We start from the raw sequence: 65,974 nt of genomic DNA, 5'->3' as shown, positions 1-65,974 counted from the left end.
CTGAAGCAAACCAATTTAAAAAAAAAGAAAGAATAGAAACTTGAGAAGAATGTCAAAACACGTTTTCCTTCTCGTGCTGCTACTGATGCTACAATGCTAATTAGCAAGAAGTCTAAAGTGGTTCTGTGAAATAGGAAAAAAAGTTAAAAAAGTTCAGAGGCCGTCCTTGAAAAGATACCACTGTTTGAGCACGTAGAGCAGGGACCGAAAGTTCAACACAGGAAAGACAGAATGGAACCATCCTAAAATCACGATGTCACATTTCAAATTAGGACAGGGAAATGCATTTTCCTAAATTGTTGGTATCTGCCATCTTTAATAATAATACAAATATTATTATTATTATTATTATTATTATTATTATTATTATTATTATTATTATTATTAATAATACATCTTAAGAACCAGGTTTGGCTTATACATGGATGTGGACAGACAATATGTGAAGTGAAGATAACATTCATACTTGCTTTTGGGCCACAGTATTACTTTCCTGGTTTTGAGTCAGGAGGTGCTAGTGTCAGAATACATGGTAATGCACAATGTTAATATTTAAAATAGAGGTCTTAATACCAAAGGGTGATGTTAAATTGTGCTGAAAACCAAAACAGTTGGTATGTCTTGACATGTATCATATACTGAACAAAAATATAAAGGCAACATGTAAAGTGTTGGCCCCATGTTTCATGAGCTCAAATGAAAGATCACAGACATTTTTCATATAAACAAAACTTTTTTCACTCAAATTTTGTGCACAAATTAGTTTACATTCCTGTTAGTGAGCATTTCTCTTTTGCCAAGAAAATCCATCTATCTGACAGGTTTGGCATATGAAGAAGCTGATTAAATAGCATGATCATTACACAGGTGCACCTTGTGCTGAGGACAAAAAAGGACACTTTTTGTCACACAACACAATGCCACAGATGTCTCAAGTTTTGGCTGCTGACTGCAGGAATGTCCACCAGAGCTGTTGCCAGACAATTGAATGTACATTTCTCTACATTGAGCCACCTCCAGCGTCATTTTAGAAAATTTGGCAGTACGTTCAACCAGCCTCACAACTGCAGACCACAAGTAAACACACCAGCCGGGGTCTTGACCTGACTGCAGCTCTGGTGGACATTCCTGCAGTCAGCATGGCAATTGCACACCCCCTCCAAACCTGAGACTTGTAATCCATAGATTAGGGCCTAATGAATTGATTTCAATTGACTGATTTCCTTTCTATGGTAACTCACTAAAATCTTAGAAATTGTTGCATGCTGTGTTTATAATTTTTTTCAGTGTAGTTCAAGCAGCCTTTTGAATGGGGTTCAGTACATTAAAATAGATGCTGTTGACTGGTTTTGCATGTTATTCAAAGTCCAAGAATGCCCTCATCCTTTGGTTTTGTGCATTACAGCAACTCTTCCGAATTGTCCACACTTACTTTCATGCATATAACATGATAAGGTGGAGGGTAAAGTTAGGTATTTCTCTCCTGGAATCACATCTGCCAGTATATTGTACTTTTCTCTACATATCCTTGACATTACTCAAGGTTCACAACTCTGCATTATGGCTAATTTGTGTCTGCTGAGCAAGAATCTGTGATGACAGTCATTAGAAGTCTTCACTCACCCAGATCATTCTACCCTGGGAAAGATGCATTCACTATTGCCGGATCCACAGTCTGCTCAGTCACAGCTTTTCCAAGCGCAGCTGTTACTGTGCAGAGCGAGGAAACTACAGTGTATTTGTAACAAACTACAGCCCCCGATATGTGTCAGAAGCAGAGCACGTAGCTCGTCTGCGGTATTCATCTCAAGAGATGTCATTTTGTAACTGTCCCTCCTGCAGCTGAGAAAAACATCTCCAAAGGCAGCCAGGTTGCTGTAGTGTGGAATAACTTCTTGGCAGATAATTCACAAAGGGAATCTGGGAGTTTTGGCTTCTCACTAATTGACAGGAGCAATAACCTGTGGCAATAGACTTCTCTAAAAACATGCTGTGGGCAAATCGCTGTCTTTTGTCGAATGCCAAGAGTGCCATATTTAACAAAACAATGTAAATAAGGAGGCAACGATTTGTCTGAGTAGACCAATACACCTGGGTGTGTTTTTGCTCACAGTGATATGCTGCCATCTACAGATGCATGAATACAGGGGTGACTCTAACCGCACTAGTTCCCCGAATTCCTCACAGGTGTCACAAAGTCTGTTTGTGCCATGTGTCTTATATATGACCTGTTGTTTGTCATGTTTCACATTTAGCTTTTTCAAATTAGTTTTTCCTGGAATGTCATTACAGTTGCCATTTACATTTTGTGCAACTTTAAACTTGCATCACATAGATAAGAAGTCCTGGAAGTTCTTATTTTATTGCCACACAGCATTAAATGAGAAAAGCTAGTTCAATATTTGCTCAAATTACATTTATATATTTTGCTACTTTACTTTTATCAAGACAGCAGTGCTGTAATAATAGGACCCAATAGTTTTGGCTCTTGCTGATAAAAGCACTATTTAATCACACTGTGCGAACATTAGTGATTCACACAAAACGTACTTAAAGTAATTATCTCACTTTGGATTTGGATTTGGATGTGAATTTGAATTTGAGCACTTAAATGCTTAGGTGCACATTTCTAAAATCCAGATCACAGCATGTGTGAATGCCCAGGATCTGAAAGAGAAAATAACATTGGAGAGATCCCTATGCATTGACCCTTGAAATTAAAAATCACAATGTATATATTTCTTAAGTGATATAGCCTTGGAATATTATCGGTAGATGGAATCTATTGGCAACATTCTTAAAAGAACCCCAGTTTTCTACTACAAACCAGTCGACCTTCTAATTATATTACTAGTGGAATTTTGTATTTTTCATACCAACCTTCTGTAACACTGATGTGATACAGTATAAAATTAGGAATGCACCGGTGATTTCTCTTGTTGGTATGTATCACAAATTAAATTAACTTACCGTCAACCGGTTAGAGCCCTGTATTATCAAACTTTGGCAGAGTGAAAGCAGATGCACTTGTATGCTTTGTAAAGAAAGACATTAACGATCTTCAGGAGTGGCCTGTTCACATTCAGTCAGGATACTGTACATGCATTTGGTTTACACTGAAGAACTCTGTCCCAACGACTAAATATGGAAACATTGTAGTTTACAGCAAAGTATTAGAATAATTGGACAGTTCCTCAGGGTTGATTATTTCTTATCTGTGTGTTAGCCTTACCACACATTTCATTCACCCTTCAATTAAGTGAATTCCATCATCTGCCCCCTGTCAAGCTTAAGTGATGAAAGGGAGATCAAGAGAGATCCTTACTGATTGCAATGCAAGGTGCTTGGTCTAAAAGTGAGAGCTCAGGCTTGAGATACAAGCCAGTGACTCACTTTTCCTCAGGTGAACTTACAACAAAATGTCAGACTCAAACCATACAATATTTGACGCCTAGGGGAAACATTATGAAAGAAAAGAATACACTTCGATATTAGAATTTTAAAAAGTTTTCCTTTGTGGTTCAGCTTCAGTTTTCCCCTCTGTGGTTTCCTCAGCCTGAGGATTCACATTTCTTGTTAAGGTTAATCATTAATAAGTGTCCATTTCATCATCAGGGCTGGTGGGGTATTCATCTGAAACACCTGATCAGACAGTATCACAAAACCAAGGATAAGCTTGGTTGGTCGATATCAGGCTTCAGAAACCATATCAGCTCTACACATTTTTTCTTCTTGAACTTTATGCACATAGTTAAACTTCCAGGTCAACTTACACCGCACAAAGTTTAATGGTGTCAGCACTCCTATTCAATTTCCTCTGTCATAACATAAATACGCCCAGTTGCCTACTGTTGGCAAACTGGCCATCTAATTATTTTACTCATGGAAATTAGTATTTTTCATTTAAAATATATTGCAATATGTCCTGAAACAAGGATTTATTTAAACATAGTAATATTTCTGTTTTGACAGGTGACGATGACAACTGGCTTTCTGTTTGCAAATGTGTCACACCTTTTTTAAAACCTTCCCTTACCTAAAACAGGTTTGTGGCAGTTAGTAAGATAAAACAGTTAATTTCTCTGTATATATGTATGTGATTATTTCATTATTTAAGTAAGTATTCATTTATTTATATTTTAGTTTCGAAAAGAAAAAGTCCTCCTTTGCCATTAAAACAAACAGTATGTAGTTTGACATCTCAGTGATTTAAATAAAGCCTCAAACTTATCCAACTGCTGCATTCGCTGGATCTGGTCCTCAACATTTAGGAGTGTGCTGTAACTACCTCTATAGAAAGGTGAGTCCCATTTAATGGCACAGTAGTTATCAGCAGTGCCACTCTAACTACAGCACAGTTTCTCTCCCTATGATCAGAGGAGCATCGTCCTCAACTGACAGAGTTTAAACTTTAAATGGGCTAGCTATCTGATCTGAGATTTCTATCACTTTGCAAATATTAATTTCTCTTGTGAGTCACCTATATGACGATAAAATGCAGCCTTACGTTTATACAGCTTTATTAACAATATAGTTCCCATAGCCTGTGGTTTTAAAACATTTCTGTGAGAATTTATTCTCACCGTAAACTTTGAAGTCATCAAGTAACTACTGATCCTGAAGTGTGCCATTTCTTTTTAATCAAAATTCCATACTTTATAAATGTATGCCTACATTTAGTTTCTTAGCCAAGTATTTATACTCTTCACTCTGCGTGATATAATTGTTTTCTGTTCTGAAAGGATTTTGCCAAAATGCTGTTTAATTTTTCAGTTGTCAAATTGTGTTAGTCTGATCTTGCTTCTGGCGTAACTTTGTGCCTGTATTTAATTTGCATACAAGCTCTAATTATTTAATTGATATCTCAGCAAAACTAATGATCCATTAATTAGTAGCTGTTGTGAGCTACTAGAAAGTTTTAACGTAACAAAAACAAAAGGAATGAATGAAGGTAAACTACTACTTTTCCCCTGAAACTTTGATAAAATCCATTACCACATATTTTCCTTAACAGTGCAAGTGACTCACTAAGAATAACATGTCCTCTGCGTGACTTTTTTTTTTAACTTGCTTTTATACGAGGTCATTTCCAGCCACGACTAGTGAGATTCCTAGGGATATAGCTGTGGTTTGTCGTCTAGTCCATTTGCATGTCTGGAAAGCTGACATCAGAGGCTTCTGAGCATTTCTCCTTGTCTCTTCAGCATCTGTCTGTCTTCTGCGTTCTGTGTCCCTTCCCTCACACGAGCCGTGATGCCCAAGGGGTCCCTGGCCTGGCAAGCATTAACCAGCTTGGCACCAGCACAGACAGGCTCTGCCCACGGGTGGGTCAGCGAGACAATGCATATGATGCTTGGGTATTCATCCGACAGGAGAAACCTCTGTTCTCTTGGCAGCTATTATCATAGTGAATACGTGCCACCAGCTGACAATCTATTGAGCAGATTGGAATCTTGGGCTGTTTACTCTTAGTCCCGGTCCCCCCTCCCTGTGGATGTCAATTCTATTGGCTTGTCTTTAGTCCCTTTTCCCCTGCTTTAGTGTTGACATGTCCCGCTTAAAAAAGGCTTTTCTGAAGATTTTGACAGTTTCTCCCCATGTGTCTTAATTACCATGATTGTTTTTGTCTACATTGTTCTTTATTTTTTTGGTGTGTTTTTTTTATTTTTTTGCAAAAAGTTATTTATCATTATAACAGTTGAACAGTTGTATGCATTAACTTTAAGATAAAAGAGGTCTATGCGAAATAAATATTGAAATGGTAATGAAAAAGCTGCGACAGAGAAGAATACATATTAATTGTGGATTCGACAAAGGGAGAGGTCAAATTGCCAATGTATTGGATGCAATATATAAGCTTCATGTTAGCTAAAATAATTAATTTTCAGCTTAATGATGTTCATTGTGACATGAGAATCAGTCACGCAAATGTTTAAGAATAACTTTCCTCAAACAGTGAACAGGAGATTCAAACTTTAAGCTATTCAAACATACATTACTACAGTATGTTGTGCAAATGACCCATGGAATGGGATACAGAAACTGAAATGAATGAACAACAAACACAATGAATGCATGGAAATGTTGTGCCTTTTAAATGAGTTGGTGTACAGTGTACTACATTTAGAATGTTTTTTTTTCCACTGTATGTAACTTTCTTACCAGCTCCAACAATTTGAAATTTCACATTTTATATTTATTTTAACCTGCATATCAATCCAGGATTGTCACCAGATCAGCTCCAGAACTAACCCTGAGGTATCTCACTCTAGTTTTCAGTTTGGAAGAAATCTGTCTACGTTGACTTGTGTTCATTTAACTGTCATGAAAATACTCTTTGCAATTTGATCTTGGGGATTCAGTAACAGATCACATCACACAACACAGAGAACTGTTTCATCCCTCCAACCAATCATTTTATTTCTTACTGAGTGCCTCTGTAATTTCAAACAGTCAAACAGAGAACATGTAAAACTTGTTGCATTGACCACAGTTGTATTTTCCAGATATTTCCAGACTCTGTTTTAAGTTATATCCCATGCTCTGGAGACAAAATCACTTCTGTCAAGTCTTAAATCTATTTATACAAAGTTGTTTGTGTTATGATTGCAACCAGTTTGTGTCAGTGGTCAGTTAACGAAACATCAGTGGTGGAAAGTCCCATGTTATGATAAATGTTCACTTTCACGGTGGAAGGCATGTGAAGTTAAAGTAGACAAATGCTCCTTCAATTCACACTCCCATTTGTAAAGTTATTTTGGAAGATGACATTCATATATCATCGGGTTTTTTTTTTGTTTTGTTTTTAATCAATAAAGAAATAAAAATGTCAGTGCTAGGAAGCTTGTAAGATATCCCTCTCCTGTGTATGGAAAACTGATTGATGGCCAGCTGTTATGCCAAGGAATTGTTTGATCTCTCCAAATCATGGAGAATAACTTGCCTCACATCTCAATTACCCCCCACTAGCACTTTCAAACTAAACACTGGGGTGCATGCAAGCAGAGAGGTGGTGCTGTTAAGTTTAGGATAGCAGATTCAGTTGTACCAGTGGTATAAGAATATAATTTATTATATAAACGTTGTTTCCTTTTCTTCTCTCCAAAAGCTCGGCAATGCTTTTTCTAACCATCTTTGTAATATTAGTCACACAGATTACTTTGTAGCATGGCACGTCAACACATACATTTGATGTTTTCATTTCAGAACACAGTGTAATTACTGTATATACAACTGATTATTTGTTTGCTTTTCCAGCAGGACTGATTATTTTGGAGACAGTAATCACACTCTCCGAGAAACGCAAACCCTTTGTAATGGTAATCTGTGTTATCACAATGAAGAGATTCATGTTACTGTTGTGAATGTCACACCACTAAACATTACATTTTGCAGAATATTTTTCTCAAAGACTGATGAAATGATTCATGCCTTTTGAATGTCTTTGTATTGCATTCTAAAGGCCTTGCAAACTGTTTCTAAATGGGTCTTTGCATACGTTTTAAATACAAACTAAATTTACTTTGAGTAGATCGACTAATCAACTCCATAAAAGTAAAAACTTTAGATTACAGGCAACATATTTCCAGTCAACCGTTTTCCCATTCTTTGATTTCTCCAATAGCTACCGCAAGTGTATGTTTTTTAAATACATGAATAAATAAATAAAACACACAGCTTGGTTAATTATAGATATTATTAAGCCTTAGCAGTCATATATTCACAGGCAAGTAAAGCCAGTGGCTTACAGAAGCCTAGCGTCATTATGACATCATCTTCATTTCGACAGATACTCATTTAATATGGAAATGATTAAAGGAGGAGGAAAAAAAACAACAACTTTAAAAGCAATCTTTGTACTCATTAAACAAAACCACCAAATTACTTACGGTTTTATAGGACATAAATAAAAAAAATGTTTCGGTTAATTGTGCCTTCTTTGAGCCCCTGATGACTTGTCGGCTGCTTGCTCCACTTTGTTTGAAACAAGAGTGTATACTTTAACCACATTTGTTCAAATTCAACTTTAAATCTTTAAATCTGACAAGGAGGGATTGCTTAACATAATTTTTTACATTTTTTTTAACATCTGCTGATGTTAATTTTGTACCACTCTCTTGCCACAAAGGGTGACATTCCTGAGAGAGAGAGTTTGTGTAGCCATGTTTACACCACCTACTACATTCAACATTTTACTAATTGCTCCAAACATCTGAAATAGCTTTGCAAATGCAGATTGTGTGTCTGCAAACAGACCCACGGACCCCACAAGCCCTGTGATCCTGTAATTCAGCTGACACTGATGAACTGAAAAGCTGAACCAGTCATTCACATAAATATGTATGAACATGAAAAGAAAATATCTGACGGTCAGGTAAACTGTATATAGCAAACAAACAAACCCCAAACAGCAAACAAATTGTCCAGAGGCAGACTATTTCCACAAATGTATAATCCATGCACAGCAGTACAATTGGCCTCTAGTTCAAGGTACCACCTAAGACTCAACAAGACCCAACTCTCCTTCTACAGCTACAAAACACATTATAGCCTGGTGGTTATGTAGACCAGACCAGTAAAGAGACTATTAACAGAAGGTTCCTAGTTCAAGCTCTAGCACACTTGACTGTTGTCAACTTCAGCAGGTTACCTAACCTAGAGTTCTGTGATGAGATATGATTAGGTGACTACAAATGTAGTTGTTTGTTCATGGCTTGCTTTCTACTCTCTTGTGGTTGCTTTGAATGAAAATAAAATGACTAATTATAACAATTGTTATTATCATGCAGCCTCCCATAGGAGTGACCAGATTGTACAGTCAAACACTTTAGAAATAAAAGGCTATTAACACAAATAATCTGAAATGGCAAATCATATACTCTGCAGCAATAACGCTTTAGTGTATTTATGTGGTAAACAAACTGATGATTTGTCATCCCTATTAACTTTATATGTTTATGGAAGATGACACATTCCCATGAATGGTTATCTCTGGGATTATTCACTTGAAAGGAGGGTTTCAATACTCATAGGTTTCTGTGGCAACAATACCAACAGAGGTATTTTTTAACACTCAACTCAAACATAAAAAATAAAAAATATGGCAATTATTATCTTTCCTTGTTGTGGTATATTTCTTTAAAAGAAAAAACATTTGTTTGATGTCACTAAGTCTCTGTTCTTCATTATTTGAAGGATGATGTCAATAATGCTTGTAATTATTCTAATTCATCACAAATATTTGCAAAACAACTTGACTATTTTATTTGAAAAAGCGGTAAATGAAAACACTTAATCTACGGTTTATGAGTGGATGCAGCCTTGAGTTTTATTATGGAATTGTTTTGTTTCTTTAACCTTTTGAAGAGATTTAATTGAAGTTTTAAAGACCTTGGAGGTGACTGACTCATCTGGGTTCCTAACAGAGAGCATGATTAGAGAACATAACTGGAAATTATATTTAACTTCAATAATTTAAAACACAGTAGATCGATGGATAACATTGCTTTTGAATATTGATTTACCATGAATATTCAAGATGGTGACAGCTGAGTTTTTGGGTGCAATACATTTCTAACAACCAGTGAAGTATGAGGGGACAAAGTTAAACAAAAATGAATACTGATATAATACTATCATAAGAACAATAAGAAATAGATATACAAGAAAGGTTGCTAATGAAGGAGCCTTAATGGACCATTCAGTGAATTTGGATACATGTTAATTGATATAAAGATTTAATCAAGCTATCAATCTTGCTTTACATTTATGTGACACTTCTTATACCTACCAGCCAAAGATCTTGAAGCTCTCCATAAAGTCCCATAAATTCTCTACTGAGCAGCAGCTACCTTAATCTATATTGCACATCTGATAGGGCAAAGTGACAACTTCAAAGAGAGGTGGTAGGAAATATACTTTAACCAACCATAGAGTCTATGGTGAATTTTTAAATGTATATAACTTCAAAGGATTTGGTGCAGGATAAAATAAAACCGTTAACACACCCACTAATAGCAAACTATATTTACAAGTTTTGTCATTCGCCCTGGATAAAGGTGTCTGCTAAGAAATAAATAATAAAAATAAGACATACATATATATTAGCAGTTACATTTATGATTAGAATAAGGTAGCATCTTAAAAGAAATGAAGCTGCCATGGAGTTCAGGGATTCAGTTTTGGTAAAACTTTATATGACAGTGTAATTAATAAATTATTGATAAATAGATTAAAAAACAGTTAGGAACCATTACAATTTTAATTTTATTAGATATGATTCATCATTCATAAAAAATATATATTATATTTCATTTTGAAAAAATTAAGCTGCCAAATTATTAATGGCTCCTCACTGTTTTATAAACTAAGCAACAAAAGGAACAAAGATTAACTGGATATTAGATATCGTATCCGCTTCCTTATGATTATTGTCTGTGTTCCTGTAGACAAGAAATATTAATTACTAATAATATATGAGAGCCTAGGTTCAAGTGAAAATGCATTCAGCTATCTGACAATTTGTTTCCAGAATACAATTTGGTTAGCTTTTGTACTTTCTCTATGGTGCTAGCTCCTATTCTGATTTTCAAAAGCTTTATTAGGGGTTCAAGTTTTGTTTTGTTTGTTTTTGAAACTCTCCTTTAATCTCTTTTCATCTGGCTTTATATTTTTTTTTCTGTAAGTGAACCCAAATGCTGTGCCAATGCTTGCCAAAAAGCAGTTCCAGTAAATAAGATTCATTTAATTAATATTTAAAACAGAAAAAAGGAATTAATGTGTAAATAAATCCACAGTGCTGCTCATAACTTCTGTGTGTAATCACCAAAAGCATAGTGACTAATGACTTTTGCAAAACAGTTAAAATGTTCCTAGTAGGCATGGAAATGACTTTCAATCCTCTGGAGAAAAATGGGTTTTATATTAATTATGTTCATCAGACTTGTAAACAACACTTGTGCTCGCTTGAATGTTATAGACATGTATTGGTCTTTTTCTCAGTTGTGCTAGGAGATTATAAATGCACATTTCCTGGAAATCTAAGACATTGTTGAGAAGTATATTACTGATATTACAACTTTTGATTGGTATTTAAAGCAAATGGGCTGTATAGGTTTTAAATTGATGTAAATATAACCTTAAATACAAGTCTGACATTGATTACATCAAGGCATTGGATGCATTACAAGGGATACACAAGATGCTGGGAGGTTTATCGTTTCAATCTGGATACAATTTGTTATTTTCAAACATCTGCACAATATGAGTGATGGCTAGATACCACAGAGTCAAGGTAGATGCTACTTTATTACCAAGTATTCATGACCATTCATGAAGTGATCTTATACAGTGCCTTGTGAAAGTATTCACCCCTTTTCATTTTTCCTATTTTGTTGCATTACAACCTGTAATTTAAATGGATTTTTATTTGGATTTAATGTAATGGACATACATAAAATAGTCAAAATTAGTGAAGTGAAATGAAAAAAATTACTTGTTTTAAAAAATTCTAAAAAATAAAAAATGGAAAAATGGTGCATGCATATGTATTCACCCCCTATGAAACCCCTAAATAAGATCTGGTGCAACCAATTACCTTCAGAAGTCACATAATTAGTTAAATGAAGTCCACCTGTGTGCAGTCTAAGTGTCACATGATCTGTCACATGATCTCAGTGTATATACACCTGTTCTGAAAGGCCCCAGAGTCTGCAACACCACTGAGCAATGGGCACCACCAAGCAAGCGGCACCATGAAGACCAAGGAGCTCTCCAAACAGGTCAGGGACTAAGTTGTGGAAAAGTACAGATCAGGGTTGTGTTTTTAAAAAATATATCCGAAACTTTGAACATCCCACGGAGCACCATTAAATCCATTATTAAGAAATGGAAAGAATACGGCACCACAACAAACCTGTCAAGACAGGGCCACCCACCAAAACTCATGGACCAGGCAAGGAGGGCATTAATCAGAGAGGCAACAAAGAGACCAAAGATAACCCTGAAGGAGCTGCAAAGCTCCACAGCGGAGATTGGAGTATCTGTCCATAGGACATCTTTAAGCTGTACACTCCACAGAGCTGGGCACTAAGAAAGAGTGGCCAGTAAAAAGCCATTGCTTAAAGAAAAAAAATAAGCAAACACGTTTGCTGTTCGCCAAAGACTCCCCAAGCATATGGAAGAAGGTACTTTGGTCAGATGAGACTAAAATTGAGCTTTTTGGCCATCCAGGAAAATGCTATGTCTGGCGCAAACCCAACACCTCTCATCACCCCGAGAACACCATCCCCACAGTGAAGCATGGTGTTGGCAGCATCATGCTGTGGGGATGTTTTTAATCAGCAGGGACTAGGGAACTGGTCAGAATTGAAGGAATGATGGATGGCGCTAAATACAGGGAAATTCTTGAGGGAAACCTGTTTCAGTCTTGGAGACTGGGATGGAGGTTCACCTTCCAGCAGGACAATGACCCTAAGCATACTGCTAAAGCAACACTCAAGTGGTTTAAGGGGAAACATTTAAATGTCTTGGCATGGCCTAGTCAAAGCCCAGACCTCAATCCAATTGAGAATCTGTGATATGACTTAAAGATTGCTGTACACCAGCGGAACCCATCCAACGTGAAGGAGCTGGAGCAGTTTTGCCTTGAAGAATGGTCAAAAATCACAGTGGCTAGATGTGCCAAGCTAATAGAGACGTAACCCAAGAGACTTGCTGCTGTAATTGCTGCAAAAGGTGACTCTACAAAGTATTGACTTGGGGGGTGGTGAATAGTTATGCACACTCAAGTTTTCTGTTTTTTTGTCTTATTTCTTGTTTGTTTCACAATAAAAAATATCTTCAAAGTGGTAGGCATGTTGTGTAAACAAATACACAACCCCCCCAAAAAATCCATTTTAATTCTAGGTTGTAAGGCAACAAAATAGGAAAAATGCCAAGGTGGGTGAATACTTTCACAAAGCACTGTATATGTATTGTGAAGGAGATGTTTCCACATAATCATTGAAACAGTCTCTTATACTTCATGCCATCAGCTGAAATATTGCTTGTACAACATTATAAAAGTTAAAATATCTCTTGTAAACATTTTGAAACATTTTAAACACTTTTTACAGCATGTGATGCTCATGATTCTCAACTACCCATGAATCTAATTGCACTCTGCAAACTTCTAAGAGTTCATCAACAGAGACAATAAACAATAATAAAAAAATGTGCCTTGCATACTAAAATTTCATTCCTCTTCTCAGAAATACATTGTAGATTACATTGAGATTAATTCTTCACATACACCTGTTTGAGCTTTTTTGCCATTACATTTTGTCAGTTTTAATAAACTATAATTGAAAAAGGAAAAAGTGGAGTTGCCTTTGTTGTGACTGCCAAGTGTTAAATATATATAGTATATTTACTTTACACTGTTTTAAAGACACTCCACTTAATCAAGGTTTTTCAGCAAACATATTTGCTAAATGACAGTATGAGATTTTTTCCAGTGTTTTTTTAGCATCATAATAAGTCAACTGCCTGTGTTTTAAGCTGTCCTGTAATCTTTCCTACCAATGTATAATTTTTGCAATGACAAGTCTTTTAATGTGATAATGTTATGTAATTCAAGCCATATGATTTTGTGGAGTTAACAAAAGGTCAGTTTTCTGATTACAGGTGTGGTGTAAAACACCAAAAATCGGGTTCTTAAAAATCAGCTGAATGAAATGCACACACACACACACAAAAATGGTAACACTGTTTAAGTTATATTCATGTGGTATTTAGGGTAGACCATAATCCAGAAAGATGATGATTTACTTCACATTTATAAACATGACAAAGGCAGAAATGTTGAAAATGTTAGGCCAGCCACCACTTCTGTGGAATGCCTTACAGATCTTTGTAGCAAATGTGACAGAGCTTAAAATACACCCTACTGCACAATGTAGATTTTAAGGGCATCAATTTAATACCAAGGGAGGCAATTCTAGTCTTGTGTGAACAAATTAATGATCAGCTTCATTCTGTGCCATCCATTACAGAAAATGGCACAGCTGGAAGACAAGTCCAGAGCCAAAACAAAGGGGTATCACTTTTAAAGAGATGTAAGACACCAAAGACTTTTAGCTGAGAACAAGAGTCAATGTGGGGAAGATAAGTTCGGCTGCTGCGTATCAGAAAACAGGGATGAGAGGGAGACTGGGGAATGAAGAGGTAGATCGAGGTTTAAAGAGGTGGAGGACCATCTCACGGAGTGGCTGCTAGGGGAGCAGCTGTGCAGATCATTTATTGGATGCTGATTCAACAGTACAAAGTAGTTGCAGGACTTGGCAGTGACTGAACTAGCAGCATATCAGTATAGGCTTGAAAACTATAAGCTACTCTATATGAAACACTTAAGTTAGTGATCTGTAGCCTTAGATTTCTTGATTGGAGTTTCAACAAAAACAAAAAGCCAACAGCAATCGTTAAAGCTTGGCAGCCACACCAGAGGGTGACAGAGAGGGAGGCTCTGCTACAAAGAAGAAAACTGCCGTGGATATCATACATTAAATTCAGACATCAAATAATTTGGAGGTCAGTAGGGTATAGAGTTGCCTGTGATGTGTGTTATGAAACTGAAAATAGGATGTGATAACTAATTATGCACTATGACAAGATTCAGAGATTTCCTGCGTGCCAAGTACACTAAGTCTGCCTGATAACACAGTGTGCTGAAAAAGAATAGGAGAATGGCACTGGAACAAAATGAACAAAATACAGAAATCAAAACCACATTCAGCTTATGAGGAGGAGTTAGCCCATTCCTGCAAACACTGAGAGTGGCTGGTATGCTTAAGAAATGACATAATCGATGGAGCTATCTAAACATTTACAGCTATAAGACCTTCCTGGATGATATCTTCAGCTGAGATGAAAGAAGGACTGGGTTGGATTGCCATTCAGGGTGGCTTGATATCAGTCAAGTATGTCTGAGGCACTCTTGAAAAACCCACTTTCCTCCAAGCATTCCCCTGCTGGCTCTTAACGAAGAGTGGAGGACAACCCCCACAAACAGGTCAGCTAGCTGATTGGAACCTCATCTCCTTGATTCGAAATCTGCATCATCCCTGTATTGTTGTTGGGCACACGGTCCCATCACCCTTGACTCGCTTCATTGGTGAATGCGTCTGTACTGGTTTTCATTTCCAATTCGAATGATTTGCAGGCGACCCTTTGCTTGATGTGTGGATATCAAGAGCAAGAGGAAGGCCTGGAAGGTATGATGATGGCAATGCAAAATCAGAGCTGCATAATAGGAAACACACTCTGTGTCACAAGGACAGAGTACCACAGGAAAAACTCCCCTGAAGAACCAAAGGGTTGAATTGCGAAAGAGACAAACTAGACTATGCATGACATTTGACTAAATAATCAAATTGTTTCCTCCTAGAAAACAAGTATCAAGTAACAAACAGGAGAGAATAAAAAAGCAACATGTCTGCAGAACACAGAGCTGGCATTTCAGTTTCTTTTGCTAGCTTCAGACAAAGTCCTACCATTGCGTATTACTGAACTATGCGCTTCAAAATTGTTTATGCATCTGAAGTTTAAAACAATGTAACCTCGTGTACTACAGTTTGGAACCTTTTGTGTGTTTGGAATGGCCTGCAGCTCTGGCAACACTGAATTTCTACAATTTACTTTTGAAAAAGACATTCTTCTCCAGCTTGACTGATCCAATAGTAAACAGGGTATTCCCTGGAGTGAAGTGTTCTGAATTCTGAAAGATAGTTCAAATTAGGTCAGTCAATGGGGCTGATGGTTGTTCACGACAAGTTCAGTGGGTTGAAAGATATCAGTCATTTTTTTGTAGTTTTCTTCTAATCCTCAGGGAATGCTGTTCAAATCTAATCTGTGAACTTTAAACTTTAGGTGGTTAACATAATTTAAATGTGAAATACAATGGCACATTAATTAGATGCAGTTCAATGAACCCTCAAGGATAAAGGGGCAATTGACAGCTATAAGGTGGACATATTTTGCATTCTTACTGGCCATATTTCTGCCAAACAGACTGTTATAACAATAATCAGTTTTTCTTTTTCCTCAGCTTGTCTCTAGCCCAGCCACTTAAGCAATTAAGTTTATTCAGCGAGTTCCTCACAGTTATTTAATGTTTTGATTTTGTCAATTGGTTATGTGCAATTTAAGGGAACAGTCTAAGTATCTGTAGATTATCAGGCTTGTTAGAAGCCCTCATTTAGATACTACACCAGTACTTTGGCTGAACAAACAATAACAATGAACCCTCCAGTAGCTTTTCCAAATGTAAATATGTTGCACTAAAATGTGTGGCAGTTTATCCATTACATACTTACTTAATAAACTTCCTCCCACCATGTTGTGTTGATACAGTCTATAGAAGCTCAGCATGACAGGGGAGCTAGGAAGGGAAAAGAGGTTGCTGCCTGACCTTGTGTGACATGGTGCATACTGTTACCTTTCAGCTCTCAAACAGTGGTGCTGATGTGCAATGAGATTCATTCATCGTTTGATGGTCCAACTGGGATATGAAGATAACCAAATCAAGCAACCCAAAACCCATCAATTTGCTTCTGTTTAAATGTTCTTAAATACACACTGGGTCAAATGAACAGTATCAGTTCATAAAGGTGAAACATTGGATCAACTGAAATGTATAGCTATAGCGTATGTTAATAATTTTGTGGCCTACGTGACTGGTTAGGAAACAAATGACTATGCTTAGTTCGAGAATCAGAGCACGTACCAATGGAATGCGCCATTAGGATCATTTACTGAGGTTCTCGGTTGGCCGTCTCAGAACATTGCTTTTTTGGTTGTTGTTTTGTATTCTGAATACGATTTTTCAGCCATTCCAGCTGATTATTTTAGAAACGCAACTGCATACATTATCTTGTGCTTTGCAAATTATTAGAGCAATTTACAGATGTCTGCATTGATTTTAACCCAAGATCAGGATGTTGATATTTACTTGAGAATGCACGTGGTCTGCAAGATCTCCTCCTGTTGATTTTTTTTTTTTTTTTTTTTAAGATATTTTTCTTTCTCAGCCCCCTTATCTGGCGGCCACTTTCAGATTTCATGCTGACTGAAAGCCTGGAATTCTCTGGCAATGTTGCTGAATGCTCCTTTTTAGTATTTCTTATTTAAATTCATGATAGGACAGGTTTCGTTGCTCTGGCAAGTCACAAACAGACCTTGATCCTCGTCCCCTTTCCTGGAAGTACGGCAGCATTGTAAGGGTGGACTAATTATCTTAGCATACACTAAAACTTGGACTGAAAGGAATGGACAAAAGTTCACTGGAGGTCATTTTGGCCCAGTTCGCTGATGCAGCAGTTTCCATTTTTAATGAGGATTTTCTAGAAAATTCCACTGATAGGCACTATAAGAGTTGGCAATGTCTAACACACAGGTCCCCTCCTGAGTTTCCATGTATTCATTGTTGACAGTATAAACTACCGGAATAGTCCCTTGGACACACTCTCCCAGAATGTCTTATTAACCTAATCCTTTTTGTTTTCAATTCAGAGTTACAAACCTGTTTACAAAAGAGGTTAACACAGCCAATTGGTAATCACACAACGGTAGTTTAATTGGTGTTCCAGACACGGTATACAACTCATGTTAAGATATTACCTGCCAAGGTGAGTTTTCTGGGAAAGATGACCAGAGACGTTTGGCCTAACTGTAGCATCCGGTAAAATCAGTGAGATTGGACAGTGCTTACAATTGCAGATTGTAAGATTCAATAGAGTTGAAATAAATACAGATTGTAATCACAAAACAAGAAGAAATACTCTAAATAATCAATTCTGTCTAAAAAGATTGAGATTTGTATAGCTGGCATTTAAAAGGGCAAAATTCAGAACTATTATTGCATTTTATATTTTTGATTATTTAAAAAAAAATGTGCACATAGATTACTGGTGTAACATGTGGCTAGATTTATAAACAGCTCCATTTGCTGTTTCACACACACAGCGTCACCCAGAAAATGTATAGGGCACAGGCAGCCATTACAAGGATTCCAGAGCATTATTTGGCAGATTGTACTGTTGCTACAGCAAGTTTGTTGTGATGAGCGAAAAGGAGACATTAAGCACTGTTTTTTTTTTTTTTGGTAAGCATCATCCCTCTCTCAGTGCTGAAGACTTGAATAACTAAATGTTATATGTTACCCAAAGAGGCATGAAGAGAACAAACATGTAGAGTTATTTATTTAGTGCATTTGATTTCTTTAGGCCGGGCATCAACAAAGTGTCATGGGGGACAATTATATCCACAACTGAAAGTTCATTAAGTACTTGTTTACTCAATTTTAACTTCAGGTTGAATGTGAAGCCACCCTGCAGAAAGCAGATACTGTCAGCTGTTGAGATAACAGCTGGGCCTTTCCCAGAGAGGGAGGTGGGGCTGAATAAGCAAGGTTTGTTTACAAGAGCACTCCTTCAAAACAGCCTCAGCTGAAGTGCAGCCTCTTCTAAGCACTTCAGGGCCTGGTCTACATGTAAACAGGGACAGGAAACATCCGACTAAACTGCATCCCTCACTCACTACCAGCCTCCCCCGGTGCAGAACCTCACCACCACTATACACAACTGCAAGAAATGGACTAAAATTGACACAAATCATTTAGACTTTTTCTTCGGTGGTTTTAAAGTGAGTACACATTTATTATCAAGTTTAAATTCATGTTTAATACAATTCCAAATAATCTCATCTGGCTAGATTTGTTATATTCCTTTAATACAGGTATAAGTGTAGAATCTAGAGGTCCAACCCTGGTCCTGGAGCACTCCTGTCCAGCAGGTTTTAGAGATCACCCTTGTATCATTAATTTATAAACACCTGGAAGAATTTCATTCTGATCAGTGAAGCAGGAGGTTTGGTAAATTTAGTCCTTTAGATACTATTGGAGCAATTATCTGAATATTTGCAGCCTCCTGAGGCACGAATTTCCTTAGTTGACTTGCTAAATTGATTTATTACTCACATGCGTTCCCATTATTTAGAAATTGGTGATTTAGGGTGACCTATAAGATTAAGTGGATTGGGGCTCTCCAGAACCAGGGTTGGAGTCCACTGATCTACACTTATGTATATATTCAAAGAATGAATTCAGCACCAGCTGATTCAATTGGAAAGAAGATTTCACTTTCACATGTTATGTCTTTTCTGCTTAGTGTGCGGGATTCACTTCCAAATTTTGCTGAACAATATTTATATGTTTGGTACTATGATAAGTAAAACAGATATAACAGAGAGAACTTAGTTCATGCAAAGAACCTTAGATGTCTTTTCTTGGAGTGCTGTATGATCAGGATGAAGCTTTGTGCCCAACGTCCCATTCTGCAGAGTGAGAAACACCAGTAAATTGTCTGTGTCATGCCTCGTTTCCATTTCCTACTGGAAGTAAGATTTGGACAATTTGAAAAGTGTTCCACAGCCATGTAAAAGCACTTTGTATCATAATTTGTATTTTTTCAACTACAAAGAGTTTAGAAAACGCTCAACGAGAAAAACTACAAATCAGGTGAGCCAGAGGAGAAGGCTATATTTTTTAAACTTAAGAATATTCAAAAATGGTTTCCAGCATGCTGTTGGATACTTAATACTGAATACTCTTGTACCCAGTGACATTTTTCTTCTAAAATAATGACTGTCAAGGTAAGCCATCCTATGACATGTGTCTTAAACACCAGGTAGCAGATGAGCTGAAACAAAGGCAGTGCAACAGCCAGTAGTCTCAAAGGAAATGAATTATTAATTATGTTATGAAGATTCTCCTGTCTCAGCCTGCACAGAACAACAAGTGAAACTATTATTTAAATTATGATGACTAAAACCCCAGAGGTCTTTTTAGCTAGTCATGACGGCATTCTTATTGTGACTTCTATTCTATTGCCAATGTTTCACAATTTCAGAGCAACAGTAAATATTTCTGTGTCCGTGGCGTTTGTTTGCCTTTAAAGGACAGGGCAAGACGCCACCATGGGGAGGTTCAGACCTCTCTGTTTTCCGTGTCAAAGGGTGCCCGTGTTAAAGTTCAGAAGGGTAACACGTCTATTGATACTAACTCATTGATGCCAGAGCTTTCTTGGCCCTTATTTATTGCAGTGAACACAAGTGGGACTGAAAATATTTGTTTGGAGACATTCCATACCTTGTTTGGTCTTCTTATGAAATGGGGAAATATTTTCATAATTCACTTCTTTTCATGCCTGAACTGTCAAAAAGGTTGTGTAGACATTTAGTACACATTGTAGCCAGTGAAAAGCTCAAAGAAAAACCTGTAGGTACCCTCCTTCTAAATAAACTGTGTAATGTACTGTAAGGTTGTAAAGTAAGGTTGTGGAATGGCCAAAAGCAAACTTTTCAGTATATATGTTCAAACACTAGCATCTTTCCCCTCAAAGCTCATATTGCAAATATGTTTGTTACATCATCCTCTCATTTCATATCAAGTCCATGGGCTCGAAAAATTACATAACTTAGTAGAACAGCATACAGCTTTGGTTATCAACTGGGTTATATGGGAATAAAATAAGTGGATTGGGAGAGAGGAGGTTTGTGTTTGGCATTAACTTCAAGGGTAAATAAGTTTTAACACCAAATAAAACTTGTGAGTAAAGGCAAGCCGTTGTTTCTATCAAGAACTAAAAGCAGTTCAAAGGGTTCAGAAGTGAAGTGCATTATTGGAAAATGGTAATGGTGACACAGTGTTTTTGTTTAGTTTTTCCTTTATTTTCTAAATAGCAGCAGACGCTTCACCCAGGCCTTATTAGAGAATTGCAAAGTAATATAAATAAAAGAAAATCTATTATCCATCTGATTAAGAGGGCAGACCTATTTATAGGCTCCCTTGTAAAATATCTTTATTAAACATATAACCAACATAACTAGCTGTCAGGACTGGCATCTCACAACAGCTCATTCCATTAAATCAAAGGAAAATATGACCTAATCAAGCTATAATTGGGCATCACAGGCTACATGATTCTTTTAGTTAAAAAAAAAAAAAAAGACTCATATGATGTTGCACCAAGAGTAGTTGGTAACACTTTACAGTAATTCATAAAATATTAAACAGCTACTTTTACTTGTTCCATATGTTCTCTCTCACAAGCAGAGTGTTGCACAATGGCAGGAATACAAAGCATCTTGATATTTCGACACAGTAAAAGCCCTGTTGAGTCCCCAAAAAAGTAAAATGTTTGTAGACATTGTTATAACGCTTAACAGGGTGTAGAGGGAGAGTTACAGCCCCAACAATAGTAGTATACATTCAGGTAGTATGATCATCTTGTTAATCCAATAGTATGACACATTCAGCGGTAACACTTTGTATAATGATGTCATTAATACATGATTGGTAAATAGTTGATTAAACAATTAGAAACCATTAATAATTCAATGCATAAATGATCAATAATCCTCTATATGATATGATTTATAATTTAGCTCCCAAAACACTAATTTGTTTACATGTTTGTGGGGACAAAGGATAAATGATATATTATAAAGATTTATTGATAATTAATCAATTAAATAGGTTTATAAACAATTGACCAATTTACCAATCCTTTATTAATGACACCATAATATAAAATGTTATCCATTCAGCAGTAATAATCAGGACAGGGATGTGATTTTGCTATGAGACAGGGCACAACTATTATCATTATAAGATGGATCAGAATCAGGATCATTTTACTCAGTGCCACCAAACACTGAGGTAACTTTTTTTTTTATCCTAGGCAGAGTTTCCAGCATTTCAGGTTCCTTTCTGACATGAGCTCAGGAAGGACAGAGACAGAAAGTGAAACTTTTGAAACCAAATATATATATTTTTTACTTTCCTTATGCAACTGGAACTGATGCACTTCAGCTACATGAATTTTCGAGGCCCCACACTGAAGTGCACTGAACCGCAAGCATGTTGAAGTTGACCCAATGATATTTTTCCTGGTATTACAGTTTCAAAATAAATACTAGGAAAGGCCTAACTTTTCCGAAGCCAACAGTTCTTAAAAAAGAGGAAAACAACAATTACAGAGGGAATTAAGGACATTAAGCGTTCAATGAGATTGATCCTCGCGTAGATTTTTCTAAGTAAATAAATAGTAAATGATATGATCTGGAGATCTGTGTGACATCAATGGAGGAGAGAAGAATACGAACACAAAAGTAAACTTTATTTAACTTTAAAACGACCCCTCTGAAAAGTGCTACCGCTGGGTTCTTGGTTTCAGATTACTGTAAACTTGACTTTATTTTTCACTTATTTTTCTGGGCCTTTTCAACTGTTGTAAGACCAGGAATTTGTATTCTGGGTTGTTGCCAATAACTTTAATTGAGAAGGGCACATTTTGTTTTCGCATTACACAAAAGAGACTTTAAATAATGGAAGGGAAAGAAAAAAAAACATGTTGTGTAACCAACTCATAAAGGAACTAAAATTTGTTAAACATAAGTTATTGAAACCACCTGTGCTTGTTTTACTAAATAACAATATGTTCTATAGACCAAGTTTATATTATGGCAATTAGGCCTAATAAAGGAATAACATTACACTAATGCAGGATTACACACTTGTATAAGCATTACTAGACAGCGTAGGGTGGTAATAATATAGTGTTTCTCCTTGATGAGATAATTGCACCATGTTTCTTTAAAAAAAAAAACCTTCGGGGCTTCATCTTTGGACAGTTAATCCCTTAGCTCATTTTTGCTATTGCCCTCTATGTTTTGTAAAACCATCTGTTGCACCATTTAATTTCTTACTTGTTGTGTATTCTATTTTTTTCATGCTTAGACTACTTTTCATTATACTAATAAAATAACTACCTATTACAGCACAAATGGCTTTAGAAATCATTACTCAGATGTGAATGAGATTGAATAGAACAGGAAAGCCCTCTGCTTTACAGCTGTGAGTATGAAGCCACTGTGCTACACTGAATTGCTTCCCTGGTATACTTCCTGTCATCAGTATTTCTTCTCAGAAAATATTGGATTATTTAATTGATTTTGGGTACCATGGTTAATAATTAAGCTTTGAAATTAATTACTTGAACTGTAAGGACTTCACATAAGCTCAACCCTGACAGTTAACAAAGAAGCCATTTGGCACATCTTTACTTCCATCTTTGGAAGGTTGCATGGATAGTTGCAACTATTTGGATAGGGAGCTTCTTTCAAACACCCAATTCTCCATGTGAATTGCCTTTTGGCTTTATGTTTTCAGCACTTCCTAACCTTGTTTCCACTGGGTTAATTCCTTTCACAATGGCACATTCCTCCAATCAAGTCATCTTTTAGTTTTCTCTGTTCCAGGCAACAAGTTTTTCCTTCGATTGCTTGATTAAGACATTCCTTTCAGACATGGCATTAGTCTTGCTATGCTCCTCGTAATCCCCTTAAGAGCAGTAATTGGTTTGGAATTGTTGGCTCAGATGGAATAGAGCCACCTACTGGTCCACGAATGACGATAACGCTCTGCCTCAACTGTGATGTCTCCTTTCTAATTACTTACCAGCCCCAACTGCTATTAGCTTGGAACATCTGATCTAGTCAAACATCTAGGTGGGATAGCTACTGTGACATAGCCAGTGTTGGGGTCGTTACTCATAAAACGTAATATATTAGTCATTATTCGACTAAATAAACTAACTTAAAGCCGTGGGGTACCTTAGTTCTCGGGTAAGTAGTGTAGAAATCTGCGAATGAATCCGGCTGGACGATATTATCTTTCTTCCACATTAGTTTTATTAATTGGCAACTTCATTACAAAGGCTCAGCAATACTAGAAAACAAAGTAGGCTAATCTGCTCTAAACTGGGTAGCAATTAAAAAATGTCCTGCACGGGATTCACTGCTATGGAGGCTATTAGGGTACAAAATAAATCAGCACTGTAAAATCAAACTAAATATTGCAATGTGCTAGCTTCATTATAACTATTCACAAAACTAACAGCACTTAATCATTTACTTTGAGAAAATCTTTCAGTATATATCAACGTAGAAATAAAAGTAACATCTGTAACCCATATCAGGAAATAAAAAAGCACAAAACTTGGCAAAGGCTTATGATCACTGTTGCCTGTATTAAACTATATGAACATTGAACGATAAAATCCTGCCTTACTTTTATAAATGAAGAAGGCGATTGGCCACATCAAAAGACTGACAAGTGTCTTCTGCAAGCGATTGGCTGTGTTAAACGTGTGGGCGTGGGTTTCATAACCCTTACAGTTCAGATTGAATTTACTGCAGCATGTTTCCGATTTAAACACCACATTTACAGTGAGGGAAAAAAGTATTTGATCCCTTGCTGATTTTGTATGTTTGCCCACTGACAAAGAAATGATCAGTCTATAATTTTAATGGTAGGTGTATTTTAACAGTGAGAGACAGAATAACAGCAAAAAAATCCAGAAAAACGCATTTCAAAAAAGTTATACATTGATTGGCATGTCAATGAGTGAAATAAGTATTGGATCCCCTATCAATCAGCAAGATTTCTGGCTCCCAGGTGTCTTTTATACAGGTAACGAGCTGAGATTAGGAGCACTCTCTTAAAGGGAGTACTCCTAATCTCAGCTTGTTACCTGTATAATAGACGCCTGTCCACAGAAGCAATCAATCAATCAGATTCCAAACTCTCCACCATGGCCAAGACCAAAGAGCTGTCCAAGGATGTCAGGGACAAGATTGTAGACCTACACAAGGCTGGAATGGGCTACAAGACCATCGCCAAGCAGCTTGGTGAGAAGGAGACAACAGTTGGTGCAATTATTCGCAAATGGAAGAAACACAAAATAACTGTCAGTCTCCCTCGGTCTGGGGCTCCATGCAAGATCTCACCTCGTGGAGTTTCAATGATCATGAGATCGGTGAGGAATCAGCCCAGAACTACACAGGAGGATCTTGTTAATGATCTCAAGGCAGCTGGGACCATAGTCACCAAGAAAACAATTGGTAACACACTACGCCGTGAAGGACTGAAATCCTGCAGCGCCCGCAAGGTCCCCCTGCTCAAGAAAGCACATGTACAGGCTCGTCTGAAGTTTGCCAACATCTGAATGATTCAGAGGAGAACTGGGTGAAAGTGTTGTGGTCAGATGAGACCAAAATCGAGCTCTTTGACATCAACTCAACTCGCCGTGTTTGGAAGAAGGAGGAATGACCCCAAGAACACCATCCCCACCGTCAAACATGGAGGTGGAAACATTATGCTTTGGGGGTGTCTTTCTGCTAAGGGGACAGGACAACTGCACCGCATCAAAGGGACGATGGACGGGGCCATGTACCATCAAATCTTGGGTGAGAACCTCCTTCCCTCAGCCAGGGCATTGAAAATGGGTCGTGGATGGGTATTCCAGCATGACAATGACCCAAAACACACAGCCAAGACAACAAAGGAGTGGCTCAAGAAGAAGCACATTAAGGTCCTGGAGTGGCCTAGCCATTCTCCAGACCTTAATCCCATAGAAAATCTGTGGAGGGAGCTGAAGGTTCGAGTTGCCAAACGTCAGCCTCGAAACCGTAATGACTTGGAGAAGATCTGCAAAGAGGAGTGGGACAAAATCCCTCCTGAGATGTGTGCAAACCTGGTGGCCAACTACAAGAAACGTCTGACCTCTGTGATTGCCAACGAGGGTTTTGCCACCAAGTACTAAGTCGAAGGGGTCAAATACTTATTTTCCTCATTAACATGCAAATCAATTTATAACTTTTTTGAAATGCGTTTTTCTGGATTTTTTTGTTGTTATTCTGTCTCTCACTGTTAAAATACACCTACCATTAAAATTATAGACTGATCATTTCTTTGTCAATGGGCAAACGTACAGAATCAGCAGGGGATCAAATACTTTTTTCCCTCACTGTAGGTGAATGTAGCGAGGAACCTTTCGGGGTTTTTTTAACGGAAAGTAACTGTAATATTATTACTCGAATTAAAACTCTAACCCATTATATTAACTTGTTATTAAGACAAGTAATCTTATTACAGTAGTGTGTTACATTACTAACGCATTACCCCCAACTCTGGACATAGCAACATTACAAATAAACCCTCAGCCTAAGTTACTCAACAATAATAATAAAAAAAAAAACATGAATATTACATTGTCTTGTTTCTTGAAGGCCTTATTTTAAAATAATCTTCTATAAACTTCCTTCATTGATGCCCTGCATTGTGAACCTGTGGGTAGGGATGTACTTGATTAACCTAAATCATTTCAAAGGCACGCAGAGCCCTGGCAGATTGGAAAATACATGTTCATTTCCGGCACTTCAGAAAAGATGACAGTGAGATCCAGCATGCAGAAAGAGAGGAGTTAAAAAGCAATTAGTTATGTTTTTTTTCTTTGTTGAGACTAATGAACATCACATTGAATGGCCTCCCAACAAGTTGTTTACAGTAAAAAACAATACAGCTGTTATTTACCCCTCACTGCCCCCCTGACCTTGTTGTTAGCAATAAGCTTCATAGCCGTTGGTGGGATCTTTTAATTTCACTAGGAAATGGTGAACAAGAGCACAAGATGCCAGCACTTGTGAACCACGCTTGTGGTATCTTGCATGCCAATCGATGTCTTAATTGCTTTCAGTTTGCTTTTTTTTTTTTGTATTTATTATAATTTATTTAAAATACATTTTTGCTTTCAGCAGTAAACAGGAGGTTGCCTTTTCGGATCCCCGTTCATCTATCCCTTTTAATAAGCGATAGCACGCCAGCAATTGTTTAGATTCCAGGAATAAACACCACATATCTGGTTGCAGCCCAATGGGTTTGATGAAGGGTGTATTTGGCTGGGGTATATTGCGTGATGATACAGTTGGGTCAGGAAAAGTTCTTGGATGTCGGGATGACTAGTTTTTTTTTTTTTTTTTTTTATGGCTGTTGCGTGTGTCGCTTGCAAGGGAGGGATGTTGACAAACAGTGTCTGCATAATCAGGGTTACTGCAGCTCGTGCTACTTGCATGAGAATGTTTCTAATATAAAGCTGCTGACTGTAAACCCTCTGTGTTTAGGACAATTCTCATTCACACACATTGTCACCTGGTGGCACTGAAGAATAGGCCGCAGCTGCAGGGCAAAGACTGAACAGCTTTTGTTGTTTTAAAATAAGTAATGAGATCCTCCTGCATTACATAAATTGTGCCTAAAACTAATTACTTACAAATAATGCAATTACTAAAAAAAAAAAAAAAAAAAAACATAGGAAAAATACTGTTGGGGACTTAAAAATGTGGCACAGTGATTGTTTAACACCAAAGGTTGTGTACATTGCATAAAAATGTATTTAAAAATATTAAACATACACATTTATATATATAATGAAAGACACTTAATGACACCTCATAAAGTCTGATGAAACTAGTATAATTGGATCTCATTTTTAAATGACAACATACAAAAGCCTGAAAATAAACATATAGATTATCCAACTAATCCAAACAATACCAATGCTTTACAAATGCAGTAACCTGTTTAGACTCTGTTCCACATGGTTTTATTTGAAGGTATAAAAGGTATAACATATTTTACATTACTGAAGTAATCACTCATTACCAAAAAGCTAAACAAAATCAGAGATGGCACTGTAAGTGTAAAAGATGGGTCCCAGCAGCTGTGAAGTCATCGGTCTAAACCACATTTTATAATAACATGATCTCTTCTACAAACCCCCAACCCAAACGAGCTGACGCCATCCGCCAGTGTAATAACATTGCGGGGTTATTTAACAAAAAAAAAAAAAAGCCTGCTTTCAGCAAGTTTACAGATGCTGCAGCTAAGAAAGAAACTTGCAGAACAAATGTTATCCCGACACACAAAGCAAACTCTGAGCCAAGTGGCCATGATGGGGGTAGGAAGCATTTAGAGCTGGCTAAAAGCCTGACCACCACTTTAATACAATAAATTTAGAGGATGACAAAAAAGGCAGAAGGACCTCCTGTGAAGTCTTGCAGCAGCTGAAGTTGTTTTGTGAGTTGTATAGATGTACATGACTGCTTGATGGGAGGTCAGTTTCTTTCTTTATCAAGACTAACATTGTTTGCCTTTCCCCCACCTCCCCCAGCCTCTTGCTGTATTTAATTTTGTTTCTGCTATATGATCTCAATGTAAAGACAGACGAGCAACCTGGTTACAGTAGCCATCAAATTTCAATGCCAATTGTGGAGTGATCCTGAAAGTTTGTGCTGTTGTTCTTTTCCCAGATCCCCTCCCCTGAATGGTGCCCATGTTTCTGACCATAGCTTGAATAGAACACAGCAGCAAAGTTCATATAAAGCTCACCAGCCGCCTGCATTCTTTCTCAAGGATGCATCACAGTCTTGAAATGTGCTGCCAGCCCTGTCTGTAGTCATCCCACTTGGCTTTTCTGGACAGTCTACAGTCAACAATTATGAAGTTTCTGGCTTATTGAGTATGCATCTCATTCATATCTGAGCTCTGATTTCACAAAGGGAAAAACATGGAATTCTTGCATTAGAAAGAGAGAGAGAGAAAATAAATCATAACAACGGTTGCATTATTGTCCACTCATGGAAGCCATATGTCCTTGAAAAACAGGATTCCGAGCATTCCTCAGGACAAGAGCTGGAATCAAACAAAGAGGGTCCAGGATCAATATTATCTCTTGTGAGAAACAACGCCAGAACCATTTCAGAGATACAATTGCCAAAGAGTTTTGTCCTTTTTTCAGTTTTTGCTTTAAAAATTGGCCAAAGTAAGCTACAATGGGTTGAACGTCTGCAATCTTTTAAAATTCTAGGAGGGTGTTCAAACAACGTGATGTTATACAAACTCGCTATTATTGTTCCTTCTTATTTATGATGCATTCTCTCAGGTCAGTATTCTGTGATTCAGTAGGAATTCAAACAAAAGTTGTAGTTATGTTTTTCTTGTGGTTGGCAGAAGTGGTATTATATTTATGATAGTATAGAGTCACTTGGGGCTGTTGTGTGTCAATCCCGCATCACATACCCCTGCCAGCACATACCCTTCTATGTCCAAGTGTAGACTGAGGATGAAGGACAGCAAACACATCAAGTTCTCAGTTGTCCAAGAAGAACGTTGAAGTAAGGATGCTTTGCATATTTGTAACTATGTTTGAATCCCAATGTACACAAAGTCTGGGTGTGAATGCAAGACAAAAATAAGTACACACATTCTGCTTTCTCTTGTTGTAGTTCTAACATGGCCTGGGCATTTTGTGATACCCTTCCCATGCACCCCATCTCTCTGAGAGAACTTACAATTACTTCCCTTCTGGAACACGCACGTGAGCCTGTGGAAATATAATTGCAGGGTTGTTTGTGAACTAGGCTGCTCTGGTATTATGGTAAATATTTCAAAAGGACCTTTCCTTCAGTCTCCCAGTGTTGAACAGCCTCCATGCTTAGAACATCAATTCTTTATTCCTCTGTATCATCTGTGTTAGAAGAAACAGCTGTCACTTATTTGAACAGGAAATAAAGGAAACTCTTAAAAGTGATTTGCATACTAGACTCTGGTAATAAATTTCCTCTAAACTTCCTGGGCAGTCAATGTACTCATTTTCTGTGAATTACAATGACCACAGGCTTCTGTAAGAGCTTCTGAAGTTCCCCTGCGATATGTATGTATGTTTGTTTTTCTCCTTTCCAGGCCTACTGCTAGTTTGCATTAAATTAGATAGGAAGTGTTCAAGTGAGACTTGGGTAACGTTGCCTACATGAAAAAATTAACATTGGTTGGATACCAGTAATATATTTTATATATTTAGACAACCTTGTTTTGTCTTATTTTATTATAAGATATAATGTTATTTCTTACATTTATAGACTCTTCTGCACAATGTAAGTGCTGACATACACCAATACAATATGTTATGTCATGTGCAGTGCAACTGCCTGCTCTTTATTTTTAAGGTTTAAACAATGTTCAGAGTCCATGTCATATAGCAAAAGGTTGATACACAAACAAGGTTCTCATACAAACAAAAGTCAATACACTGGAACCACTACATCGCTCAAGCACAGGACTTGTATCGCCTACACTTCCCTCTCCACACTAAAGCACAACCACTTCCTTATATAGGAACCCCACCCCAATCAGCAACAGGCGTGTGGCATTATCCTGCTGATTGCCACTTGTGCAGACCCAGTTGTATCTTGGGATCTATAGTCTTTTTGATGTCCACCATTTTAACTGCAATGAACAAACAACAAGACACAGTTTATAGACACAGTGTCCTCTATCCTGGGTACGGACTCCTGAGCATGTGTGCCCTAATGTACCGTCCTTCCTGTACCATAACAAGCACCTAACCACAATATGTTACCTGCTAGGAATGCAAAACAGTGAGAAAGATCTGAAATCATACAGACAGCTCTCTCAAACTCTGGTATTCACTTAATGGAGGAAAAAACAGGAATGTGAAACACAACTGAGAGTGCATATGTAAAATGTTATTATTATTAATGTTGCCTTTTGGTGATTAAAGTGATTTTACTTAATTTGTAATACCTTGGTGGTTAGTTTAGATAACTTGGTAGACAAATGAATCACCTCAGTGTAAACACAAATTTTAGTTAGGGAAAAAAAATCTATTTTTAAACTATGCTTATTGGTGGGTAATAAGCACCTCTTGGTGAAATGAGGTAGCCGCCCTGAAGGAAGATACTTTTTACAATGCCAAGACTTATTTGACCTAATATCACCCATGTCTAACACTTGCTACACTTGATTTTTAAAGCTATCTATTAACTATATACACATATATATACACTCACCTAAAGGATTATTAGGAACACCTGTTCAATTTCTCATTAATGCAATTATCTAACCAACCAATCACATGGCAGTTGCTTCAATGCATTTAGGGGTGTGGTCCTGGTCAAGACAATCTCCTGAACTCCAAACTGAATGTCTGAATGGGAAAGAAAGGTGATTTAAGCAATTTTGAGCGTGGCATGGTTGTTGGTGCCAGACGGGCCGGTCTGAGTATTTCACAATCTGCTCAGTTACTGGGATTTTCACGCACAACCATTTCTAGGGTTTACAAAGAATGGTGTGAAAAGGGAAAAACATCCAGTATGCGGCAGTCCTGTGGGCAAAAATGCCTTGTTGATGCTAGAGGTCAGAGGAGAATGGGCCGACTGATTCAAGCTGATAGAAGAGCAACTTTGACTGAAATAACCACTCGTTACAACCGAGGTATGCAGCAAAGCATTTGTGAAACCACAACATGTACAACCTTGAGGCGGATGGGCTACAACAGCAGAAGACCCCACCGGGTACCACTCATCTCCACTACAAATAGGAAAAAGAGGCTACAATTTGCACAAGCTCACCAAAATTGGACAGTTGAAGACTGGAAAAATGTTGCCTGGTCTGATGAGTCTTGATTTCTGTTGAGACATTCAGATGGTAGAGTCAGAATTGGGATCCATCATGCCTTGTTACCACTGTGCAGATTGGTGGTGGTGGTGGTGTAATGGTGTGGGGGATGTTTTCTTGGCACACTTTAGGCCCCTTAGTGCCAATTGGGCATCGTTTAAATGCCACGGCCTTCCTGAGCATTGTTTCTGACCATGTCCATCCCTTTATGACCACCATGTATCCATCCTCTGATGGCTACTTCCAGCAGGATAATGCACCATGTCACAAAGGTCGAATCATTTCAAATAGGTTTCTTGAACATGACAATGATTTCACTGTACTAAACTGGCCCCCACAGTCACCAGATCTCAACCCAATAGAGCATCTTTGGGATGTGGTGGAACGGGAGCTTCGTGCCCTGGATGTGCACTCCACAAATCTCCATCAACTGCAAGATGCTATCCTATCAATATGGGCCAACATTTCTAAAGAATGCTTTCAGCACCTTGTTGAATCAATGCCACGTAGAATTAATGCAGTTCTGAAGGCGAAAGGGGGTCAAACACAGTATTAGTATGGTGTTCCTAATAATCCTTTAGGTGAGTGTATATAGACTTTTTAAAGTGTGGATTCCCACAGCAAATCTATTCAAGGCAAGTTTACATTAAACCAATAATTAAAGGCTACATATTCACAATTTAATATTATGAAAGAAACAATAAGAACATAAGAAAGTTTACAAACGAGTGGAGGCCATTCAACCCATTGTGCTCGTTTGATGTCCATTAATAACTAAGTGATCCAAGGATCCTATCCAGTCTATTTTTAAATGTTCAAAAATTTTCAGCTTCAACCACATCGCTGGGGAGTTTGTCCCAGATTGTGACGACTCTCTGTGTAAAGAAGCATCTCCTGTTTTCCATCTTGAATGCCTTGAATCCCAATTTCTATTTGTGTCCCCGGGTGCATGTGTCCCTGCTGATCTGGAGAAGCTCCTCTGGTTTGATTTGGACGATCCTTTTCATGATTTTGAAGACTTGAATCAAGTCCCCACGTAGTCTCCTCTGTTCCAGGGTGAAAAGGTTCAGTTCCTCAGTCTCTCAGTAGGACATTCCCTTCAGACCTGGAATAAGTCTGTTTGCTCTCCTCTGAACTGCCTCTAGAGCAGCGATATCTTTCTTGAAGTGTGGAGCCCAGAACTGTCCACAGTATCCAGATGAGCTCTAACTAGTGCATTGTACAGTCTGAACATCACTGCCCTTGTTCTCAATTCTACACTTTTGACAATATACCCTAACATCCTGTTTGCCTTTTTTATTGCTTCCCCACATTGTTTGGATGGAGAAAGTGAGGAGTCCACGTAGACTCCTAGGTGTTTCTCATGCGTTACTTCATCTAGTTCTATTCCTCACAGTGTAATTATAGTGGACATTTTTGTTACCTGCATGTAATACCTTGCACTTGTCCACATTGAATTTCATCTGCCAGGTGTCAGCCCATAACTGAATATTATCTAAGTCCCTTTGAATAGCCTGTGCTGCCGAGATTGTATCTGCTGAGCCACCTATTTTAGTATCATCTGCAAATTTGACAAGTTTGCTAACTATCCCAGGGTCCAGATCATTAATATAGATTAGAAAAAGCAAAGGCCTAGTACTGATCCCTGTGGAACTCCACTAACAACCTCACTCCAGTTAGAAGCGACTCCTCTAATCGACACCCTGTTTCCTATACATCAACCATAATCCATCTACTTACATTACCCTGAAAGCCTACAGCTTCCAATTTGAGGATCAGTCTTTGGTGTGGAACCTTATCAAAAGCTTTTTGAAAATCTAAGTATATCATATCATATGTTTTCATGTGATCTACAGCTGCAGTTGCATGTTAAAAAAACTCCAATAAATTAGTAAGACATGATCTGCCTCGTCTAAACCCATGTTGACTATCTCCAAGAATATGGTTTTCATTAAGATGCTCCTCTATTTTCTGTCTAATCATTTTTTCCAACATTTTACAGGTGATGCAGGTGAGACTGATTGGTCTGTAATTTCCTGGCTCAGTTTTGTCCCCTTTCTTGTGGATTGGTATGACATTTGCCCTCTTCCAGTCAGTTGGCACATCCCCTGTTCTAAGTGTCATTTGGAATATTTGAGTTAGTGGCCTATACATAATTTCCTTCATTTCTTGAAGTACTGTTGGAAATATACCATCTGGCCCAGGTGATTTGTTTGTTTTTAATTCTGCTAGTCCCTTTAGTACCTCCTCCTCATTTATTCTGATCTCTCTTAGGGTTTGACTGGACTGACACCGATGGGGATTTTTCTCTTCCTTAAACACAATAAATTGCTCTCCAGGAACAGAGGTGGTATCAGCCATACCACAAGTAACTGCACGATAAGCTTAACTCCACAAGGAAGTAGTATTTCTATGGTACTCCCACCAACATAATACATGAACTTTCCATATGCCAAAAATCAAATACATTTAAATATACTTAAGTCTGCTTCATGACTGTAAGGAGACTATGTGCAATCATACATGAAGCATATGTGGAAGTACTGCATAGCAACACAGCAATAGACTTTATATATGCTTTATTAAGTATTTGGTCATTCAAACACATTACCTATGTCATAGCTCTGTGGGAACCACCATGGAGTATTACGGCAAAGATTTCACTGATGATTTATGTGATTGAAAATCTGTGTTGTCTAAACATATGGCAATTGTCTTAAAGGAATTGTAGCAGTCCTACAGAAGTCCAAATTGCAAAATTATACAATGTCACAGGACAACAATGGACATGCTAACCATTTTGGAAGCAAACTAGAAGGTCCTAGAGCTTTTGCAGAAGAACAGGTCAATTAATCTTATTAATTAAAAATACCTTATTCTAATTGACAGAACTAAGATCTGCAAAACTTGCTCTTGACGGACAGTGCAAAATGTTTAAATTAATCCGCTGGTCTGAGTTATTATATACACTCACCTAAAGGATTATTAGGAACACCATACTAATACTGTGTTTGACCCCCTTTCGCCTTCAGAACTGCCTTAATTCTACGTGGCATTGATTCAACAAGGTGCTGAAAGCATTCTTTAGAAATGTTGGCCCATATTGATAGGATAGCATCTTGCAGTTGATGGAGATTTGTGGGATGCACATCCAGGGCACGAAGCTCCCGTTCCACCACATCCCAAAGATGCTCTATTGGGTTGAGATCTGGTGACTGTGGGGGCCAGTTTAGTACAGTGAACTCATTGTCATGTTCAAGAAACCTATTTGAAATGATTCGACCTTTGTGACATGGTGCATTATCCTGCTGGAAGTAGCCATCAGAGGATGGGTACATGGTGGTCATAAAGGGATGGACATGGTCAGAAACAATGCTCAGGTAGGCCGTGGCATTTAAACAATGCCCAATTGGCACTAAGGGGCCTAAAGTGTGCCAAGAAAACATCCCCCACACCATTACACCACCACCACCAGCCTGCACAGTGGTAACAAGGCATGATGGATCCATGTTCTCATTCTGTTTACGCCAAATTCTGACTCTACCATCTGAATGTCTCAACAGAAATCAAGACTCATCAGACCAGGCAACATTTTTCCAGTCTTCAACTGTCCAATTTTGGTGAGCTTGTGCAAATTGTAGCCTCTTTTTCCTATTTGTAGTGGAGATGAGTGGTACCCGGTGGGGTCTTCTGCTGTTGTAGCCCATCCGCCTCAAGGTTGTACATGTTGTGGTTTCACAAATGCTTTGCTGCATACCTCGGTTGTAACGAGTGGTTATTTCAGTCAAAGTTGCTCTTCTATCAGCTTGAATCAGTCGGCCCATTCTCCTCTGACCTCTAGCATCAACAAGGCATTTTTGCCCACAGGACTGCCGCATACTGGATGTTTTTCCCTTTTCACACCATTCTTTGTAAACCCTAGAAATGGTTGTGCGTGAAAATCCCAGTAACTGAGCAGATTGTGAAATACTCAGACCGGCCCGTCTGGCACCAACAACCATGCCACGCTCAAAATTGCTTAAATCACCTTTCTTTCCCATTCAGACATTCAGTTTGGAGTTCAGGAGATTGTCTTGACCAGGACCACACCCCTAAATGCATTGAAGCAACTGCCATGTGATTGGTTGGTTAGATAATTGCATTAATGAGAAATTGAACAGGTGTTCCTAATAATCCTTTAGGTGAGTGTATAATGGCTTTACATGAGACACAAAGGGAAAGAAAAATGTATATATAATGTGATATCTGCATTTCTTGCTTGCATTCACTATTAAGCATTCTGACAAGGAGGGTCTAACTTCTGAGCACATCTGGGGTATCAAATTATGGAAAACAACTTAGGTGATGCTGTTACAAACTATATAAGAAATGGTGAAACAAGCTTGACTCATTTACCAGTTTTACTGTGTGTATTTATTTACCTTATCCCACTAAAGGAAAAGAGCACAGTTCAGTTTAAGTCAAACAGGTGGCTAGAGGTAAGTTCCTTATTTATATATTTCATTATGTACAGTATGAAATAAAGGTGATGTGATGAGAAAGCTAACAATGGCTTTAACTGAGAAAACCAAGAAAGGATGAGAGATGCCCGTTGTCATATTACTGTATTGACACAATACAACAATATTACAATAGACAAAAATGAAAGGAAGAGACCGCAATATTCTCAAGCAATTTAAAGATGGTTTTCTAGTAGAAAAAAAAAAAAAAGTATTGTTGAACTCACGGTTTCTTCAAAGTGTCTTTCTGTTCGAACCACAGTCTCCCTGAATGAAATCTGCAGAAGAGACTCTGTGCAGCCTGGAGCTATTTCTGATGTTACCAAACTTAGCTTTCAAATTGACCTCACAATATGTCTTTGAGTGTTTTTAAATGGTGCCTTGGTATCCTATTCATAGTAGTTCAATGATGTCACTGCTATTGATCATTTGGAACAATAGATCTGTACAACAAGCATTGATTTCCTCTGAAAAAAAAAAAAATCATGGGATTACAGTAGATAAACAGTTTGTTTTATGTACTTTGCCCTGCCATTTAACTTGTCTCTTTTTGTAATTGTGCTTCATTGCGCAACATTTTGTTGTTACAGAGATACACAGAGATTCACTCAGAGCTTTATATATATATATATATATATATATATATATATATATATATATATATGCAAATAATATAAAAAAAACTGTACTGAAAACAAATGCTAGAATAACATCTTAAAAACAGATGGAGGTTGTTTTTTGTATGTAGAAAATGTTGTTGGTATGTATTTCAGAAACCAGAAACTTGCTCTTTGAAAATCATCCAGTAAATGTGAACATAAGGACACACACACATATACAGTTAGGTCCATAAATATTTGGACAGTGACACAATTGTCATCATTTTGGCTCATTACGCCACCACAATGGATTTGAAAGGAAACAGTCAAGATTTGCTGTAAGTGTAGACTTTCATCTTTTAATTTGACGGTAGCTACATCCAAATTGGGTGAACGGTGTAGGAATTACACCCATTGTTATATGTGGTCCCCCCAATTTTAGGGGCTCAGAAGTAATTGGACTAACTAACATAATCATGAATTAAATTGTGAGTTTCAATACTTGGTTGCAAGTCTGGAACCCATAGACATCACCAGATGCTGTGTTTCTTCCCTGGTGATGCTCTGCCAGGCCTGCACTGCAGCTGTCTTTAGTTCCTGTATTTTGCCTTCAGCCAGTGAAATGCTGCTCAATTGGATTCAGGTCAGGTGATTGACTTGGCCATTGCAGAACATTCCACTTCTTCACGTTAAAAAAGTCTTGGGTTGCTTTCGCAGTATGCTTCGGGTCGTTGTCCATCTGCACTGTGAAGCGCCGTCCAATGAGTTTTGAAGCATTTGGCTGAATCTGAGCAGATAATATAGCCCTAAACACTTCAGAATTCATCCTGCTGCTTTTGCCAGCAGTCACATCATCAATAAATACCAGTTCCCTTGGCAGCCATACATGCCCATGTCATAACATGCTTCACAGATGAGGTGGTATGCTTTGGATCATGAGCAGTTCCTTCCCTTCTCCATACTCTTCTCTTCCCATCATTCTGGTACAAGTTGATCTTTGTCTCATCTGTCCATAGGATGCTGTTCCAGAACTGTACAGGGTTCTTTAGATGTTTTTTGACAAACTCTAATCTGCTCTTCCTGTTTCCTGTTTACATCTTGTGGTAAGCCCTCTGTATTTAATCTGGTGAAGTCTTCTCTTGATTGTTGACAGATATGTCTACCTCCTGGAGGGTGTTCTTGATCTGGCCAACTGTTGTGAAGGGGTTTTTCCTCACCAGGGAAATAATTCTTCTGTCATCCACCACAGTTGTTTTACATTGTCTTCCGGGCCTTTTGGTGTTCCTGAGCTCACCAGTGTGTTCTTTCTTTTTAAGAATGTACCAAATAGTTGATTTGGCCACACATAATGTTTTTGCTATTTCTCTGATTGGTTTGTTTTGATTTCTAAGTCACAACTGAGGGCAAAACGCCCCAAGAACAAGCAGGAACTAAAGACAGCTGCAGTACAGGCCTGGCAGAGCATCACCAGGGAAGAAACCCAGCATCTGGTGATGTCTATGGGTTCCAGACTTCAGGCAGTCATTGACTGCAAAGGATTTGCAACCAGGTATTGAAACTCACAATTTAATTCATGATTATGTTAGTTTTTCCAAATACTTCTGAACCCCTAAAATTGGGGGGACCACATATAACAATGGGTGTAATTCCTACACCATTCACCAAATTTGGATGTAACTACCCTCAAATTAAAGATGAAAGTCTACACTTACAGGAAATCTTGAGTGTTTCCTTTCAAATCCATTGTGGTGGCGTATAGAGTCAAAATGATGACAATTGTGTGACTGTCCAAATATTTATGGTCCTAACTGTATGTCCCCATATAACCCCTTACATTGGCTTTAAACGTATACTGGCTTATATACCCTCTATATTTGCAGAGCCTTCTTTCCTGAATCTACTTCTGGAATACTAAGCAGGCGATACAGTGCTGAATGAAAATCAGAAAACTACACAAAACACAAGAAGTTACACAGCAAAATGCACACGTTTTTTTACAGGACACACTTTGACTTGCATGCATTTCTGAGAACCTCCAATTCTCAGCATCACCTGACTCACTGACCTGATAAAACCTCACAGCTCCTAAAGAAGCAAACATCCTGATACTGGCATGCGATTCCACTGAGAATAGCTCATTCCACAGCAGAATGAAGGCTGCTACTGCACCACGTCAGGAAACTATCAATCATGGAAGCCAGTCATAATTAAAATATTTCAAGCCTTCAGGTAATTATGAATTGCAGCAAAACAATTCTAAAATAAAAGATGGTTCAAAGGATTTTTTTTCTTCAATTATTATGATATATATCTTTATGGAAGGATATCTAAGGTCAAATGTGTTTCCTGTTAAATGGTTTCAATCTTTCATTTCCATTAGTGTCAGATTTTTTTTTTTAATTCAAATTTCCTTTGCCTCTATTTTTTATATCCTGTTATGAGCTTTGTAATCATCTTTTGTTCGAAGGCCAAACACACTGACAGATGTCCAGAGACATCTACTGATTGCCCTGCAAATAGCTTTATTTGAGGAATAGCTTTGGCATCGGAATCTGCAGGTTTCTCTTCAGTGTTTTTATCTAATCTGCAGGCAAACATTCTTAGCAAGTTTGACCATGGGACTTCCTGACCACACTGCAGAGTCAGTTTAGGAACAAATGAAAAATAATAGTTTTATTACTTAATGTATTACTATAATTCACTCATCCATCTTGAATAACTATCTCATGCCCAAAGGGCTGGGCCGTGGCTCACATGTTGAAAAATCACCTAGAGAAGACACTGCTTGTCAGGCTCTGTCAACTCTTGTATCAAAACAACAATATAATTTATATGCAGTTCTTAGTGCCATCCAATGGGTTTACATTGTTACACATTAGACCTTACTTTGTTTAAATTCAATCTTTGTAATGCTGCAAGCTTTCAGGAAACAAACAAGAACATTAGCTTATTATGTGTTGAGTCCACATATATACACTCACCTAAAGAATTATTAGGAACACCTGTTCAATTTCTCATTAATGCAATTATCTAACCAACCAATCACATGGCAGTTGCTTCAATGCATTTAGGGGTGTGGTCCTGGTCAAGACAATCTCCTGAACTCCAAACTGAATGTCTGAATGGGAAAGAAAGGTGATTTAAGCAATTTTGAGCGTGGCATGGTTGTTGGTGCCAGACGGGCCGGTCTAAGTATTTCACAATCTGCTCAGTTACTGGGATTTTCACGCACAACCATTTCTAGGGTTTACAAAGAATGGTGTGAAAAGGGAAAAACATCCAGTATGCGGCAGTCCTGTGGGCGAAAATGCCTTGTTGATGCTAGAGGTCAGAGGAGAATGGGCTGACTGATTCAAGCTGATAGAAGAGCAACTTTGACTGAAATAACCACTCGTTACAACCGAGGTATGCAGCAAAGCATTTGTGAAGCCACAACACATACAACCTTGAGGAAGATGGGCTACAACAGCAGAAGAACCCACCGGGTACCACTCATCTCCACTACAAATAGGAAAAAGAGGCTACAATTTGCACAAGCTCACCAAAATTGGACAGTTGAAGACTGGAAAAATGTTGCCTGGTCTGATGAGTCTCGATTTCTGTTGAGACATTCAGATGGTAGAGTCAGAATTTGGTGTAAACAGAATGAGAACATGGATCCATCATGCCTTGTTACCACTGTGCAGGCTGGTGGTGGTGGTGTAATGGTGTGGGGGATGTTTTCTTGGCACACTTTAGGCCCCTTAGTGCCAATTGGGCATCGTTTAAATGCCACAGCCTACCTGAGCATTGTTTCTGACCATGTCCATCCCTTTATGACCACCATGTACCCATCCTCTGATGGCTACTTCCAGCAGGATAATGCACCATGTCACAAAGGTCCAATCATTTCAAATTGGTTTCTTGAACATGACAATGAGTTCACTGTACTAAACTGGCCCCCACAGTCACCAGATCTCAACCCAATAGAGCATCTTTGGGATGTGGTGGAACGGGAGCTTCGTGCCCTGGGTGTGCATCCCACAAATCTCCATCAACTGCAAGATGCTATCCTATCAATATGGGCCAACATTTCTAAAGAATGCTTTCAGCACCTTGTTGAATCAATGCCACGTAGAATTAAGGCAGTTCTGAAGGTGAAAGGGGGTCAAACACAGTATTAGTATGGTGTTCCTAATAATCCTTTAGGTGAGTGATATATATATATATATATATATATATATATATATATATATATATATAACGTGTTTGTTATATTCTAATACCAATCATTTAGTTTACCCTTTCTGCCAGTCTTTTCTGCTGAGTTACTGTTGCACCCTTTCATTGAAAGAAAATAACTAAATGCAACATTTAATTAAATGCATAAATGGCATTTCAGCTGTTAAACTCCTCCAAATTAATGATTTATAAATACGTTCTTCTCCAACCGCCAGACCCGCAGTTTATTTCATAGGCTATAGCCTCCTGAAGATAATAAATATAGCCGACAATATGGGCTTTGTAATAAAATTAGTAATTGTGAAAGATTTATAATCATGTTGATTGGTGAAACACGCGATTATCTACACATCATATATTCATTATCATTATTTATTGTATTAGATTTGCACCTTATATAGCTCTCGTCTGATTGGCTCAGCAAGTTTCTAACTTTCCTTTGGAATTCAATCTTGATCATATTGCAAACCCAGGTCTCTGGATCAATGCCTTGATTAGTGTTTGATCCTGATGCTAATTGTTCATTCTGTCCAGGGAAAGCAAAGTACATTTTACCTTTCGTCCAAAATTGCCAAGCATGAAATACGTGGGCATTTCGTTGGATAAAATGTGAATTATGTTCACAAAATGTGAATTATATTAACGAAATGTGCAGTTCGAGGGACAAAATACTCATTATGTGCACAAATGTGTTTCATGGATGAAGAGACTTTTGTATGTCACCACATTGTTTCTCTGACCTGCTGCAGCGCCTACAGCCAGACATCGTACACCAGTCACCCCAGCACTGAGCGATTGGCCTTGGCTGTCAGAATTTCCCTGCTCAACCAATCAGCGCTGGCATGACGCGCAGGACTGCAGAGACGCATGATGCACTTTTGAGATTTTGGAGGAGTGCGCTTACGCACTCTACGCACGCTACGCTTACCCAGAAACCCCTGCTCTGCGTCGCTACACAGAGTTGCATACACATACCTACGCAGAAGTATAAATCAGCCTTAAAGCTGTAAACCTATGAGGAGACTTGTGAAGGTCCACACCTGTTGGTCACTTTTGATGGCTAGATGAGTCATAGAATCTCTGTCCACATGAAGACACCTTTCGCCAAATTATGATTATGGTTTTACCCTGTGGCAGATTTGTACCAGAAACATGAGGGGAGTCCTTAGACTTCACTAGGCCCTTAGAGATAGGCCCTCAAACACTGTTTATATCTTGGAAACAGACCCCTTCAATTTAAAGCAGATGGCAGCCAATTGCTTTGCATTTTGGAGCATGTCTATCCAAAACAGCACAGCGGTATCTGCTCAAAGCTACACACAGTTTATTGTAACTTCTCCAGACACATTCATGTAGTTTAACCTATGTTTGAGCCAATGCCAGGGATGACTCAGAGCCCACGGTAATCGTGTCATGCTATTGAACAGATAGCAAACATCTGGGATGTGTCATTCTAAACAATCTAATTCAGACAGGAACAAATATATGTAAAGATATAGGTGCCTCAGTTATTGAGATTCAGAGGCGTTGCCGTTTTGCGGGAAACATTCGGAAAAATGACAATCATTTAAATTTTTCTAACCCCTAAACCCCCCCTTCATTTAAGACTGTAAAGTCAGAGACCACACTGACTTTATCTCTTGGCCAGTGAAAGATGTTTCTTGCCAAGCCAAGGCCTTCAAACACAGAAAGCCCCACAGAAGTTTTCAATATCCAGTGTTCCGAAAGAAGTAGGCGTACAGAAAGCCAATACAAGCGAGGTGTTTATTGCAGTTCATTGACACCAGTGTGTCTTGAATCACTACTCAATGGAGCTGCCACATGTCAAACTGCTCCTAGGTTCCCCTGCACTCCAAGATGAGGTTATAAACCACAATTACAGTAATATGTGTACAGTGACTTAATTGGTTAATGTAGAGAATGTTGAATTGAAATTAAAGGGTTCATATAAACCTATCAATAAAATATTAAAAACCTTTTACTTACTTTTCATGATGCCCTAATAATTCATAATGTCAATCAAACTTTTGAGGTCACAAGGTCACAATATATTATGTTTTTGGCAATTTTAGGAGCAGCAAGTCTGAAATAACAGGAGCATATTTAAATGAATTTAATTTTAAATTGCTAACCAGCATGCACACGTTTGGAAAACAACAGCATAATATGCAATATTTTGAGGATCTTGACACAGAAAGATATTTAATAGGTATTATTTTGACAGGTTTATATCAACCTAATAGATTATCATTTGAATTTGACTGACAATTTAATTACAAAAACAATAAATCTGAATGTAAGGCACAGGGCTCCACTTAACAGTCATTGGCAGTAGCAAGCATGTGAGATAATATTGGGGAAGCAAGGTTAAGGACTGTCAAACTTGATTAGGATCAGCAAAATCACATTGTTATCTGAACTTTACGGGAAAAAAGGACTCTTCCTCAATTAAAAATAAAAAACTCCTGATGAAAAACAAGGAGTAGTTGTTGGAGATGTATTTCAGAAAGATGATGGCTTTTCCCACTTTACCCTAAATGACCTCACTTTTATGTATATTTGGCAGATTGTGTATATAGGCCATAAGGAAGGAAACTCCTTAGGAAGTGGGATGAGTGCAAGAAATCTTTTCAAGTTAGGCTATTATTCTCTGTTAACTAGTGTTTTGCATTTAGCTTCTCTGGTGTTTTTCATTAAGAAAGGAATCACCTTGTGTTTGCCAGGATCCTAATCAAAAGCAGCTCCATATGGCACATAATTAAAGCAAGCTGGACCTCCACGCAGTACACTATGCACTTTATATGACAAGTTAGCCAGTCACTTTTGCAGAATTGTTTAGCCATTGTTAAAATATGTATAAATAAATAAATACATACATACATATACAACTTAAAGAGCAGGCTCTGATTTTTTTTTTTTTAAGTTACACATCTCCTTCTTTAAAGAAGCCATGGTTTTACCTAATCATTTAAACAAATATTTCCACCTAAACAGAACAATAAACTGTTCCCTATGCCAGATAAAAAGCATTTGCTCCAGTTCTGTGTATGCATCTCTTGTTCTGTATTTTAAGAAATAAACTGGTTTTATTGCAAGATCCTCTTTTAGCCTTTGAATATGTGCCCTATAATGTTGTTTCCAGACCTTACATTTAAGGAGGGTTACTTTTGAGATGGTACTTCAAGCTCTGAGACTTAAGCATAGTTGTATGGGTCACCCTATAGCACGCCCCTGCAATCACCATTGGTGCCCTGCAAAAGTTTTCAATGTTCAACACAGTGTAAATCTATTTTCTGGCTTAAAATATTCTGCAGTTAATGTGAAAGATTGTGACAGTGTGAGCTGGAATACAGAAACAGGGTCTGGGTTATGGTGCATGACTAGAATATATATCTGAAATAAACACAAATGAAGTTATGTTGCATGGGCACCAATCCGGACCACAAAGGATACAGAGGGGAATTTAGCTATAATGATCCTCCAATCTGATTGTGTACAAGCAATTTAGGCTACAATATTGGATGTTTGTCACAGAGTATATTAGGCCTTAACAAATACAAAACAGGATGGACTCAGAGCGCACATTTTGCTGAATCAAAATTAATCAAAATCAGAATACAGAATCAGAATGTTCAAATATAGAAAATAAGCTCAGAGCACATGCAAACAAGCTTACACCAGGTAACATGAAGAGGTAGGGGAAAATAATATTTCTTGATGGCCACACCTGGACTTCCCAACAACAAAAAATACATGTGGAAAGTAGTCACAGCAGCACACAACCAGCACAACAAAAGGCTGTGGCAGAAGAGGGCCGACATGCATCTCCATGGAAAAACATTGCACCCTAACCAACTGACCTTTACTTCTGCTTCCTCCAGCCTGTTATTGTACCATTCCCTTGATTAATAGAACTCCTCTCCAGAAGACACTGTAAGTCCAGCTGTTTGCTAATAACAGTGATAAGGAAAGTAGATATGAAGTAAATATGTGAAAGGGCAAAAAGCTAATTTCAACATGGCTTATGGATGGATTTTGCATTAGAAGAAGCTACACACAAGCCAACCAGTCAGATTATTTAATAATTTCATAATAATCAACCCTTAAGAATAAACTTTTACTCTACTAACTACAAAAAGGCACAGGTAGATTAAGAACATAAGAAAGTTTACAAATGAGAGGAGACCATTCGACCCATCATGCTTGTTTGGTGTCCAGTAATAACTGATAAGTGATCCAAGGATCCTATCCAATCTATTTGTGAATGTTCCCAAGTTTTCAGCTTCAGCCACATCGCTGGGGAGTTTGTTCCAGATTGTGACAACCCTCTGTGTTCATTCCGACCCCCAATACTGAGTTATCTTCATCTCTATTCATCTTTGAGGTTAAGGAGATTAAATAAAGATCCCAAAATTAGAGGCTTGCTCTTTCATTGGCAGGAATCTGCTTGTGCAGAATAAAAGAAAACAGTCATTATCTGGATATGCATTCTTACCAGACTTTGAAATCCAGCAGTGCGTTGACTGGAATTCAGAGGCCTCAGGTACAGGATAGAGGCAATGCCTTCAGCACCATCTTAAACAAAACCACAGATATTTGGATTATGTATATTTAAGGTGCATATGGTGTTCTGATTCGATTTCTGGTTGAACTCAATGCTCTGTGCACACGCATAACAATACAGGGGTGTCAGACTCCGATCCTGGCAGGGCATGGTGCCTGCTGGTTTTAGTCGTTATTTTCTCAGGTAGGCTGATCTAAGACCTTTTAGGTTTATAGCTGATAACTTAAAAATAGGTTGCTTACTCAAGATATGGTACCCACAGACAATTTCAGAGTCTGGTGAGAAGTGATAAATTAATCCAGTTAATTGTTTAATTAGACCAATATAGGAGCCAAGAGCTAGGCTGGAACAAAAACCAGAAGAGAACCAGAAGTCTGACACTACGAATCAAACTATGTGTTAGTGGAGATGTGAAGGGGAACTATGGCAACTGTTGTGTTGTAATTCCTTGATATGTTTTCTGTTTAACTTATCATAGCATATAGTCTTGAAGCTGAAACACAAGCACATACTGCTCTATTGTTCTTCAAATCTTAAGGGGACATTTTGTTTTTACTTCCGCCGAACATTGGATCAGTTAATTGTGTAAGCTTATAATCCTCAATCATTTTGGTGCTGTTTGGGAACACAAGGTGAATACTCCCTCATAAATGATGGCAGATGGCAGTGTGCTAGTAAGTGAAGTGATGTGGACTTTGATTGCAGTATAAAACACAAATTCAGGGAGTCTGAGTGAAAATTCAGCATGGCTTTTGGGAGGAAATCCCTTGAGCAGTTGACAGCAAGAAGTCAAGTCAAATATGCTTTCTTGGGGGGCCCTGTATTAACTCAGCACTCACAGATATGATATCCTTACCAAAAGCAAGACCTCAGTTTGCTGGGAAAAAAATAAATAATTATATATATATATATATATATATAGTGCCCAAAAAACTGGATAGGTCAAGGAATTTCCTCAGTGCGGTACATCTAATCACATTAGTCTGAAAAAGCAAACAAATAAACAAACAAGCAACAGGAACATACATGCATTCACTTAAATTTCCCCGAAAAACAAGAGAGAGAACTTTTAATTTCCTTTGTTGTGATAGATTAACAAAGGATATACCGTAGGCTATATAAAAAAAAAATCTTCTACTGGAGATTGCATTCAACTCTTATGGTCTGGTAAATGTTCATATGGCTAAGGGCACAAGAGAGGCCCTTGTACTGCCAACCAGGGCCATGTGGAAACAGTTACAGTTAAACTAGGAAGTGACTATTTTGACAGTCTTCTGGGTTTCATAAAATATTTCTCTACAATTGCAGAATAAAAGGAGGGATCTTGAGCTTGACTGACTGAAGACAATGGGACTTGTATTAAGCCAGGGTATTCGTGTGGACCTCACATCTGACTCACACTGGCACTCTGAACACCTTTGTGAAGTTATTTGTCAGGCCTACTGTGGTTTTGGCCTCGACCTCCACAGAATTCTCCATGGTATGTTTAATGTTTCCTTTTCTCTCTCTCTCTCTTTCTCTCTCTCTCTCTCTCTCTCTCACTCTCTCTCTCTTTTCTTTGAATCTGGTTTCACTTGCAGCTAATGAGGCCAATGCACCCCCCCCCAAAGAAAAGTATTTCATTTTGACGCGTTGTTTGTGGATTTTTCAGCGCAATTAAATGCAGCACTGTATAAACACCTTTGATTTGGATTGGTTACCGTGACTCTACAATACCCCCTTCCCTTCCCAACCAAACAGACGTATGCACAAACCCCTCATTATTAATGCTTGTCACTCATCCACTTGGAAACATGTGTTTTTCTCCAATATTATTTTTTCCCCTTTGGAACGTTCCCAATATCTCTACTGTATTACCAGAACTGCTTCTATACACCAAGTATGAAGTGGTTCCTTACAGCAGAATCTCTGCTCCAGCATGGAAAAAGCAAGCCATGACCATGGACCCTTGAGTGCGCTGTAATATCGCCTCATAACGAGCGAGTTCCATCTACCACTGATACAGTAGCTAAGCTCGACTGTGGAAGCAGATTGTGCATGACCAGTATTCTCACCACATTAGGGGAGGAAATGTACTCTCCTGCCTTTCACCCAGAGAAGTAGACACAAGTGGCAGCTTTTTTTTATTTTTTATTTTTGCCTAATAGCTCACTATCACAGGTTGATATATATAATGTATTGACTTCTTTTTGTGGAGAATTTTCAAACAAATGAAACAGAAGACAGTAACCATACATCTGCAAATAAAATAACACTAGTATTAATCTGGGCTTTTGTGTATACTCTAATCCTGTAACACATGTTAGGGCTAATGGAATTTCACTCGCAGAAGAAAACATGGTATTCAGGACTAGGTTTTTATGACACCACCACATAGTACAGTGTGCCCAATATACTGCAGTGGTCCTCTTGAATAAAAAAATGCAGGGGGTTTAAGTTGACACCATAGTTCTTTTTTAATGTTTGACATTTACCTTAGGGAGATCCCAGTGTGGCGTACCCTCTTCTACTATTTTGGCACCAGATGCTTTCATGACTCACAGACTCACTATTAATTTCAATGGAATTGTATTTGTTTTCTTTTGGGGTGAATTTACTATGTGTGCTAGTGTACAAATACTTCAAGTTTCATTCAAAAAATAAAATAATGTCACTTACAGTTGTTTTGTGTGTGTCTGTCAAAAGCTTCCCCACGTCTTCTATAATTATACACTTTAGCAGTGTGGCCTTAAGGATTCCACATACAGAAAAACAGCTGTATCCAACAAACATAGATTAATAGTGCAGGAACTTGGAATGGGATCAGTGGAAAAGGCTGAAGGATTCAATATGTCCAATGGCATTAAACTGTGACAATGAGGACAAAACAGCCAATTTTGTCAGCCACAAAAAGTGAGTGTTTACAACATGTTGTTTTTACCCCCTACTATTTGATGACTGCCTGTCCTTAATGAGAAAGGAAAACAAAAACATTTTCTACAGTTCGGAAGTGTGATCTGTGAATCACAGAGACGTTACCGACAATAGGCGAGGCTTCCAGAAAAATGTATTTAGCATATTTATAGTTGCACACAGAAATAGTCCTTTTCCTTAGCAATTGCCCTGTTATTTACAGAAATATACAATGATACTGCTGACCTTTTGCAGAGCTCTAATATGGGGCATGACCAATTTGCAGCCGCACACTCACTATCGTCACTGTCTGAAACACGTAGGGGGTTACACACACAGAAATAGCTTTCTCACTTACTGTCCCACTATGCACTAAAAAATAAGATTTAAAAATAAACCATGATGCATTCACAGATTATAGTTAACAGATTGTGATGCCACACTGAGCCATCACAGATTTACAGGAGATGAACCACCATAGAAAGTCCAGAAGCATGCACACTACACCTCTCACAATCACGTAGACACAAAAGACACGTGAGTAGAATGCTGTGTACAAATATTTACTCAAAACATATCCAGGCATTTAAACATTGGGAGCTTCCCTTTACTCCTGTTTTTATGTATTAGTTTTCATCTATGAATACCAACAGTGCAATCCAAAATAACAAAAAAACAACAAAAACAAATTTAGACCAACTGTGTGTCATCTTTGGTCTAAATTTAAATTTTTGACTTCTAATTATGAGTAATCTTTTCCATATGAACCATAAACAGCTTTATGTGTTTGCCCTGTCCTGTTATGTTCAGCGTTTCATCGAACGTGGTCAGAACATTCAAAATACTGCCGTGTTGTAAACGTCAACTGCAGAATTGAATACATTCTTCGAGTTTTAAATACTATACAAAGATTGCAAATAAATTTTTCTACAGTAGCAATTTTTTTAAATATACAAATAGACTAAATAGGGACGGATAAATCTGGCTTTTGATATTTGAAGTCTTCCATACCACAAGGCAATATTTCTAAAATTGTAAACCCCACAGACCAAAGACTATAGGGCTGCGACTTATCGAGGCCTGATTTGAATCAACATCAATCCTCAGTTACCCCCTACATGTTTATCCTTTTCGCTGGAGTTCACATTCTGGCGGTATGCACACCAGAAGACAAAACACATACTGTAATCTCATTGCCATGTGGTAAAAGTGGCCCAGGGCCCACAAGGCCACAGTACCAGACAATATGAATCAAGGAAATCATCCTGTTTGTATCTGGAGATTCTTCACGATAAGTTCACAAGCAATAATGAATTGTTTTTGGAAACGCCGGCTACATTCGTGTAAATAAGCAGGCCAACGTTGGAAGCATGATCCATGCGAGCCAGACAAAAGCACTCCAAAGGTCAGAGCAAACACAGCCGAATGGATTGTGAACTTGAGAGCGTTTCAGTCGAGTTGGGCTGCCCTTGGCAAATGTTCAACTGTTAAAACAAATAAAGCCATAAGAACTGCAGATTGCACAAAGGTTAAAACAATATAATTTGCACAATTAATTTCAATTAAGCCACTTGCCTTGTAGCTTTGATCTTGGCATTTTCAGCAGACCCTGATAGATTGGGGAGATGTAATAATTAAAACTGGGGGAGGGGAGAAGAGGTCACTACTGACTGTTTAAGTTTCCGAAAGCATGCTGTTGACATTGGGGCTTGTGATAGGCAAGTATCATGTCAGTGGCTGTTTATATAAAGTCCCAGCTGCTAACGTTGTTGACAATTAAATCAGAAATGTCATGTTATTTAGTTACTTGCATTTGCAAAAAATAAAAGAAAGTTACAATACAACAAAATGCAGCATAATATCTAGATAGAAATGTGGGCAGGCATTGTTCTGATTGCACATGTAAACCTGAACAAGATTTTCTGACTTCATGCTTCAGTCAACAGCTGATTTCGGCTCCAAATTCAAACAGGTTAACACATTGAAAAATAAATTAAATAAATCTACAGATAATAGCTGTATTTATTTTAGTGATATCTGATGCTTGTCCATTATGTCAGGATTAAAGTAAGGATATCTGTCAGTTCGGCTTCTCATTCATCATCACTTGTAATAAAATCAATTCACAATGCTGTTTTCACTTCACGTTTTCAAGACGTCCGATAGGTGATTTTCATAAATTAAAGCATACTCACATTCTGCCTTTAAAACTGGCTTTGTGTGGGGGAGCATTAATGAGTTGCAACATTCCCACTTACATAATGTTGCAATCACATAAGCACATATATAACTCCTCTTCCTAAATTCCCATCTTGGCCCCATGCTTCTGTGACAGTGATGAAGTGTTATTTTATTTTTTTATTGTCTCAGCATTGCAATATTTACTCAATGGTAAATAATGGGTTGCATTGTATTCTTCTTTGTTGTGTCCCACATATTCCTTTCAAAAGACCAGATATATAATCCACATCCATCTATTAGAACTAGTGCAGAACATTTCATAATGCGGTGCTGGAAAGGACAAGAATTCTCAAAGCATGAGGAACATATCATTCAAACAGGGAAATTGGCTTTATTTAGGTGGATGTGTTTCATGGTGTTTTCCTAAGGTAGTTCAACATGACACTAACTTCCAGATGTTGAAGCATCGTCAGTTGTTTCGTAGGGCAACAATGTGTGAAAGTGTCACAAGATACAGTGGCTCTCAAAACTATCCACCCCCCTTGGACTTTTCCACAATTGTGTTACAACATGAAATCAGAATGGATTTAATCAGGAGTTTTTGCAACTGATCAACTCAGAACATGTCCATAATGTCAAAGTGAGAAATTTAATGTGCAAATTGTTCTAAATGAATTACAAATACAAAACAGAAAATAATTGAATGTATAAATAATCACCCCCTTTGCTATGACTCACCTGATTGAGCTGTGGTGAAACCAATTGTTTTTAGAAATCATGTACTGTAATTAGTTGAATGGAGTCCACCTGTGCAATTAAGGTGTGTCAAATGATTTCAGGTTAAATACACCTGTCTCTGGGAGGTCCCACTATTGATTAGTACAATTCCTAACAAAAACTACATCATGAAGACGAAGGAATATTCAAATCAAATCCGGAATAAGGTTCTTCAAAATCACCACTCAGGGTATAAGAACATTTCCAAGACACTGAATATCCCCTGTAGCACTGTAAATTCCATTATTAAGAAATGGAGAGAATATGGCACAACTGTGAATCTGACTAGATCAGGCCATCCTCAAAATCTGAGTATCCGGGTGAGAAGGGCACTAGTCAGGGAGGCCACTAAGAGGCCTATGGTAACTCTAAAGAGTTATAGTCTTCCATGGCTGAGCTGGGAGACACTGTGCAGACTGTAACAATAGCCCGGGTGCTTCACCAAAGTGGCCTTTATGGGAGAGTGTCGAAACTCACATCAAATCTCAGCTTGAGTTTGCCAGAAGGCATGTGGGAGACCCTGAGACCAAGTGGAGGAAGATTCTATTGTCCGATGAGACCAAAATAGAGCTTTTTGCCCGGACCTCAATCCAATTGAGAATATGTGGAGAAAGTTGAAAATTGCTGTTCACCTAAAGGTCCCCATCCAACTTGATGGAGCTTGCAAAGAAGAATGGACAAAATTGCTGTGTCCAGATGTGCAAAGCTGGTAGAGACTTATCTACATAGACTCATGGCTGTAATTGCTGCCAAAGGTGGCTCTACCAAATTTTAACTGAAGGGGGTGATTACTTATGCATTCAGTTATTTTCTGTTTTGTATTTGTAATTAATTTAGAACAATTTGCAGATTATATTTTTCACTTTGACATTGTGGGCATTTGTCTTGATCAGTGGCATAAACTCCTGATTAAATAATTCCTGATTTAATGTTGTAACACAATGAAATGTGGAAAAGTCCAATTGGGGTGAATACTTTTGAAAGCCATTGTAGGTACACCTCATCAGGTACAGGACAGAAAAAAATAAAACCCCAAGAAGCAGCATTGGATTTATTGGCCTTTTATGAAGGAGTCTGAAGGAGAAAAACATGGAATGCAGTTTTATTCTGGAGTTTGTCTTTGGGAGAAAATGTTTTCCTGCCAAATCACCTCCCTCTGTGCTTTCATTGACATGGGTCCATTTTCTGCAGGTTGGTAAAAAATCAAGTGCAATATGGGCAACCTGCAACCTTGGCAACAGATGCCGTCATTCTCCAGCTTCTCGGTGCTGAATCACTACTTAGCCCCCGCCGTTAGTGTCACAAGTCATCTCATAATGGACACTGAGATAAGCACTGGAACTGTGTGTTCCTCAGCTCCCTGAAATTACTCGAGCAAAGTGGCTGCACAGACAGGGGAATGGCCAGGCTTTCTGCATTTGCCAGGCAAAGGTAATGGGCTGACACAGATAACCATTAAAAATGAGCACCCAACCATACAGACTTGTAAAATTTGTATGTGAGGCAAAACAGAGACAAATATATATATATAAACTGCAAATAGGCAGATATGGAAATTAGAGACTGAATTATGAAATATAAGGTTTCTTTCATTGCAATGATGCATTTTCCCAACTGTGAATTTACCTATATTATGCCTTCTTCCAAAAAATCTTAGAAGCTCTTGATTTTCCAACAATTGTTACTAGGCAACAGAGTTTGGCCCTGTGACTGTGATAAAACATTTCTACAGTTTAAATTGCAGAGAAAAATAACTACAACAACAACAGTTATATGAAGTATGCAAAGAACCAAATAGTAATAGAAATAGTAATTGTTTTTCTACAGGCTATAAAACAGAGATGGCATCCAAGGGAAACAACATAATTCTCTAGAAATTAAGCTTAGTTTAGCAGCCAAAATCAGATGAAGTGCATAAGGTATTCATGTGTTATTCATGTAGTAATCATAAATCAATTCATTAAGAATTAGTGCCCATTATTCTAACCAATGACCGATGTCCGATAGAACATGTTATCTTTTAAATTGAGGATACTATACAAATGGGGGAGGGGATTATGTCATTTCCATGGGATGTCGGAGAACGTATTTTTGTTTAACAAAGGTACATATTGGTCGCTGTGCACTGTACTTAAGCAGACAAATAATTAAATATTGTTCTGTTGTTGGTTGATGGTTAAGCTGAGCTGTGTCTTTCTCCCCAGCTCCCGTCTTTGTTCTACTTGTCTGCCACCCTCTGTCTGCACATCCTGGTAGGCTATTAGCCTCGTATGTCACTTTCACTAACCGCTTCTCTCCACATCCCTGTTTTCCGGGCATTTAAGCATGACTTTTGGTCCTGGTTGACTTTGCGTTGAGTCCCCACTGTGTCCCTGCTCTGGACCTTATCGGATGGTGTGCAGGTCCCATTTTGTTCCTGCCCTTTTTTGCTCATGTATTATTATTATTTGGATGCTATCTAATTCCACTAGAGATGGGCTTGCCCTATTCCTGGTTTTATGTTGGGGTAAGGGGCAGATCGTAGTGTTCCTGTCCCCTCGCAGTTCCTTCATCTTCCAATAGAGAATGTCTGTTAGTGTGCGGACCATTCTGCTCCTGGAATACCTGGTGGGTGATGTACAGGTGCTATTGCCTGTCCCAGTCCAGTGTCATGGTAGCAGACATGGCCTCAACACAGGCTTCCTGACCTGACCACTGCTGGCCTCCCTTTTGACGGATTGGTTATACGGTGACCCCTCCCCCTTTGGGTAGTATTCTCAATTTGGAAGATAAGGTTAGGTTGGGAATGCAACCCTGGTAATATGAGAAAGAGGATACTATCCAAAGTTCACAAGGTTGTGTGGGTCTTGGCATCTCCTTCCAAAAAGAGTCTGGGTTACTGTGCGTCACAGTCCGTACAGCAAGCAGGGGAGGGCTGCATGACAGAGCACAGTGGCCAATAGGCAGATTTTTTATACAAAAATACATTCACCGAGATCCCATGGTAATGACAGATAGGCCCCTCCCCCTTTGGGTAGTATCCTCTGTCTCAGATAACCAGGGTTGCATTTGTAACCTAACCCTTTGCATAATATCATTACGAAGTTGGAAAGCCTGGTGACAGTTCCCATCAATATCCAAATGCTCTACATGAAAGCCATTTACTTGAATGGACATTTCTAAAACCATGCATTTATTTCCTTCATACAGGCCCCAGTACCGGAAAACTAGTCAGACAATTAATTATAAAATTATAGGTATTAATAGCCTTTCATTCATATAAAACTACAGAACAAAAAAGAGAAGAACATATAAAAAGACATTTGTTGCTAACAAGTAGATTTTTTCCCCCAGGAATTCTGCAATCCGGCTTCTGCACAGCTCACGGCACTGAGATGGCTCTCCTGGCAGTCACTGACTCCCTCAGCTGTGCTCGAGTGCCCTCCCTCTCCTCAGTCCTCATCCTCCTTGATCTCTCCACAGAATTCAATACTGTCGATCACTCCATCCTCCTCTCCTGCCTCGCTGATCTTGGAATCTCTGGAAGTGCTCTCACCTGGTTCTCCTCCTACCTCAGCGATCGGACCTACCAAGTGACATGGCGAGGTTCCTCATCCACCCCCCAACCTCTCCTCACAGGTGTACCCCAAGGCTCCATCCTGGACCCCCTCCTGTTCTCTCTCTACACTCGCTCCCTGGGCCCCCTCATCGCATCCCATGGTTTCTCCTACCACTTCTATGTAGATGATGCCCAGATCTTCCTGTCTTTTCCCTCTTCTGACCCTCTCATCCCCTCTCGCATCTCTTCCTGTTTGGCTGCTATCTCCACCCGAATGCACTCGCACCACCTCAAGCTCAACCTCTCCAAATTGGATCTCCACTTTTTACCTCACTCTTCCTCTCCTTCTGCTGATCTCTCCATCTCAATCCCCTTGGAATCCACGACACTCTCTCCTTCTTCTTCTGCTAAAAACCTAGGAGTCACCCTCAATCCTGTGATCTCCTACACTCCGCACTTCACCACGCTGACACACACCTGCAGATTATTCCTGAGCAACATACGCCGAATCCGTCCCTTCCTCACCGACTACTTGACTCAGCTGCTCGTCCAGTCCCTGGACCTCTCCCGCCTGGACTACTGCAACTCCCTCCTGGCCGACCTGCCTGCAACTACTACCCGCCCGCTCCAACTCATCCAAAACTCCAAAACTGCGGCTCGTCTGGTATTCTCTTTGCCCCGATTCGCACACGCTACTCCACTGCTCCATTCCCTCCACTGGCTCCCGATACCGGCACGCATTCAGTTCAAGACCCTCACCTACCGCTGCAACAAGCTACCTTCAGACACTCGTCTCTCCATACATCCCCTCCATACTGCTGTGGTCTTCCGGTGCCAGAAGACTAACTCTGCCTCCATTCCACTCTCCTTCCTCCAGAGCTGCTCCTTCTCATCCCTGGCCCCTAAGTGGTGGAACGACCTTCCCACTGAAGTCAAAACAACCTTGACCTCCTTCCAGCGCTTACTCAAGACACATCTTTTCAGACTGTACTTGTAATATTAGTCCTTTACTCTCCTGTAAGATAGCACTTTACGTTTTATCATGCTTCTTGCGTTACTAGAACTCGTATTATTGATTTCCCCTTTGCTCCCTTTCTTGTAGCCCTTGACTGCGACCTAACATCTTGACCGCACTTAGCTTTTACTTTCCAGGATGTAAGACCTCATTTATTGTTTTCACATGTGTAAATTGGAATTTGTACAATGTATTATGCTCTGAATTGCTTTGTATTATGAACTGTATTTTTGCACTTTGTATTGCGCTTGTGTTTTGTAAGTCGCCCTGGATAAGGGCGTCTGCCAAGAAATAATAATAATAATAATAATAATAATAATAATAATAATAATAATAATAATAATAATAATAATAATAATAATTAATTATGTCTGAATTCAAGGATAATATAGTTTTACTTTAATATTACAACATATGCATTCTGATTCATTATTACATAAGGGCAAGACATCAAATATTATACATGAGACTAGTTTATTTATCATAGAGATCATATTTATTTTTTGCTTTTTTACATATTTACCTAATCACAAACACAAGTCACAGTAGAGTGTCTCAAGAAGTGCCCCTTCTTCTGAACAATGAACCTTGATGTACTTACTGTGGCTTTTTATTAGCTTGTGTTACTATCTGGGGGGATATTCAACACCATTCAGGATTTTTAAAACCATGTTTCCTTGAGATCTATAGTAAAAAAAAAAAAAAAAACAGGAATACTACTTTACATTCTATTAACAAAGCCACCAAGTGGAAGGAATACTAAGGAATACAAATAATATGCATGAGCCACAGCATTCGTCTGGAAAAAAAACCTGCAGACTGGAATCAGATCAATGAATATCTCCAAGTATTTGTATGTTTAATATGTTTAAATGTAACATTCAATAGGTTATGTGACAATACAAAACAGTCGGAAATGTATATAGTATATCATGTGTCTTGGAAATTATTTTTACATTTGCTTCCAAAGGAACACTTCCATTCCATGTATACTCACTTTCCCCATGTATTTGAGATGAGAAACATAGGTTAAAGGTCTTTAGCTATATATTTTTGGAATGGTGGTGATTACTTTAGGATTTATGCCTGCAGGGTTTGATGTGTTTTTTACTGTACAGTTTTTTCCTATAATATCTGCTAGTTGGTAACTATGAAATTCGTTTGACTTTGAATTGAATTATGAATTGTCCTCAGACTTTGAAAGAGATATTTCTAGTCTGCGGCTTGTGGGTGGAATATAGTAAACCTGAAGTGAAATTAGAAGCATGCGATATATACATTATGGTTACTGCAGATTCGCAAGCCCCCCGGAGTACTTTGAAATGGTAAAAAATTGTTAGTATTCAGATGTCTTTACTGACCAAGGACGTAACATTTGGAAACCAGTTAAAAAGCTTTTTGGACATGCATTCAGAAGATTTGCTTATCATAGCCAATGGGATCTTGGCTTTCACTGGAGGAAAATCAAACTTTCGGATAAAAATTGCATGGAATCTCTGGTTTATGTTTCAATACAACTCCTGCCAGCAAACAGCAGGGACCCAGTAAATATTTGTGGTACCTTAAGAAGTGCGACCGCAGAGTAGCGGCACAGCTTCCAAACAAACAGATCGGGCTGCGTGCTGCCTTTCGGGATATAAGCGTTCAATGTTCGCTGCTCACAAAAAACAGCAGAAGTCGTCTGGTGGATGGATTTCAAAGCGATTCCCTTTAATAGCCTGCCGTTTAAGAGGGTAACGACTTTGCTGGTTTGATGTGGGGAAACCCTCTTTCTTAATTGGAAGAAAAGGCCTCCTAAGGGTAGCTGGAAAACCCATGACATCACTCGTAGCAACCAGCTTTGCAACTGATTAGCAACCGTTTCCAATTAGAGCAACAGTGGACGTGGAGTTTCGGGGTGGGGAAGTATTTAGATTGCTGAGGGTCCCTACTGATTTTTTCCAGGGATGCCCAACATGAGTCTAACGTTCATTTCCACTAAGGTATTGATACTGTGTTCTCAGCTCTAACAGAAGTGCTGTGTGTTTGACAGGAGAGTGGGGGTCAGGCGAGGGTTGAGATGAAGTCAGAAACTAATTATGCTTCAATGAACCAGAGGAAAGTAATAAAGAACAGCTGCCTGTTTTTTGTGTTTTTCATATTCCAGAGTTTAGGTAAGGGCTCTTTGGGGTTGCTGGCTTAGATTTTGTTTTATAAAAATACATATAAATATAGATACAAAATAGAAAAAGTGAATCTTCCCTTCATTTTTCAGGACTTCAAGCTGTTGAGGCCTAGTGGAATGCAGCCAGAAGCAGAGATTGTTCACAAAAACTGAAGGTGGATTGTGGGATATAATAGGTCAACAATAGGATCTAGTAACAAACTGCGAAAAATCAAGCAAAGCTGCAAAGTTTCTACATGCTTCTCAGGAGGAAGAAGAGAGTCTTGTTCAAAATTGTAAATTTTCCACTCTTCATGTTCTCTCTGTCATACATTGTATTCCAGAGTTTCCACACTGACCTCACTAGCGCATAGATACAGTATCCACCAACAGTAGCAATGTACTGTTTGGGGCACCGCTGTAAAAACCACAAGGGAGGAAGACCCCCAGACAGAAGGAATGAAGTTGATGAGCAGCTCAAAAATAAAAGGAGTACAGTTTCTGTTCTCTCCATAAAAACAAGAGCCCCTGTCAACACCCCCCCCCCCCGAAAAAAAAGAAACAGATGTTACGAATTGCGTAAAAAAAAAGAAATATATATTAAAAACAAAATGTCTTGAGGTTAATTTTGAAATTTTGAAAGATTTAATAATCTTATGAAAACAATTTTACTTTAAACAAAATTGTTAAAAATGTAAAGTTGTAAAATAAATTTATAACGATAAAAACACTATAATTTTAAATAATATATATTTCGCAAACTTAAGTACATAACATGTGTTCGACATTAGTCATAGAGAAGGTACACAGTCAAAATTGCCCAATATGTTAACCTAAAACCATTCTAATACATAGTTTAGTTCTGATGGGTACAAGAGTTTCATTATTAAACCAATGAATAAGACTGTCCATTTGGAGAATTAATATCACAGTTGGAAACTAAGAGTTATGTTTCTGTGCTTTGTAAACTATTTAATTTTTCCACTTCTGAGTTCTCTGACAGACTGACTCGGACATGTGTTTTATTGAAAAATCATGTCGATTTTTTTTTCTTCATTCTTCTCAGTCAAATACATTCTTTTTTATTTTTCTTCTCTTCCTAAGGTGTCGCATTCTGTTGTCTGGATTGCAGCAGCGACTGTCTGCAATAGCATTCACCGAATGTCTGTGGTACGCTTCCTTAGTGCATTCAACACAGTGTCTTTGTTATGAAAGAAATGGAGAGCACTACTAAAGTTGTGGTTGAGAATCACAGAATTACACTGAAACTAAATGAAGAAAGCAATAAAGCAATTGGAAACATCTTCAGGAAATAACTGATTCTCTCAGGTGGCTGATCACTTACATGAAAATTCTCCAACACAAACAGAGACGCAACTAAGCACTCATTCATGTTCTCGACAATAACCATGTTGTGCAATCAACAGCATGCCCGCTTCTTAACATATGTTATCAGGTTCTCTTTTTTTTTTTTTTTTTTATTCTTATTGCCACATTGACAGTGACCTTTGTGTGTGAACTTGTCCCAGCCACCAAAAACGAAAAACATCTGTTCCTTATTTCAACTTGTGATAAGTGGTTATCCTTTTGGGGTTGGCTTCCATTCATTAGTCAGTGGTGGGAAATGTCTGTGAAATGAGTAAGTTAAACAAACTTTTGAATTATAAAAAGGTCTCCCTTTCCTTGATTTGTTTAATGTGTCTTATTTTGTACCTGTCTGCTAGGTTCTTAAAACCCTAAAACTAATAAATAAATAAATCAGGAAGCATGTTGAAAAAGCGATCATGGAATCAAGAGAGAATAACTGAAATTGCCTTGTATTAAAGATTCAATAACATTACATTATCAACTGAGGTTAGATAGTCGTCAGTCAGAATAGTTTATGTGTTTTGGTTTTAATACATACAGAACAAGGCCAAAGACAGAATTCCCCCAGAAAATTATTGCTGCACTGTCCCAATGTTCTGGCCTAAAAGCTTACAAAGGTTTGGTGCTGTGGAGTATCTTGTCATCACCTTGTTTGAGCTGTTGATTGCATTACCCAAGCACATGCAACCCAGGCCAGTAATCAAACCTATGAGCAGAGGCATGTTTGTAATCAAGTACAAAATACTTTCCCTGATCCTATCGTTTTTTCATTTTTTGTTTTTCCCCAGCACAAGAGTCAGATGAAGTCTTGGTAAGGTTTTGGCATTATTGTTGTTTACTATAATCTTAAAGTTTTTTGACTACTCATGACTGACTTCACAAGAGTTACTTTTTCAATAATTCACCAAAAAATAAATGGTTTAATGTTTTCTTTTATTTTGAAATGCAGTCTAACATTTTTTATTAAGCATTTAATTAAATTAACCAAGACTTCATAAAAAAATTGACTTTCAAAGAGTTGATACGTTAGCCCAAGTGGTGTTTACCAATAAAACTTAGGAGTACTTACAAATAGTCTGTTTTATAGTAGTGTAAATTTCATGCATATCCACAAATTTATAATTTGAATGGAATGATATCCCATTTTGCATCTTCTATTACATTCATAGCGATCATTTTTTCCTTTTCGTGCATTGTCTGACCTCACATGCAATGCGTAATTTTTCATCCTGTAGAAAGTCAAGATCCTTTCAGCGCGTCTTCTACAGTGACTGGAAAACTACTGTATTATTTAAGAAAAAACAACTGAGTCATGCAATGAAGAGGACAGCTTATGAGGGATTCTGATCTAACATTAAAAAAATAAACTTGGCAGCAAACCATAACAAAAAATATAACAGGAGACAAATAACAGTTAAGATAGGATTCAAATCATAATGGCAAGCACAGGCACAATGTTTATAATATTTCTTTAACATCTTTCTTCGGCACATCTAATGGGTTTTACAAGAGGGGCTAAAATCAAATGAAATGGAAGGTAATGTCAAACAATCTTGCGTCTTCTTTAAGAACGTTAAAGAATTCGTTGCTCTTTCATCCTGCAGTAGAAGAGATCTATCCTATGGTTTCGAGTTACACTGGACACACATAACAATGGACCATCCACAATAAGGTCAGACAAGGTCCACATTGCCAAGGCTGACATCCTGGTGTTGGTGCGTGTGCAAAGCCCAGAGCGGATGCAGGTGGAATGAAGGTGTGAGGCCTTTGCTCAGCATGTTGATGAGAGAATGCCGCTGTAGGAAATCCTTTAGTGCGAGTAGGAAATCAGCAAATCTGTGGACAATTTTGGGCAGCATCTCTCCAGGAAAAGGATAAACCGCAAAAAAAACAAAAAACAAAACCTTCCACTTCTCCTTGACCCCATCCTCAGATAAACCTTGTAAAAGCCCTGGCCAGCTAGTTGGCACTTGCTAAAGCACATACCTAAGGGCTCTTAGGTGAAAGTGTGCGTGATAGCTGTTCATGACACAGCCCAGCCTGACGACAGCTTCCAAAAAGCATCACACCTATTTTCACTTTTTTGATGCCTAGCATTTCCCTTCCAACTGCACCTCTCTTTTAATTAGCAGCATTCTCCCCTACCTGGCACTGTCAGCTTACTTCTTGTAATAGGATGTCCTCCATAATGTATTGTTGTTATCTGTGTCCGTACTAGAGGTGTGCAATCAAAAACATAAGCCAAGTGTCACTGAGAAGTTCATATTTGGAGCCATCAGCTGCCATCAGTTTCCTGTTGATCATTACCTATTCCACTGAGTGTCCTTGTACTTCTTTGCTGTGGTTTCTGATTAGGCTGCTACTCACCGGGCTGCCTCACTCCTCCAGCCGAAGCAAACTTTGAACAGGCTTCCGAAAAAGAAAAGAAACACTATGCCAAGTTCTTCAGCCCTTCTGGAGAGTCACTGTGCTCTTGAGTCAGAGCAAAGGAGACAGCACTTCAGAACCTCACTCTAGGCTTTGAGGAAGCTCTTCAGACACCGGGGCAGCTTATAAATTGATAAGTTACCATGAACACCCACACACACCAGGAAATTAAATTAAGGAAGAAATTAATTACAGGAGGAAAGACATTGTATAAACTAACCTTTCAAGAAACAGAAAAGTTACAACCATTTAAGGTCACAGTCAGGCTTCCAGGGAAGGTGTTCTGTTTTCTGTCCGAGTGGCACCGGCCCAAACTGAGGAATTCAGTGTTCGTCTAAAACAGTGCGTATCCAGTTGGACCAAAGCTTACATGAACGTTATTGAAATATAACAACTAGACCAGCATCAGGTCATCGGGAGATCAGACTTACAGTACACCTAGGTTATTTACAGATTATACTTATTCAGAAATGAGTTTATGATGGTTTATCATGTAAAATGCCAATGCTGAGTAGACATATAGCACACTGGAATACACACTGGGTGTGATTTCTTAAAGTGGGTAAATGATTTTTTCATTAGTAGGGCTAGCAGGCCCATTGAGAACCATTTTAAATTAACCAAGGTGACATTCAAATCTGTTCCTATATAGTGTTCTGTAGTTTTCATTTTCCACCTCTTCTGCCCTTCATTCACTCACTAAAAGAGAGAAAACTAAAGTTTTAATCTTAATTTTTCCTATACTGTCAGATAATTTTTTCCCATCACACAATAATGGAGAACAGCACGCTGACAAATTCTTTTAAATCTGCAAAGGGAACACAAAATCAGTGCGCTTTGGTTTTGAATATGATCTCCTATAAAAATAGATTTAGGGTGACATCATAACAATAGCTACAAACCCCAAAGTTTTGTATTTCCCTACGCAATCACAGATAATCTAATCTGCTTAAAAGAGACGAGACCCTTAATTAAAAAAATATGACTTTCTGAAAACTAAAAGCCCACTTCTGGTGCACAAACATTGAAAACGAATTTATTGTGTGCATTTATTCACCTTGCTATGCATGGTTAGAGACTACTCACAATACTGCCAGGTAGAGTGAAAGAGATAATAAGGGGTTATATATAACAGAATTTTTCTGTACACAATCATTACCTCAGTGGCTATACTTAGGTCACACATTTCCCCTCCCTACATATTGATACAGCAGCATCAGATTACAATCACTGTTATATTCTTATAGTTTCAGAGATGTAATTTTTTCTGTTAGAAATCAGATTTTACATGAAGACTACAACATGAATGAACTGGTGTGTTATATCCTTGCAAGTTAAGAATAAGGATGAAACTGGACGTTTTCAAGAACATGGTGTTCACTGCAGAATACAACATGCCGAGACTTTGCAAAACTTGCAGATGCCTCAGGACGCATGTTCCATTAGTTCAATTTGTGTTGGGGTCACAAAATACTTTTCTACATTAACCACAACAATGACAACAAGAGTGGACTCAGGTCAGGCTCTCCCAATGTTAGAATTTCCTAACTGAGCCATAGAGGAAAAACTTTATAACCTTGTGTCCCTCAAACACTTAATCACTACCTTGCTCTTTATTGGCTTTGAAAATGGGAATTGTGTTGCTGACCAAATTACGCAGTTGTTTTCGCAAAGAGCGGTGATCTGAATCTTCCAAACTGAAGGTGGCCATAATGGTGTTACCTCCGAGTCATGTTGACAACCCTCGGACTGGATCAACATGACTAAGAAACACTTTTTCTCTATATAGGCCCTGAAGGAAAGCAGTCTAAGTTAACTCTTATAACAATGGCTCTTATTCACAAATAGATCCTTGTCTGGAAAGGGAGAAGGAATATTCTGTATTTTAGAATAAGTAATAACAAAGACATATAAGAGAACAGAGACTAAAGTGCAAGACCAGTTTCCCATCAGAGGTAGCAGTCTCCTACTGACAGCTGAATCACATGGCTTGGCCACTGCACTGGAAAAGCAGCACAGAGCTTTTCTCAGTTTTAGGGTCATAGACGTCATCATGGTACATTTTCAAAGGGAAAACCCTGATCAGAGACCTCTTTGGCTGGTGCTGCACCTCCAATAAACATTGTAAAAGCTGATCCTGTACAGTGACTAAGGAATGATTCAGTGTCAGTTGATGGTCTGACACCTCACAACTGTGGTGGAAATGTGGAATGTATGTTCCTTTAACACAAACGCATAGTAATACTAGCAGCTCCCCACCTCCCGACCCCCTACAGTGCTCGGCCACAGTGACCATATGTGAACACTTATAATCCAAATGGCTACATAGTCCTAACTGTTCTAATGTCAATAACTGACATGTAATAAATACAGTATATTTATTCACACACACACAAATATATATTTTATATTTTTATACATACAGTACAGTACAAGTCTTCCAAACCATTTGACTATATTCACCAGATGTGCCTCCAGTGAGCCGCTATGATCACCAAAATGCAGTTAAAGTCACCAGGTGTCGCTCAGCAAACTGCAGTAAAATAACTCAGTGAGCCACCATTGTTGACAATATGGCTGCCAAATTTTGAAACTGTCAGGTGGTCTGTGGGGAGACCACATTTACCATATTAGTGGACCTGGAGACCACAAATCACATGAGACATGGCAAGCATAAACTCTGCCAATCATATTATGATTAGAAATAATAAAATACATCATTTATACATATGATATAACTATTTTAAAGGTAATTTAAAGTATATATTATATATTAAAATCAGGAAAAGGCACTAGAAAGTAGATATTAAAAAACAATAATTACATGTTTTTACATGAGTAATTATAAGGAGAATTGAAATATAGCTTGTTGTCAAAGTGTGGAGTGTATTTGGTTTAATTTGAACTGGAACTCGTCAATTATTTTCACCAAACTGTGATTTTAATCTCTTCACCAGTGCGCAATATAAAGATGGCTTTTAAAGATGGCCACCTTCCTGTTCTGGGTCGGAGGGCAACTGACACAGAGCTCCTAAAGTGCTCCATGTCTCCGACCAGGACCAAGAACAGCGCCACTCGCATGTAGTGCTCAGACTATGTAATTACACCAATGTAAACTGACAATCCCACAGAAATTAGCATATGCATGTTTATTCTGTTTATTCTGTTACTGAATTGTCAAGCAGAGGGCGGTGGGGATGTTGTGCTGGCGGAATGTTGAGTGCAGGGGCGGGGGTGCTAGCATATTGTCGAGAGGGGGGTTTAGCCGTAGTGAACAAGAGCGGAGGATTGACCAGTATTTTAGGGTCTCCACTGCCCACTTAATGGCATGACACTCTTTTTCGATCACTGTGTTTCTAGTCTCTCTCAGCAGCAGTTTTTGACTGAGGTACATCAATGGATGCTTCTCACCATCAATCACCTGTGACAACACTGCCCCAATACCCACTAACGAAGCATCCATCTGTAGCGCTTTTTGTGAGCAAAGCATTAGACAACTTCCTAAAAGGTTCCGCACTTGTGTCAGAGCACTGGACTCTGTTGGTTTCAGACTTTTTAACCAAGTTAGTAAAGGGTGCTGTCACCGTAGGTAAATCTGGAATTACCCTCCTATAATAGTCCACAAAACTAAAAAAGGCACACACTTGCTTTTTGTTAATAGGGTATGGCCAATTCTTGATGGCATCCACCTTGCTAGACTGAGGCTTCACCTGTCCCCCTCACATGATGTAGCCCAGATACTTAGCTTCAGTCAAACCCATATAACACTTTTCAGGGTTTGCTGTCAGGTATGCTTCCCTGAGACTTTGCAGGACAGCAGCAACCTTGTCTAAGTAATCCTCCAAAGTTTCCAAATTGATCACTATGTCATCTATGTTTGCGGCTGCATATACAGCATGTGGCCTCAGGACCTTGTCCATAAGGCACTGAAATAAAGATGGAGGTCCATGTTACCTAAATGGCATTACCTTATACTGGTGTGACAAAGGCTTTTCTTTGCTCTCAGGTAAGAGTTGGATTTGGCAGTAACCTTTTGTGAGGTCAAGAGTCATTAGGTACCTTGCCTTCTCTAGCTTCTCTATTCGCTCATTCATTAATGACAATCATTAAAAAAACTTGTATTGCCCATTAGGCTTTGCAACCATGACAATGGGGCTTGACCAAGGGCTGAAGGACTAAAAAACATCAAGGTCTAATAGCTTTCAACTCCTTTAAAACAGCCACCACTTTAGCTTCTGGCACTCTGTCATTACCCTGTGGGGTAAGCCTAAGCAGGCTTTGGCTTACCCCACCTATAACTGGGAGTTGCATCTAAGGCTTGCCTATAGGTCCATGGTTT

At 38.4% G+C, this 65,974-nt stretch overlaps 1 long non-coding RNA gene across 1 annotated transcript; it reads left to right on the top strand.

Annotated features, from left to right (window-relative positions):
- Nucleotides 1-18,476: 18,476 nt before the first annotated feature.
- On the top strand, nt 18,477-39,277 carry LOC136747872 (uncharacterized). Its single transcript, XR_010816548.1, has 3 exons — nt 18,477-18,678; nt 37,901-38,058; nt 38,390-39,277. It is a non-coding gene; the product is annotated as an uncharacterized LOC136747872 (long non-coding RNA).
- The last annotated feature ends 26,697 nt before the right edge of the window (nt 39,278-65,974 follow it).

The sequence above is a fragment of the Amia ocellicauda genome, chromosome 4, assembly GCF_036373705.1.
Source record: "Amia ocellicauda isolate fAmiCal2 chromosome 4, fAmiCal2.hap1, whole genome shotgun sequence".
Taxonomy (NCBI): Eukaryota; Metazoa; Chordata; class Actinopteri; order Amiiformes; family Amiidae; genus Amia; species Amia ocellicauda.
The sequence above is the reverse complement of the archived record's forward strand: the minus strand, read 5'-3'. Positions and strand labels throughout refer to the sequence as shown.